At 37.2% G+C, this 72,089-nt stretch overlaps 4 non-coding genes and 1 pseudogene across 4 annotated transcripts; 2 read left to right on the top strand and 3 right to left on the bottom strand.

Annotated features, from left to right (window-relative positions):
- The first annotated feature begins 27,083 nt into the window (after window positions 1–27,083).
- Window positions 27,084–27,190, top strand: LOC117238355. Its single transcript, XR_004494188.1, has one exon. It is a non-coding gene; the product is annotated as a U6atac minor spliceosomal RNA (small nuclear RNA).
- Window positions 27,191–40,441: 13,251 nt separating this feature from the next.
- LOC117238356 lies at window positions 40,442–40,548 on the top strand. Its single transcript, XR_004494189.1, has one exon. It is a non-coding gene; the product is annotated as a U6atac minor spliceosomal RNA (small nuclear RNA).
- Window positions 40,549–54,827: 14,279 nt separating this feature from the next.
- Window positions 54,828–54,910, bottom strand: LOC117238353 (annotated as a pseudogene).
- An 8,345-nt stretch (window positions 54,911–63,255) lies between these two features.
- On the bottom strand, window positions 63,256–63,362 carry LOC117238352. The gene has a single exon (XR_004494186.1). It is a non-coding gene; the product is annotated as a U6atac minor spliceosomal RNA (small nuclear RNA).
- An 8,348-nt stretch (window positions 63,363–71,710) lies between these two features.
- On the bottom strand, window positions 71,711–71,817 carry LOC117238357. The gene has a single exon (XR_004494190.1). It is a non-coding gene; the product is annotated as a U6atac minor spliceosomal RNA (small nuclear RNA).
- Between the last annotated feature and the right edge of the window lie 272 nt (window positions 71,818–72,089).

The raw sequence follows: 72,089 nt of genomic DNA, 5'->3' as shown, positions 1-72,089 counted from the left end.
ACTCGCGTTAATTAAAAGACGCGACATGAAGTTAAAATTATGTCTTTGTATACTCGGGACTCGAAATAGGGTGAACTTGAATACAGCACTTTGATTCGAGACGTTTTGTACAAGCAACGTTAATTAGAAGATTGAAGCTGCGTTTTTGTTGAACCATCAACGAGAAAATAACGACGTATTTGTCGGGTTATGCTGTTCCATCGTGTTTTCACCGCGATGATCGATCAACAGTGACTGCGCTAAAACAAATCCTCTCTATGGAAACATGAAGCGTCTTTGTGTCAGAAAAAATACAATTTTACAGATTCTGTCAATAACCAGGATTTAGAAATTTAAACCGAAGCTTCTATCGAATTTAATCTGAAGTATGTTAAGATGGATCGTTCGAGTGGAAAAGAAGAAAAGAAAAGTACATCGAATTAGAGGAATTCCAAAGAGAACCCCACCAGTTATAATCTCGAGTAAAGTTTCATCGGTGTGGTAACTTATGCAAAGTTGTTCAATGTTGCCGAAGATCACCTAAAGTGAAACACGAACGAAAAGTAGAGAAAACATTTTACTACATTATAGATTTTAATGGCAAAATAGAAAGCACTTTAAAGAAAAATGGACCTTTGCCCAATACATATCCTAAAGGAAAAGGTAAAGGAAATTTTGATAAAATCCAGAGGTGTCCGATCAAAATTAGGGTGAGAGAGAGGCTAGTGTTACGTTTTGTCTGGCTCGTTTTGGTTGCGTTGCCGTTAATTTTTGAATTTAGATTAAATTGTAGTATTGTCTGTTATTTAATGCGATTTGAAATTAAACTCCACGTTTCGGCTAACCTGCTATGCGCAGGAGTACTGGCACGGGAGGGGATTAAAATTGGTGAAAATAAATGTTCGCTTAATCCTGCTATATTATTAGACAAATATTCTTCACAAAAAAAATGTTTATTCGTATTCTAATTGGATATTGACAGAATAGTCGTTGAAATTTCGAATGCTCGGAGTTACAATCGTTCGCAATACGTTTCGCTCTTATTAATTACAAGATTTTAATTTCGATAGATTTCCGATAGTTTACAAATTGACAAATACAAACACGTCGATTAACAAGACTAACAAGAATTGGAAACTAATAAAACAAAGAACTAAAAGCTAAAGAACTAAAGGACTAAAGAACCTAAAAGCTGAGAGCAAAACTAAGAGCTAAAGGAATTAAGAGCTGAAAACTAAGGAACTGAAGAATTAAAAAACAAAGGAATTGAGAAATTAAGAGCTAGAGGAATTAAGAATTAGTCGCTATGAACAAGAAATTACTTGCCAGGAAATGGGAACTGATCGCCAAGAACCAAGGAGTTAATCACCAAGAACTGAGAAAACTAATCACCCAAAACTGAGGAATTAACTACTCTAAAACTAAGGAATTATTACCGCTTCTTCTATGCCGCTACGCTTATTTATATTTAGGTCTACCGTGAAGGGATTGTCATGTGACGGGTTATTCCGTGGGGGTTGTGAGGTTCGAATTTGGTTTATATACAAATTGTTAAAATTCATTTAAATTTCAAATTGGAACGCTCACTCGCGCTATTGGTAGTTTTAGCCTACGTTACGGCGCGTGCGCAGCGCGGGACGTGACACTAGCCATATTTATCAGGTCGACGGTTGTATTGCGTTTCAATTGCGGCACGGTAAGTTAACGAGAATTGAATTTCAACGGAGGAGATCCGGAGTATGGGTGCCGGCCCATTCCATGCACGTTCCCTGAGAACGTCACATACAACACGGGTATAATATCAACGGCGTGCTCTAACGTGCCTCTGTTATCTTGTCGTCCTTCAGTCACGCTATTTTCACCTCGGCCCCGAATGAAATTCGTTTTTTTTATTTATTTAATTTAAATTTTACAATTTGTCCAGTAGGACATTTGGTAAAAAATTATAGCTTAGTGGTATAATAATATAACATGTGGATGGTTAACCCTAGCGAGGTTCCATCTTCCAAGTTGTTTATATTTTATTTCTATTGTGAGGTCTGTAGGATGCTTCTTCTTCAGTCTTCTTTCTATTATGGTTTTATTCGATTCAGCAACCATATGGTTTGGGTGTGTTACAAGTCTTCCTTTATACTTTTTTGCATATCTATCGATTTCCTCTTTGGCTGTTGGAATTTTTAAATCTTTTCGTAGGTCTTCATTTCTGACGTACCATGGAGCGTTAACTATTGTCCTTAAAATTTTTGCTTGCTCTGTTTCTATTTTATTTATGTGACTCATTGCTGCCGTCCCCCATAGTGGGACTCCATATGTCCAGATTGGTTTGATTATTGTTTTGTATATATTTAGTTTATTCATTATGCTTAATTTAGATTTTTGCCAGTTTTTATTGCAAAGCGACTCTGACTTGTTATAAAGTAATGGTTTGCTTATATATTCTAATATAATTGGTGTATGGTCGGAGTTAAGCTCAAGGCTGGTTGTTATTTTTAATTGGCTTACGTTTAGTCCTTTTGTTACTGCAAAATCCAACAGGTCAGGTATTTTATCGAGGTCTGTCGACCAGTAAGTTGGTTTTCCTGTAGATAGTACGTTGAGGTTGCTGCTTCTAATGTATTTTTCTAATGTTCTACCTCTCGGTGTGTTAATTCTCGAACTCCATAATGTGTGCTTTGCATTAAAGTCTCCTGCTGCTATATATTTGTCGCCTAAGGGTTGGAAGTACTCTTCCCATTTTTTAAGTGTCATTTTGTGTCTCGGAGGCACATATACTGCTGATATTTAGAAGTAATTGTCATTGGTTTGTATTGTGACAGTGGTTGCTTGTAAGTGTTCTTGATTTGATTGACTATGTAAGTGATGCTTGATGTCATTTTTTATTATTACTGCTTTACCTGAAGGGTGTTTGGTGTCGTAGATGGTGTAATACGGTATTTTCATGTAACCTTTTAGAGTGAAATGTGTTTCTGAGACAAGTAGTATATCAATATTATTTTCATACAAAAATGTTTTAGTTTCGTGGGCTCGCTGTTGCAAGCCATTGGAGTTCCAGGCTGCTATTTTCAACATATCCATCTCTATTTTTTACTTAGCAAGTTTGTGAGTAGATGTAACATGACTGTTGTTTGTTGTACTTGTTGCCTTAGTATTGTGTTTAGCTCACTTCTTCGATGTTCTTGCTTTGATTCTGATTATTTGTGAGCATTGCTTGTCCAATGTCTTGGGTTACTTGCGCATAGCTTCGATTACCTTGGGGATCTATGGCTCTGTTTATAGCTTTTGGTTCATATTCACATCATATCATATATCATATATCACATCCTTTATAGCTGGCTGGGTGGTTTCCGTTACAATTGTAACATCTAACTTCTTCTATTTTTCCTGTGTATGGGCAGTGTATTGTTAAGTGATTTTTTGCACATTTAACACATGCCGGGCTTCTGTTACAATAAGTTTTTGTGTGACCGTATTGTTAGCATCGCATGCATTGTGGTATATCTTTTTTGTAGCGTGGTGGTTCCACTGTTACTATTGTATTTAGAATTTTTTTGATTTCATAAATTTCCTTGTTATTGGTTCTAGGTTCAAGTTCTATTAAGAATAATGGTAATGGTTGCTTCGATTTTGTCATATTGTTTATTGCTCTTGTTTGATGGCCAATTTTTACTAATTCATCACTTAATTTTTTCGTGTTAATTTTTGGACGTAATCCTGTTATAACTAATTTGTATCTTCTGTCCGTTTTGAGCTGGTACGTGTGGTATATAGCATTTTTTTCCTTTAATTCTTTTATCACTTTCCTCTAATTTTCTGGGGTGTTTGTTTGAATTTTTACTTGTTCTAATTTTGTTTCTTTTATTGTGTAATTTTCCTTCCCAACTATATCGTTTAGTCGATCAACAAGCTGGTCTATTATCTGGGTCTCAACAAATATTGGTGGTGGTTTTGTAATGTGTGTTGATTGAGTTGTGTTTTTGGTTGTTGGGTCGTCGTCTATTTCTTCCGTTAATGAGACGAAGGAGTTTGTAAATGGTAATTCTTGCAGCCATCGCTGCTTTTCTGTGTGTAGATTTCCTGTGGCACTTGTGCTTGGAATTATTTTACGTTTTTTGCTAGTCTTTGCTAGCTTCCAGTTTTCGTCCTTGTCTCCTCCTGTCTCCACGGCTCTTCTATTTTTTCTGTAGCTATATCGTTTTGATTGTTGTTATTTTGCTGCTGTTGTTTTAGGCCTGGTAAATCTACCGACCCGTTCATGTAATACTTTTCTCCTTTGATTGCAATCTTGATTGTTGGTATCTGCTGCTGCATTGTTTGACTTCCCCTCACTATCACTATTCGTAACACTTCTCTGAATCACTTCGCTGGAGCGCACGATTGCTTACACACGAATGAAATTCGTGTGCCGTATTTTCCGTTTGGCATGTAAGTTGCGGAATCAGAAATACGCCGCGATCTAACTAATCGGTAATTAAGCGATACCGCTTAGTCGGTTATATGTATTTAGAAAAAGAAAAGAGTTGTTCAGAGTCGTGCTCTCTCTCCCCTCACAACATATTTAAAAATCACCGAAATCGCAGAGATCGACAACTATCTGTACATTTACCAGCGTTACCAAGTACTAAGTCTTACTGGAAAGAGGACTAACACGACGGCTCAGAAGCAAGGGAGTTACTGCACTATATTGTTTACGAATTTCTTATATACGTACAGCTACTTAGGAACTTGCTACATCCTGTAATTTTGATTCCTCTAAGAATTACTTTTCCCTCAGCGTAATGCCCGCATATATAGCCAACGATCGGATCTGCGCGTGGCCACATATCCGAGGAGGTGACTGTTTAAGGATAGAACCAAATTACCCGACTTCTATTCACTCTGTCGTGCTCTATGGTACGTAACCATGCGCGTATTAAAGGTTAGTGCGAATGAGATAGAATAGCTAAATTGCAGTAAGATACTATATATGATAGTGTCTCAGTCACGTATTACGTATTTCTTTAATTTAGTTAAAGACTGTTGGTGAAATGTAGCCATATTTAATATCATTTTGATCGCACGAACCTCAATAATCTAATTAGGGCCATTTCGTAATATATACGTCGGAAATGAAAGGGCATCGGGCCCTTTTTTTGGAACGTTAGGGAAGGTCCCGATACTTTAGTCCAGACTTTTTATTATAGCTACACTTAAATAATAAAACTGAGGAACAGTTGATCATATTCTAATCCGAGCATGGGTGTCCGAGGTTTATGGCAGTGGGCTTGGGATCGAAGTGATATGACGGGTCGCTGAACGTAGCTACGGTCACGGCAGGAAGGTGCAACTAACACAGGTATGAAGCAATTATATAGCTCTTCTTAAAAGAAATATTTGTAGCGACACGCAACAGTAAACATTCCAACGGTTTCTGTCCCGTGGCTCGCCACACGCTGATCCTATTCTTCGGGTATGATGGTTACCAGATGCCGACGCGTCTCCACAGTACGTGATCAGCTAGCCGGAGGGACATTATAAACACTAAGATCTAGTTACCTAAAGTCCTTCAAACAGACAAACCGTCTTTTTCTCAACTACTGGAAGATAGGGGAGATCTATTTCTTTCAACGAACGACGTCTCCCACTAGCAACTTTCCCTCGAGGGCGGCTAGCTCCTTTTTCTAACCACCGATATGGAAATTGACCAATTAGCAGCAACGTCAATTTTTCTTACTTTCTGAACGAAGGCTATCCTCGACGAATCCGTTGATCTCGTGTCTGTAGACACACCCCATCATAGTTTTGCTCTATGGCATCAACGCGACGGAAAGTGATTCTCTCGTGAGGTCGTATTAGCGAGTTACTTAGCGTCTTTACGCTCGGTGGATATTCCACGTTTTAACAAAAAGTTAGTTTAGTTATACATCCACCGTAGCCAAGCAATTCGAGTACCATTTGGGCTTTGGAAAAAAGCGCATTCTGTTATCCCGTTGACCGCGGATTCGTTATTGAACCTGGGATCATTGTCATTAGCTTCTCGAGTATTTAATTAGCTCGGTTACTTGTCAAATTCTGTAATAATCATATTTGCACTGGTCAATGTCTTCTCTATTGCATAACAACAATGTCTAATCCAAACGAAGCTTCGTTTCACGGCCCTAACCATAATCGTAATGTGAACCCGGCATATATAACTGCGTATTATATATATGGCGTAAGTTGTTAATTTCTGGGTATGTGAGGGCTGGTTAACTAGTTAATATAGTAATACTATATGGATAGATGGCTTATCTATGGTGACGTTTTGGCTTTGTTATGTATTATGATTGGCACTCTTTTTGAAAGGATATGGTATAATGGTACGACGATTTTGGCTATGTCCCTGATCTATGCGCTATATTTGTGGTATCGTGGAAAAGGGCCTAAGAAACGCCAAGTTAACCATGAACAATGAGCTGAGGCGCTGCCGGGTCCAACAATGTGTCGTCGGTCTTGCAATTGTATAGTTTTGTAGAAAAGGCGTACGTGACCCTGGCAACGAACGTCTGCGGGACACGCGCGCGGTGGGCCTAAGAAAAGACAAAGGGACGCCAGAACGGGGAGGATGTGAGTTTAGAAGCGACAGTGTCCGTGGAGAAGTCAGTTGAGAAGCGGTAGTGTGTTTGTTGAGAAGTCAGAGAGAGTCAGGGGAGAAGCCGCAGAGTGTAAGTGGAGGAGTCGGTGAGTATGAGTCGGGAAGTTGAGAGCCGAGTATGATAATAAGACGCACGACGATATTGTAATCTGTTTTTTGTATTGAGTATTGCTTGTTAAACTAAACTTGACTCAACTCCAAATAAAACATCATTACTTGTCCTTACTCTAAGACCCATTCAAGTTATCACATATTTAATACAAATATGGACAAGTGCATTAAAGAGAAAGAAATTACAGGGCGTTTCGGAGCCCCCAGGCCCCGTCGGTGCTTCAAGTGGCGTACCAGGCTCAACCCGACGGTCATCTAGCGACTGAACCAACAGCGGGAGGAGGGTCGATTCTAGGGCCACCTCCCGCTCGGGTAAAGCTACCAGCGATCAATCACATTCAGCGAATTTTGAAATTTTTCCAAAACCATGCCTCAGTCTTCTTAGGAAGATATAGTGAAAAAGCTTCACCTGCTTCAGCAGCTGCTCGAAAAAAATTCAATGATTACAGGGCAGTTTTATCGGAAACCCAAGAAAAAGTGTTAGTAAATTACATACTAATCTCAGACGAAACATTATTTGGCGTCACTTTAACGGATCTACAACAATTAGCTTCTCAAATAGCAGAGAAAATTAACATTTTGCGTAACTTTAATAGAGGGAAGAGGAGACAAAACTGATCGTACGCTTCCCTTTAGAAACATATAACATTAGCATTAAAAGCATCTGAGAAGACGTTCATTAGTCGTGCAACTGGATTCAACGCGTTGTTGCAGGGCAACTCTTCCATTAGTTACAGTCGATTTATAAATAGTACAAAACTCAACCTGGTAATATTCACAACGCTGATGAAAGTAGGATTATGCAAGTGCCTAATAAATCATTGAAAATATATTGTAATTTTTATCCTTTGGTTTAGCGGATTCATAAAATTCTCAAGTCACATGCTTGAGGAACCAGTGCTTTCGTTGCTTGATGGTCACGTATCGCCAATACACTAAAATCGTAGAATTAATTAATCTGGCTCAGAAAATAATATTATTACTTTATGTTATCCACCATAGTGCGCCCATCATTTGCAACCATCTCCACTAAATACTTTAAACGCTGTGTAACAAATGACGAAGTTACGGAATTATATAAAGCAACATTATTTCGAAGCAGTTATCATTGAAACGGTCATTCAAGGGTCCCAAGAATCTGCAATATTTTCTTTTAATGTGTTTCCCGAACACTTGTGTGCTCCTTTAAAAACTACAAATAGAGACCACAAAATATCAGCAGCCAGATACAAGAGGATCCGATAGACCAACAGGTGATCAACATTGTGCAGCAAGTCCTGTTATCAAAAGACATAGAGACGTTACTATCCACATCTAAGGACGCAGGAACGCTATCAGTGACGTCTAAAGATGCAAAGTCTTCAGCATTTATATTTTCCCCCAAAATAATCAAATCTATCTGCCAAGCAAAGGAAAGGGTAAAGAGAAAAGCAAAGAAGAGAGGGAACACGGTAACAGTCATCTCGCAATAATATAAAAACCATCTCGAACAAGAAATTATTCAGGCTGGAAAAAAAACCGAACGAAAAAAATCTTTCATAACCAGGAGCGCACTTAGCAGTGATAAAGAAAATGTAGCAGTGGTAAATGAAAGATGCAAAATTCTTCGCTCGGGCTCGCATATTTTGTAATGAACTCTTTATATCACCAAAATCTAAGAAAAAGATGGATTCAATGTATTATATGGCATAGATGGGTACATGAAATTTACATCAATGTTGAGGCCTGATGGTTTAACTAACTATCACTGTTTATTAGGTTAGTTATATGACCTCTTACCTCGTCGCACAACTTATTCCGATTATATCCATGAAGCGTGAGTTATCTGTAAAATTTAATCGTAGCGTTTAGCTTCCCTTCATAAACGTAGCTTATTATAGTTCGTATCGTTGTCGTCTGACTTGGAGCCTACATATTCATGCACACCATCAACACAATGTTTGGATCTCTCGCAAAGCGTCTTTTAACTGTTTGCCAACCGATGCACTGATAAGGCGTCTTTCTCCAACACTCACTGCTGAAGTCATCAGGACATGGATTGCATTGGGTGATCGACAGAACGACGAGTTTTTGAAATTGCAAGGTCGTCCCGCGGCCTACTCCAAGAGAGCGTCGAACGATGACACCGCGCTCCATTGTATCTGGCTAGTCGTCGAATCGCTTCAAGTTCGTTCGAATCTATCAGTTAGGAATCGGTGCCAGTGCACTTCGCAGGGCGTGTGTTCTCGCGCGCTTTCGCGGGACATTCTCTTTGTATTAAACATTGTAAAAACAAATTATGTGTGGACACGATTAGCCTATCGTGCAGATAGCTAGAGAAAGAGAAAAACAGAAAAAAAAGGATTAAAAAATCTGAAGAAGGAAGAATGCGAATTGGAAAACAGAAAAATGGGGCTAAAAGCCGAAAGAACATTTCTTGACTTAGAACGCCCAAAGAAAAAAAAAAAGAATGCAAGGCAATTACTGGGGAAAATTAATTTTTATTATAAATTTATTGAAGATGCCTGCACACTCCTTGAACCACTTCATAACTTATTAAGGAAAAATGTGGAATTCATCTGCAATGAAGAATGTGAGAAATCATTTCAGAAAATCAAGAAATATCTCTGTTCAAGTCCGATCCTAGCAATATATGAGCAAAACAAAGAAATATTCATTTATACAGATGCAAGTGGTGATGGTTTAGGAGCCGTTTTAGACAGCACCAAGATAACGGTATTGTTAAGTAGATGATACATTTACACTGTACATATGAATGTGTGTGTAAGCGTTAGAGGGCGTTCAGATCTCAGTTGAGACAAAAGACTGTTGTTAGCTGTTAGAAGGATCTAGAAAAGTCGGTTGACAACAAGCGTGCGTGCAACATGGTTATCGAGGTCTTCAAAGTGTAATATATATGTATAGCTGTTGTGTGTGAAATAAAGTAAACTATTTGTATTTCCGAATCCTCTCTATACCTCAACAGGTATGTTACACCCGGTTGCGCACTTCTCAAGAAAAGTGAAACCAAACAGAATCACTGAGGAAAGCAATCTATCTCGAATGCCCTGCTATTAAAGACGCGACTCAATATTGGCAACTGTTTAAGTGGTAACCACTTCTAAGAAAACTCTACATCTGGTGTAGATTCGAACAATCGCGGGGAGATGCAATCGCGAGGAGAGACGTCAACGGGAGTCGTAAATTCCCGTTACGATTATAGCAATCGACACCACGAATTGATCGATCCCCTGATTTCCGTTGAGATAATAGGGGTGATTCAGTTTGTATAACACTGTGATTCACAGAATTATAAGTTATATATTTCCAACACTTAGAGTACACTGTTGAGTAGATATAAATAGATAACAACTTAGTGCACGAAGATATGCACTCTAAAGCAGGGCTCTTATAATTGAATGAATTTAGTGTATTAGTGGACGTAGCACTATAGCGTACATAGTAGAGGAGATGGATGTTCGACAATACCGAGAGCCGACTTAGATAGTTTACGTGAATTACGCTCCTCTAGCGTTGTGCTTAGACTTAAACGTTAAGCGTTAGATTTAGACTCAGTAGTTGACTTGACCCTCCTGATGTCGTAGAGAAGTAAGGTACAGTGACGATGCTGTGTCGTAGGAAAGCTAGTGATGGGTGTGTCTAGCGCACGGAACCATCGGATTTGTTCATGACATTTTTGGTCAGGAAAGTGAGGGCAGTATACATTGCTTCTGATTGGATAAACGTAGGTTGGTGGACTAGCAAAGGTCTTCGCCGCCCTCGATAGAAAGTTGCTATTAGGAAGCATCGTAGGTGAGAAAAACTAACTTTCCCGTGTCAAGCCGTAGTAGGCAACAGTCTTATGAAATGATTCGGAAAACAGATGTTTGTTGGGTCTGAAGGATCTTAGCTAGCACATTACTGGGATTAATGACGGGTCCTTAAGGTTATTGAGGGTACGCCGTAAGGATGAGCAGACATCTGGGGTCCGTCTGGCCCGTGGTGTATGACCTGGTCCAGGTAGAGAGTTGCCCAACATAACATCTGGTCTTTTTAATTTTCTCAAGCACTGAAGCCATCGACAGCGTGTAGACAAAAAACTGCGACGAAATCAGGCCATAAACAGTTGCTTCGCACAGAATGCTTCATATGAAATGAACATTATAAAGATAACGTTCGTGAAGAAAAATAGCTGCAGTGCATATATAGCAGCAGATGGGTTCACGAAAATTGCATCAGCTCTAATATGGCGTTCTACGTGTACATCAACTGCAACTCGAATGATACACGTTGCTGCACCGAATAACAAGTGAAAAGATTGTGAAATAGAGATATGATGAAATGTTCGCAAGTGATCTTAGTTAATATATCTTGAACTTTGGTGCTGCATTTTCGATGATAGCATAGCATAGCATAGCATTCGATGATTATTTGGAAGAACTGGTAAAGAAAAATTCAGTCTTCTAGAACCAGAAACCGCGGCTTAGGTTCCAAAATTGCAATTAAGTGCGAGTACTGGATGAAATTTTTCAACTCATCTCCACTAATTGGCAATACCAATCCATACCAAAAGCCATCTGAAACAAATCGCAGGATTGTGTTGGCAACTTTTAGAGAACGGAGTGGGAAATAATATTTAATGGATATTTTTCTGGGATTAGCTATCAATAGATACTATGGCTGTCCGGAAAATTTAAATTCTGTTGTCTTACGGGTATATAATCGTCCAATTTCGAGAGCTACCGAGAAAGACAGAAGAAAAGTTAGCGTTTCGGAAGAGAGAACGCCAGGAAAATGAGAGAATTGAATTCTTCGTTCGGGCTTGCTACTCTCCTCGGGAAACACAGTAAGAAAGTGCTTGACATAATTGTAAAATCTAGTTTTCCCAATCTTGCAACGTTGCATGGGAAAATAAAATGGACACAGAACAGTACAATGATTAGTATGGAGGCGACAAAGATAATTGCACTATAAACCATATCAATGTTGGCAAAGTGGAAATTGATGTCATCACAGAAATGTTTATGAGATCAGGAAAGAAACATCATGCCAAGTATACTACATGTATTGGAGATGGAGATAGCGAAACGCGTAAAGATATTAATCTATACGAAGACATTGCTGTTTAAAAGAAAGAATATGTCAGTCGTGTATAGAAACGAATAGGCGCAAGGCTAAGGGATGCCAAATAATGTTGAACAAACTGTTTTCGAATAATTACAATAGCGTTTTCGCACAAAGTGGAATTTCTAACTAGAGAAGGACAGACATAATTTGTAAATGTCCTAGGAATAGCGAAGAGTATAATAGATGCATGTTTCAAACCACTTAAAGCTGGATTCCAAGTCACTTTACACAAAGTTCATCTGAATTAGAACTTTTGCTTGTAATAGCTTTAGCGCTGCTTAAGTTAATGTTAGATGAATATAATTAAGTGCTGTGGTAAAACCCTGAACCCTCGTCAACATTTTATTGCCTACCTATTAAATTTGTATTTATGAAAGAAAATGAGGCATTGGTTAGGAGAGAAGAAGGTAATAGTGGAAATAGGTAATCTTTCTCCCAATACATACAATTCAGATTGTTTCGTCGCGTGATGGGAACCGTGCGACGTCCCTCGGTATTGGGGTTAGGACTCACCATAAACTTAGAAGTTTTAAGCAATTGTAGTGCAATTCCTTAATTCGATTTATGGGTGTTCCTTTGAAAAGTCCTTAAGGTTTATTGTGCGCTGTTAGAAATTACGGAAAAGCTGGTAATTATATAATGGGAAAACCGGTAATTATATAGTGGGAAAAACCGGACATTTACCTAATGGAAATGTCTGGATTTTCCCACGAGCAAGGTCACCCATGTGCCACAGTGGAAGGACGCTTACTCTTCCGATCTTCATTCATCAACGCTGGTCATAATCAATGGGTATCGCGGATCCTTGTCCTCACTTTTCATAACGAAAAGTGTGAACAACGAATCAGTTTCCTTCGTTCAAGAATTACCTACATACCGAGCTTTCCTCGGTAAGCATATAAGAGCGGACGGGCAGTTATATCTCAGTTAAGTTCGAATACTCTCAACCCTCAAGACTTCTTCGAAGACTACCTAACTACCCGTACTTAATCTCGGTCTTCAGGTCAGTCAACATATCTACTCGCATTCTCTCGTATCAGAGCCATCCATTTCTTCGTCACCTTTATCTTAAACAGCGGAATTACTAACTTGTGTTGTTGTACAAAGTTGTTGGAAATACATATTTTCTAACATTGTTAATCGCAGCGTTATAACACCTCAAGCACCCCTATTATCTTAACGGAAATCAGGGGATTGGTCTATTCGCGGTGTCGATTCTTAGAATCGTAACGGGAATTTACGACTCCCGTTGACGCGCTTCTTCGCGATCGCGTCTCCCCACGATCGGTCGGATTTACAGATACTTTCTGGAGAAAAGAAAGAAAGAAAGAATAGAATACTTATAGTGAAGTATATAAATATGATAAAAATATAGAAAAAATAATTAAAGTTACTTACTTACATATGAAACTGCTATTAATAAGTAAAAGGAACAATCAAAGCTAGAGTAGCTGAGAGGCAAGAACGATCAGTGAATGCAGAAAATAGAATAAAATACAAAACAGATGAAAACAAAATGTATAATACCTGTAAGAAAAATAAATTGGATACAGTATTCAGAATTCACAAAAAAAATCATTAAAAAACAGCAATAGGATGGTCATTTCCTTTTCTGACAAAGAAAGATAGTTATGAGGACTGACAAATTTTACTAAAAAGCAAAAGCAGTATAGCGGCACATGAGTCATAGGACGAGGCGGATCGAGAGCGTCTCATGTTGTTGTTGTGTCTCAGAACACGAACATAACCTTGATGCTCGAAACACATCGATAGACAACACAAAGTCACCTTTATGGGCAACCGTCGATCTTAGACGAATTCAAATTTTCCGACTCCTCCCGTAGAGGAGGACGCGATCGCGGGTGAGACAGTATATACCAAGCGACACGATTTAGCGATCAACATCTACGAGTCGGGTTTTCCGCGAGCGAACGTACACTATTGTTGCGAACAAAGTGAATGAGCGTCTTTTGTACTTTTATTTATTTATTTGTTTAACTTATTTGAAGTATATTTGACGGGTTGCGAAAGCAACTTCTCGCTCTCGTTATTTTACATTATCTATTCACAACCAATCCTCCACAGCAGCATTAAACTAAGATCATTTCACCATAGAAGAATAGCAAATTCAGACAAATTCACAATTTATAATAATCTAAGAACAACTGAAAAACTTTGTTACGTTTGTTTTGTAGTAACCAACAAATTTGACTTTTAACCTAAGAATATATATGCCACAAATAATTTTATGTAGAAATAAACATAAATAATATTAAATAAGTAGAATGTTTCTTATTGAAATGTGACAGTCTGTAATAAAAGACGAAGTAAAAAAGAAAAAATAACTTTAACAGAGAAAAAATTTATAAAAATTTATTCCTAAAAAATTTTGGCCTATCAGATAAGTGAAATAAAAGTACAAAAAACAATATTAGATGAAACGTAATGTATTCTCTCAGCGTATATTTGCGAAGCGGTTTATTTTATAGTCATTTCAGAGATTCTTCGTTTCCACCCAATCATGGCAGTTCAGAACTATTTTATGAAAATTAAGAATTTTCTACATCGAGTCATTTCATTTGCAAGACCTCATATATTTCTAAATTATTCACACAAAATTAGTACAGCGCGCAAATATTAAAAGGAAATAAGCGATAGCGTAGCCCATACAAACAAGGACAAAGGTTAAAATAACACATCAAAAATAGCAGTTATTATTCAAATTTGTATGAAAGGTCATTGAGAATGTAAATTCTTCTTTAAATGAAAGACGGTTATGTATATGAAAATCAAAAACGTAATGAAAATACAAAAAACATAAAAGAAGAAAACTGTATTTTATATTACGACTTACTTTTAAATATAGAATAATTTCCTTTCCAATTACTGTAATACCCCACTCATTCTAGAACAAATTTTTAGGCTAAAATTATTTATACAAAACTAATACGTATACGAATCTTTTCATTTTATAAAATTATATGTATATGTCGGAGATGAAAGAACACCGGAGCCTTTGGAATTTTGGATAATCCCGCAACATTGTAACCTAGAGTCTACTATAGCTGTAATTGAACAATTGTAGTTATTCAATCCGATTGTAATTGTTCGAGAGTTGTGATAATGAGCTTGGGCTCGAGGCGACAGTCAGTCGCCGAACGTAGCCGCGGTCACGGGATGAACGCTTTGTCTAACAAAGGTATGGAGTAATTCTATAGCTCTCCTTAAAAGAAATATTCGTGGCGACACGCGACAGTAAACATTCCAACGGTTTCTGTCCCGTGGCTCGCCACACGCAGACCCTATTCTTCGAGTAAGATGATTGTCAGATGTCGATGCGTCTCCGCAGTACATGTTCGGCTAGCCCGAGAGCCCGTTATAAATCTTAAGGTTTAGTTAACTAAAGTCCTTCAATCAGACAAACAGTCTTTGTCCCAACTACGGGAAGATAGGGGAGGCATATTTTTCAACGAGCGGCGTCTCCCACTAGCAACTTTCCCTCGAGGGCGGCTAGCATCTTTTTCTAACCACCGGTATGGAGATTGACCAATTAGCAGCAACGCCAATTTCCCTTACTTTCTGGACGAAGGCTTTTCTCGACGAATCCGATGATCTCGTGTCCTTAGACACACCTCATCATAGTTTTCCTCCGCAGCATCATCGCGACGGAAAGTCATTCTCTCGTGAGGTCGAACCTAGGATCATTGTCATTAATTTCTCGAGTACCTAACTTCCGTGGTTACTTGTCCGGCTCTATAATAATCGTATTTGCACTAGTCAATGTCTTCTCTATTGCATAACGACAATGAGTAACCCAAACGAAGATTCGTTTCACGCCCCTAACCCTAATTCTAATGTAAACCCGACATATAAAATATTTACCTTCGCTAAATCTCCTTTTACAGAAAATTTGCAGATCATGTTTCTAATCAAATTTAATTCTCCACTTAGTACTCATTACCAAGAAATGCTTGGTAAATTCAAAACTTATAACGTTCAGTAAATTTGTATACGATGTACACTCTACCTTGATTCGAATACGAATGACGATTGAACAGCACCGATTTCTAGGATAACAGTGTGTTAGGGAAGTGATACACTTACACTGTACATGAGAGTGTGTGTGTAAGGGTCAGAGGGCGTCCAGATCTTAGTGGAGACAAAAGACGGTTGCCAGATGTTAGAAAAATCTAGGATAGTCGGTTGGCGACAAGCGTGCGTGCAAAACGTTCTTCAGAGTGTAATATAGATGTATAGCTGTTGTGTGGGAAATATAGTCAATTATTTGTATTTCCAAATCCTCGAATTTCCTTAACACTAATATCATTGACAGCAATGCCGCTACTTTCCGACAAACGAGTTTTAAGTGTTGCGTCGGGTGTTTAGATACTACGTGACTTTGTAATGATTTCGATAAACAACTGTATAATGTGTACCTTTTTTAGCGGTTATTCACAAAACAGTTTTAATATAATAATAACTATATAATAACATAATATTATAATAATAATAACATAGTGGTGTGATATTGACTGAAATGCCGGAGATCAATAAAATATTAGTTATAATGATCCAATCCAATAGCTTTAAAATTAGAGTACTCACAGATTATAATTTCTTATATATAATTACAATATTTGCATTGATTAATTTATGCTTTCTTAGGGCATACGAAAATTATGTTGATGAAATAAAATAAATAAATGAAATAAAAAAAACAAAATAAAATAAAAGGAAATAAAGTAATATATGATAATATAAATAAAATAAAACAAAATAATTAACGAACCAATTTATAAAAAGAAACTTTTTACCGAAAGACTAAAGCCTCGATCAAAACCCAGCCCTTCTAGATGTTCGTTTATCTTATACCTACGTGCCGAATTCATATTGCTTTGTTTTGGGAGTTGGTGTCGTGTGCCAGGCGGTTCGGGTTTCTTGAGTCGGTTGGAGATATTTGTCGACGTTACGATAGTGTCACGACCAGCTCAGTTCAAGACTGGAGATAAAGATGTGTTGACACTCGGCAACAATGTATATCGCCGAAGCGGAGTGCCCAATGAACCATCTGTTTAGGAAATTCGAGGATTTGGGAATACAAATTATTTACTATATTTCCCACACAACAGTTATACATCTATATTACTCTCTGAAGAACGTCTTGCACGCACGCTGGTCGCCAACCGACTATCCTAGATTATTCTAACATCTGGCAACAGTCTTTTGTCTCCACTAAGACCTTGACGCCCTCTAACCCTTACACACGCACTCTCATGTACAGTGTAAATGTATCACTTCCCTAACACCATCAATATCCCAACAGTGCTTCCGTCGAATGTTCGAGAGGAGGGCGTGCGTGGCAACAGTCGCGGACGCCTAACAAACTCTAGGATAGTGGGGATATAGTGTAACGTCGCTTCATATTAGAGGCAGAATGTATGCAGGTCTTCAGTCCATACCCTCAATTACCCCAAGGACCCACCATAAGCCTAAACTTTTTAAGTTTATTATTTCTGCTATCTGTTTATGGATGGTCCTTGAAACAGCCCTTAGGTTGTTATACGTCCTTACTAATTACGGGAAAGCAGGTAGTTACTTAATGGGAAAAACCCAATACTCGACTAACGAAAAAGCTGGTTTTTCCCATAAACAATATTACCTACTAGCCGCGCTGGAAGAAGGCTTTCTCCTCCTATCTTCATGACTTATAACCAATTGGCATCGTGGATCGTTACCCTCACATTTCCTAACGGAAGGTGCGAACAGCGAATCCGCGTTGTTAATTAAAAAGGGCGCACCCACGCCGATCTTTCCTCCGTAATGAGACGGAAGCACCTGGGGAGAAATAGATAAAACTATCGAACAGTGAACATCTCTCCAATCTATGTAAACCTGTGCCGTGAAATAAAGACGATAGTTGTGTTACGACTCGGCTACTTTTTATTTTCATCAACTAACCCCAAAAATTACGTGACAATAGAGTGGTAACAAAAGAAACATAACCGAATCCGATCGGAAATCGAGTCGTAAGAGACAATCTTGAAAAGTCACGCCTAGAACTCGGAAGTAAATTGTAAACCAGGTGTCAGAAAAAACTAAAGTTTCCTTTTTTTATTTTTCATCTTAAATTTCTTTTTTTATTTTTTTGTTATTTTACGTGACAATAGCTTGAATAAGTTAGGAAAATTATTGTAAGTAACATGGTGTTACGAATAAGATTTGGAGAAGAGACAGTTTGGAAAAAAAATGTTATTTTAGGCTGGAATTTGAATTTACAGATAATTATCTATAGTTGAGGACTGTAATTTATAAAAATACGCGAAACTTTTAGTAAATATATATAATTCTTTACTTTGTATTGAATTATTCTATGTACTTTACTGCAGTCTGCTACAAGTAGTATACCAATAACTAATTTTTTCTACGTTAGTTTTACTCATATTGTTAAGAATGATGTAAATAAAATGATAAGAAGAGCCTATCACAAAGAACGTTCGAACGTGTACTCAAATGAATGGTCAATAGCATGAAAATTCTTAATTAACCTCTTTGCATTAAGTACTTTCACGAGTCATTTCTTTTCTATGAGAAAAATTTGAATTGATCATAAATAAATAAGGATTTAGCGTGGATAATGATTCTGATGTAACTACTTTCATTCATATAACTCATATGTCATTTGTAATTGTTTTTAAAATGATTTCGAAAGTTAACAGAATAGAATAGAATTTGAATTTCTATAAAATTTGTTAAAAGAATTATCTTTTTTGTCGAAACTGAAAAATTAAGATATAGCGCCTGCTCATTTCTTAAAAATTAGTTTACATACAAAATATTACTCATACATACATGCCTGTATTTATCATATTTCTTAATTATTTCACTATTACATTATATTATATTTCAATTTTTGTATTAGACATCTTTAAATTAATCAAACATCTAGTTGTTTTAATTATTATACGTTTGTTGCAATTAGTTCATGTTTAATAACCACTGTTTTCTGTTTAATTAACATCTGCTTAATTCATTTATCATTAATAAACTAATCATAATTATTTACAATACTACATTATGATAAATAAATAATCATCAATTTTCTGTTTAATCCATTGTAATAAATCCATCTACCAATAAATTGTTGCATAGGTTAGAAACCATTGGAAATCCTAATTTCTAACATTTCTGAATAAAGAAATTCTATAATATTGGGTTGCTAACCCAATACATTCATCCATACGTTTGCTCTCTCTATTCCGAGATAAAACCTCAACAATATGGAAAGCCAAATTAACGAAGGTAATACAGGGAGCAGAGAATACTAACCAGAAGCAGAAGAGTTTCAAGAAAACATAAAACGCGGACAAAAACTAGGATGGCTGAATAAAGTCACACGAGAAAAGCATGACAGGATGTTAATGGCAAGAGAAATGCGCTTAAGAGAAGAAGTCGTTTCGAAAGATTAGAAAAGCGAAATGTATAAACGAATGTTATTACTACCAAACAACTATGTGGCAGCGATAGAATCAGAGATCGTGTCTCAACACGATGAGACAGCCCACGATATGGAGATTAGTGCAGCACGAAAAAGAGATAGAAACGATAGAAAGCAAATGGATGTACAGTCAGAAACATTCGCAGAAAGGAAATATAAAGTACGAAGCACGATTACTCGCAGTAGGAAATAACTAGAAATCGGAATAAGTTACGGGGAGTCATTCGCTCCTGTCAAACGATTGGACACAGCAAGGGCTATGCTGGCTCTAACAGCGATTAATCGTGTTGAGGTTATTTGATGTGTAAACAGAGAAACTCGTGGATAAATTGAAAGGTAGAAAATATATTTAAATGGAATTATAAGTAAGAATACAATTTGAGCCAGATCCGTAGGCTAGCTGTGTTACCCAATAACTGAAAAACCCCGAAGCCAACATCGCCGGTCTACTGTTTGTGGTCTGTCTTCGTCGCAGACTTTTGTCTACACGCTTTCGATGGCTTCAGTTTTTTTCTTTTTTTTTTTTAGTTGTTCACATTCACTATTTGTCCGATTTGTACATTTGGTAGAATTTTTTGGCTGTTTGATTATCATGCGGGTGACTACCCCCAGTGGGATACCATCTTCGTGTTTGTCAGGTTGTGTCCTTTGTGAGGTCTGCTGGGTGTTTCCTTTTCAGTCTTTTGTCTATGTTTGACGTGTTGATCGTTTCCACAGCTAGCCGGTTTGGGTGTGTTCCTATTCTTTCTTTATATTTTCCTGCGTGTCTTCTAATTTCCTCTTTGACCGTTGGTATTCCCGGATCCTTCCGTATATCCTCGTTTCTAACGTACCATGGGGAGTTTACTATTGTTCTAAGAATTTTAGCTTGTACGGTCTCTATTTCATTTATATGGCTCATTGCTGCTGTCCTCCATAGTAGTATTCCGTACGTCGAGATTGTTTTTATGATCATTTTGTATATTTTTAATTTATTTTCTATACTTAGTTTGAATTTTCGACTTGTTAGCCAGTACATTTGTCTCCGTGCCATCTGTGTGTGCCGTTTAGTATAATGTTTGGTGGTTTCTGTTTTCGCAGTGTGTAATGTATTTGCATTTATCAGGGTTTGCTTTAATTTGTTTTGCTTGAAGCCACTTTTCTATTTTTGTGATATGTTCTTGTAGTATGTAACTGCTGCTGCAAGGTTAGTGCGCCTGACTAGTGCAGCTGTGTCATCCGCGAATGTCAGTATTTTGCTATTGTTAGTTGTTGGTATGTTGGCCGTGTATAATGTGTATAAAATTGGTCCTAGGACGCTTCCTTGCGGAACTCCTGCCTTGATTCCTTTAACTTCAGAGTATGTGTCTTTGATTTTTACTATGAAGGTTCTCCTGCTTAGGTATGATTTGATTAATTGGTATATCTGCTCCGGGAACTGTTTTCTGATTGATTGAAGTAGGCTATTGTGGTTTATTTTATCGAATGCTTTTTCGATGTCCATAAAGAGTGCCGTGCAATATTGTTTTGTTTCCAGCGCCTGTAACATTTCATTGACGAGTCTGTGCGTTTGTTCTATTGTGGAGTGTTTGTTTTTGAATCCGAATTGGTGATCCGGTATTAATTGATTCTTCTCTATTATAGGTTTTATGCGGTCGTAAATTACTTTCTCTAGTATCTTAGAGAACACAGGAAGTAATGAGATTGGTTTGGGTAACATTATGATCTTTGGCAGTTTCCATAGTTTAGGAAAGTATTGAATTTGTTGAAGTGGTCTCCACTTCTAAGAAAACCATACATCTGGTCTTTTTAGTTTTCTCAAGCACTTAAGCCATCACCGATAAAAGTAATTAACAAAGACGAACAATACTACATAAATGAAACAACAAACATATCAAAACCAAGCCAACCATTAAACGAAGAACAGGAATGCTCAGCTACAAACGAAGTTGATATAGAAACAATACCAAACAACGAAGAGAAGATACCAATAACGAATTAACCCAACAGGATGATAGCTGGAAGGTGGCAAGTTAAAACAAGAAACAAAAAATAACAGGAAATCTAGATACAGAAAAGCAGCGATGGTTTCAAGAATTACCATTAAAAAACTCCTACAGCTCACTAACGAAAGAAATAGACGACGACTCAACAACCAAAAACACAACTCAATCAACATACACTACAAAACTACCACCAATATTTGTCGAGGCCCAGATAATAGACCCACTTATTGATCAATTATTAATATTAAACAATATAGTTGGGAAGGAAAACTACACAATAAAACAAACAAAATTAGAACAAGTAAAAATTCAATCAAACACCCCAGCAAATTGTAGGAAAGTGATAAAAGAACTAAAAGAAAAATACGCTATATACCACACGTACCAGCTCTAAACGGAAAGGAGCTACAAAGTAGTTATAAGAGGATTACATCCAAAAACTAACAAAAAAAATTAAGTGACGAATTAGCAAAAATTGGCCACCAAACAAGAGCAATAAACAATATGACAAGATACGATACGAAGCAACCATTACCATTATTCTTAATAGAACTGGAACCTAGAACCAACAACAAGGAAATCTACGAAATCAAAAGGATACTAAATACGATAGTAACAGTGGAACCAGCACGCCCCAAAAAAGATGTACTACAATGCATGCGGTGTCAACAATACGGTCACACTAAAAATTATTGTAACAGAAGCCCGGCATGTGCTAAATGTGCAAAGAATCACTTAACAATACACTGTTCATACATAGGGAAAATAAATGAAGTAAAATGCTACAACTGTAATGGAAACCACCCAGCCAGCTATAAAGGATGTGAAATGAGGAAACAATTACAACGTTAACTGTTTCCACCACTTCTCAATAGATCAATCAGTAACTACCAACCACAACAAAGTTTAACGGATAATGAAGCAACATTGAAAGCACAAAATGAACCAAAAGCTATAAACAGAAACATAGATCCCCAAGGAAACCGAAGCTACGCGGAAGTAGCCCAAAACATTAGACAAGCAACGCCCACAAACAATCAGATTCAAAGCAACAACACCGAAGACGATACAGAAATCAAAGAAATGCTCAAACAATCCATTAAAGGTACGGAGATATTAAGAAAAATGGTAAGTGAGCTAAACACAATACTAAGGCAACAAGTACAACAAACAACAGTCATGTTACAACTACTCACAAACTTGCTAAGTAAACAATAAAAATGTACATGCTCAAAATAGCAGCCTGGGACTCTAACGGACTACAACAAAGGGGCCTAGAAACTAAAACATTCCTGTATAACAATAATATCGACGTACTACTCGTATCGGAAACACACTTCGCTACAAAAAGTTACATAAAAATACCGTACTACACAATATATGATACCAAGCATCCCTCAGGAAAAGCACACGGAGGGACCGCAGTAATAATAAGAAACGACATTGAACATCACTTACGCAGCCAAGCTAGTAAGGAATATACGCGAGCAACCACCGTTACTGTACAAACTAGCAGCAACCATTTACAGTTGTCAGCAGTATATGTACCACCGCGACACAAAATTACATCATAAATGTGGGAAGAGTACTTTCGACACTTAGGTGACGAGTACATCGCAGCGGGAGACTATAACTCAAAGCACACACTATGGGGATCAAGAATCACCACACCTCGAGGCAGAACCTTGGAAAAATACATTAGAAATGATAACCTCCATATATTATCCACAGGAAGACCGACATACTGGCCGACAGACCTGAGCAAAATACCTGACCTATTAGATTTTGCAGTTACAAAGGGACTAAACGCAAATAAACTAAACATAGCACCCAGCCTCGAGCTTACCTCCGACCATACGCCCATAATAATTACATACAGAAACAAACCAATACCTTACAGCAACACAGATACGCTATGCAATAAAACCACCAAATGGCAAACATTTAAAGAAATAATTGAGAGCAAAATCAGCTGCAACATCCCACTGAAAACACCCAAACACATCGATCAAGCAGTAACAACATTCACAGAAACTATCCAAGAAGCAGCAAGGGCAACCACTATACCTGAAACAACCATAGACAAACAAAAACAGTTCCACTAGACAACCTCGAGAAAATTAGAGAAAAAAGAAAAGCGAAAGCAAAACGGCAAAAACACAGAACAAAAGAAAACAAAAAGCACCTAAACAAACTCGCAAAAGAAATAAAAACAAAATAATAGAGCACAACAACAACGAGTTCACAAAGTTCATCGAGTCACTATCTGCACACGAGAACTACGACTACTCCCTATGGAAAGCCACAAAAAAAAAAAAAATAAAGAAGACAATAAAAATGGTCTCAGCAATCAGAAGAGCAGATAACACATGGACAAGAAGCAACGAAGAGGAAGCTGAAGAATTTTCCAACCACCTATGCAACACATTTACCCCACATAATACCAACAACAGCAACCACAATAGTCATACGGACGAGGATTCGCTAACCACTAGTATACCAACTGACAATCACTACACCATACCCAAAGCAACAGCACAAGAAATCAGAAACATAATTGAGAAAACAAAAAATAATAAAGCACCGGGAATCGACCTAATTAACGGCAAAATCTTGAAAAACCTTCCGCCAAAAGCGATAAGACAAATCACGATAATAGTTAACGCAATACTAAGAATACAATACTTCCCACAAACTTGGAAACTGGCACAAATCATAATGTTACTCAAACCATGCAAGGACCCACACGATACCAAATCATACAGACCAATCTCATTACTTCCTGTGTTCTCTAAGATACTAGAGAAAGTAATTTACGACCGCATAAAACCTATAATAGAGAAGAATCAATTAATACCGGATCACCAATTCGGATTCAAAAACAAACACTCCACAATAGAACAAACGCACAGACTCGTCAATGAAATGTTGCAGGCGCTGGAAACAAAACAATATTGCACGGCACTCTTTATGGACATCGAAAAAGCATTCGATAAAATAAACCACAATAGCCTACTTCAATCAATCAGAAAACAGTTCCCGGAGCAGATATACCAATTAATCAAATCATACGTAAGCAGGAGAACCTTCATAGTAAAAATCAAAGACACATACTCTGAAGTTAAAGGAATCAAGGCAGGAGTTCCGCAAGGAAGCGTCCTAGGATCAATTTTATACACATTATACACGGCCAACATACCAACAACTAACAATAGCAAAATACTGACATTCGCGGATGATACAGCTGTACTAGTCAGGCACACTAACCCTGCAACAGCAGTTACATTACTACCAGAACATATCACAAAAATAGAAATGTAGCTTCAAACAAAACAAATTAAAGCAAACTCCGATAAATGCAAACACATTACATTCACACTGCGAAAACCACCAAACATTGTACTAAACGGCACACACATAATACAAACAAGGCAAGTCAAATGCCTAGAATTCCACATGGATACACACCTCACATGGAAACAGCATATCAAATCAATGACAGACAAAGTACAAACAGCAAGGAGACAAATGCATTGGCTAACAAGTCGAAAATCCAAACTAAGTATAGAAAATAAATTAAAAATATACAAAACGATCATAAAACCAATCTGGACGTACGGAATAGCACTATGGAGGACAGCAGCAATGAGCCATACAAACAAAATAGAGACCGTACAAGCTAAAATTCTTAGAGCAATAGTAAACTCCCCATGGTACGTTAGAAACGAGGATATACGGAAGGATCCGGGAATACCAACGGTCAAAGAGGAAATTAGAAGACATGCAGGAAAATATAAAGGAAGAACGTCAAACAACAACATCAACACGTCAAACATAGACAAAAGACTGAAAAGGAAACACCCAGCAGACGTCACAAAGGACACAACCTGACAAACACGAAGATAGTATCCCACTGGGGATAGCCACCCGCATGATAATCAAACAGCCAAAAAATTCTACCAAATGTACAAATCGGACAAATAGTGAATGTGAACAACTAAAAAAAAAAAGAAAAAAACTGAAGCCATCGACAGCGTGTAGACAAAAGTCTGCGACGAAGACAGACCATAAACAGTAGACCGGCGATGTTGGCTTCGGGGTTTTTCAGTTATTGGGTAACACAGCTAGCCTACGGATCTGGCTCAAATTGTATTCTTACTTATAATTCCATTTAAATATATTTTCTACCTGTCAATTTATCCACGAGTTTACACATCGAATAACCTCAACAATTGTACCACACCAAATGAAGCTACTTAAAATTCTCTGCGAGAATTGATTGTAAATAGTCTACCAAATGAAACAAAAATTTCGTGGTTTTAGACACACCCACACCTAGCTTTCCACCTCCACAACATCCTCACTAAAACTTACTGATTCTCTATCTTTAGAACAGTCAACATCTCTTTACCGAGTTTCTACTCTTAAACCAATCGCCTACTTAATTTATATAAAGTTACTAGAGTAAGGTGTAATTTATACGTGTCTATTCAGTGTATATCTTAATTGTGATTATTAAGTGTATAATAAAGTGTAATAAAAAGTTCTAGATGGTTGGAAAAGTCGGCCGGCGCCACTCACCCAATTTAACGTTGGATTTCTTCAACGGAACCGTCGGTCAACGACGAAGGTCGTACGCAACTACGTTTGAAGCACTCTTAAACCCGAATCAAATGGAGGACATTTATATCGTCTATCTGGGAAAATCGCATAGTGGTACCAGTTGCGATATACACACCCGTCGCTTGTATTAATACACATACAACTTGTAACAAACATGTGAAAATTTCGCTAACAGATATATAGGGCTATGTTGGCTAATAAAAACCTCTTTTAATCGTGTATCTTAAGGCTCGGTGCAGATGAGCCATATATTATCGTAGGACATCGTTCCGGCGCCTTTGGAAGAGCAGAGAAAGAAATGAAGCTCTCCTGTTTCGCAAAAGAAGGATACATACATATGTATTTTCTTGTTCTTCCAACTCATTGCCGTTGTGGTCATTTGTTGAAAATTCAATCGTATGCATCGGACCTAAATCTTGAGGTTAAAATCATCTGTTTCAAATTATCAATTAGACCTATTTATAACTTATGCTAATCCCATGTGTTATAAAATCTCTGCCAGTGCGAGGGAAAACGCAAGGCTAGGCATCTTGTAAATAAGTGCATTAGAAGAGGCAGAAATTCTTTTAGAACGGCCATCTGTTACTACAAGAATTATAATAGTAGCAAAAATATATTATTAAGAGCTTCATAATAAATTTAATAATAACGATTTAATTAAGGAAATTATTTACCTTTACCCCTTGTATCTTGAGAGGGCTATGAAAAATGTACATCTCCTTCAAGAGACCAATTAGAATACTTCCTATGATATACAATGCCACATTAAGAATCAAATACTTTCCAATCACCTAGAAGCTCGGCGGGACAGCCAGCGACGCTCGTTAAGGCCCAGAAGTGAAGACGACACGTGGTGAGTTCGAATCCTCAGCATATAATAGAGGCGCAGGAATAGCACAGGATGAGAAAGTTTCTTTTAACAGAAACATACTACAGGCAAGCGGCCAGCCTCGCCCTTGCATGTGACGTGGATGGGTGTACTTTCTGGGAGTACATGGTTAAACGTGCTTGGGGACAAGCACACAGGGGCCCGACGATAAAAACTCGCACTGGTACACTGTCCCGTTCGTGGAGGTTTTAGCCGGTAAGAATCCGGCACTACCTTCTGCCCGTCCCCACAGGGTGGTAAGGTGTCTATGAAGATTTCCTCCACGTAAAAAAAAAAAAATTTTTTTTGTAGTATGAAAGGAGAGACGTTTAACACTCCCGTATACAAGGGTGGAACACACATATAAATGGTAAGGCACTGTCGCCTTTCGACAACACTTACCAGATCTTTTTGGAAGGATCGCGGAGGGATTCCGCTATGCTAATAATTTTATGCTAAAAATAATTATTGGCATATAATAATTTTTGGTGCTAATAATTTTTTCTTTTGAGCATTGGATTTCGAACAATATATTAGACGCGAATCTAGATGTTTGATCCATTAACATCATGTAATCAAAAACGAAATAGATAAAAAAATTTGATATACAACACAGTATTACTGAGTAAATTGACACTGTCAATTACCAAATTCCAGACTTGAACAATATAATCATAGGCCAAACTTGGATACATACCGGTGGTTAGAAGGTGGCGCCTACTGACATTCTGAATCAACTTCAGTAAACGTATTTCTTTGAATAATGAAATTAAAAATGTTACACGAGTAGCGATAATATCGTAAACTGTTTATAATTTAATTAGACATAATGTTACTTATATGCTTGTAAAAAGTTTCTATTTGTAAATTGGTTGTTTTACTTTATTTATATGATCATATATTACTTTATATCCTTTTATTTTATTTCATGTTTTATTATCTCCTTTATTTGGGATCAAGACCCTCATCATCATCATCATCATCATCATCAATAATATCATCATCATCATCATCATCATCATCATCATCATATTACAACTGTTTTCTGAATAAACGCAAAAAAAGGTTCACATTATGCAGTTGTTTATTGAAATCATTACAAAGTCTCGTAGTATCTAAACACACAAAGCAACACTGAAAACAGTCGTCTGTGCTATGTGTATCATGTGTATGGTTAAAGAGTAACATCTTCGCGATCAGTGGTTATTTCACGTTTTAACCAGACTTAGACTTTGTGAGTACGTTCTTTTGTCATCCCGTTGGCCGCGGATTCGTTCTTGAGCCTGAGACCATCGTCACTAGTGTCGCGAGTGCCGAACCGCCGTGATCAATTGTCAAGACTGTGTGGCGGATCGGTATCAATAGGACGCAGACAGGTCGAGGCATCAACATGGCGCAACACCTCCCGGGCGATCCGCTGGTACCAACCGCCAACACTAGAGGGCTACGACGACAACGAGTCTGTCTAACTCGCTAGCGGTCGAATATACGAGCGAATGATACAAATACCGCACCTAGCGAGACTCCCTCTACGTCTAAGGCAGGGACTACCGGGCATAGCCTTACTGACGAGTCCACCGGTAGTCCCGGGACGAAACTCACAACTCTCTTTTCATCCGCCACAACTGTAATAATTCTATCATTGCAATAAACTACGCCTGTGTATACCGTACCAATGGCTAATTCTCGAGAAGATTCATTTGACGCCCACAACCCTACTCCCAGTGCAAATCCGACATATATATGTCGGGTTTACATTAGAGTTAGGGTTAGGGGCGTGAAACGAATCTTCGTTTGGGTTACACGTTGTCGTTATGCAATAGAGAAGACATTGACTAGTGCAAATACGATTATTATAGAACCGGACAAGTAACCGTGGTAGTTAGGTACTCGAGAAACTAATGACAATGATCCTAGGTTCAATAACGAATCCGCGGTCGACGGGATGACAGATGAACGTACTCACAAAATCTAAGTCGGACGCGTAATATTCACTGGTCGTAAAGGGTTATTCCTTTCATCAATGAGATCGCGAGCGAGAATGTCCTTCCCGTCCCGATGATGCCACGGAGGAAAACTATAATGGGGTGTGTCTAAGGACACGAGATCATCGGATTCGTCGAGAAAAGCCTTCGTTCAGAAAGTAAGGGAAATTGACGTTGCTGCTAATTGGTCAATCTCCATATCGGTGGTTAGAAAATGATGCTAGCCGTTCTCGAGGGAAAGTTGCTAGTGGGAGACGCAGCTCATTGAAAAATAGGTCTCCCCTATCTTCCCGTAGTTGGGACAAAGACTGTTTGACTGTTTGAAGGACTTTAGTTGACTAAACCTTAATATTTATAACGGGCGCTCGGGCTAGCCGAACATGTACTGCGGAGACGCATCGACATCTGGCAATCATCTTACTCGAAGAATAGGGTCTGCGTGTGGCGAGCAACGGGACAAAAACCGTTGGAATGTTTACTGTCGCGTGTCGCCACGAATATTTCTTTAAAGGAGAGCTATAGAATTATTCCATACCTTTGTTAGGCAAAGCGTTCATCCCGTGACCGCGGCTACGTTCGGCGACTGACTGTCGCCTCGAGCCCAAGCTCATTATCACAACTCTCGAACAATTACAATCGGGTTGAATAACTACAATTGTTCAATTACAGCTATAGTTGACTCTAGGTTACAATGTTGCGGGATTATCCAAAATTCCAAAGGCTTCGGTGTTCTTTCATCTCCGACATTTATGTATTTTCTTGTTCTTCCAACCCATTGCCGTTGCGGTCATTTCTTGCAAATTCGATCGTTTGCAACGGACCTACATCTTGAGGTTAAAATCATCTGTTACAAATTGTTAATTAGACCTATTTATAACATATGCTAATCCCATATGTTATAAAATCTCTGCCAATGCGATGGAAAACGCAAGGCTAGGCATCTTGAAAATAAGCGCATTAGTAGAGGCAGGAATTCTTTTAGAACGGCCATCTCTTACTACAAGAATTATAATAGCAGCAAAAATATATTGTTAAGAGCTTCATAATGGATTTAATAATAATGATTTAATTGAGGGAATTATTTACCTTTACCCCTTGTATTTAGAGAGGGCTATGAAAAATGTACATCTCTTTCAAGAGACTAATTAGAATACTTCCTATGATGTACATTACCACGTTAAGAATCAAATACTTTCCAATCAGTCGACTGTTGACCACCGAGCGGGACGGACCCCTCGGAGCGCGCGTCGGAGTAGACAAACATCCACTAAAGTAGAAGGACCAAGTGACAAAATAGTGACAAAAAAGTGAAAAATACGGCATCGACATCATCTCCATAAATACAAATAAGAACAAAAAGAAAATAAAATAAGATAAGACAAAATAAAACTGTACAAAAAAATAAAAGCCACCGATTATGAAGCCAAGAGCAACGAAACGGAACCCACCGTAGACCCAATGAAAAAAGCCTCCAAGAGAAAAATAAGTATACATAAAACAGCCAGGGAAATCAACAGTATCCTAAGACTCCCCGCGCAAAAGACGCGGAAACTCAACCCACAACCTAACCTGGTTGCCAGGGCAAAAAGTCTAGCAACCGTCCCAGGAAACACAGTTGTAGATCATCACCCCAACCAAGAAGAAAAGGCTAACGAAACCAAAAACATGAAGCCCACAAGAGCTACTTCGCCTCCAGCGATAGTAACGAAAAATAGATTCAGCATATTACAAGCTGAACCAGAGCCCCATCCACAACCGGGACCATCAAGCTACCCCACTTGGAAAGCAACGCTAGAACAAATAAGAAAGAAAAACGAAACATTACGAGGCAAAACGGGAAGACACGGTCTCACCACGTCACCGGAACAATCGGCGCAGCAAGGGCGACGCACCCCACCGTACAACCTAGGAGGCCCGGCGCCTCGAACACCGCCAAGGGGGGACCGAGCACCGGACGGACGCCCCACCGGACGCTCCGCGGAGGAACGCACAAGCACCCCACCCACCACAAGAGACAACAGGCCGCCACCCATCAACATAATCCTACAAGACCCCAAGGACACCGTAACGCTCATAGAGAAAGTAGCGGACATTAAACAATTTCACATCAAAAGAATACACGCAGGTAAACACGCACTCTACCTCCAAAACCTACCCGACTTCCATAAAGCGAAGCAAACACTCCTCTCAGCGAACACAACCTTTTACACATACACACCCAAAACAGAGAAACACCATACATACTTGCTAAAAGGCTTAGACAATAGCTACACGGAAACAGAAATACTCACAGACCTACAAGCTCTACAAATAGACGACGTCCAGTTTACAAAAGTCTCACGATTTACGACAAAAAAATCAAGGGAGAACAATATATTGCTCCCAATCTACATAATACAGCTATCCCCCGACAGCAATATAAGCAAGCTACTAAAAATAAACCATTTTAACTACTACAAGATAAAATGGGAAAAAATAATAAAAAAACAGGATGACATAACTCAATGCCACAAATGCCAGCGACTAGGCCACACAGCGCAAAACTGCAACCTAAACTACCGCTGTGTTAAATGCAGTGAGCCCCATGGCCCAGGCGACTGCAAAATAAAAAGGGAAAACGCAGTAACCAAAGACAAAATATTCTGCGTCAACTGCAAAAACTACGGACACCCCGCGTCATACAAAGGTTGCCCCAAACTCGTAGAGCTTCGTAAAAAGCTAGCCGACAAAATCAAAAAAGACAAAGAAGCAAAGACACAACGGATTGCCCGAATAAGCCGCAAATACATCCCAGAACTAAAGTTCTCCGACGTAGTGAAGCAGCAAACAACACTAAATCAAATAACCAAAATCTTCCCACAATCAGCAAACTTAGATCCGCGTTCAAGCCAAAGCCCAATCACAACCGATAACTCCCCCCATCTAAACATCATAAACGTTATCGAAGACTTTAAAAAAGGTATCCTCCAAGCGTTAAAAGAACAACAAATGCAATTAAACGAAATAAAAAACACCCTATCAACGCACGAAGAAAGGTTCGACGCCATCTTCAGCACCTTCAATAGCACAGACGACGAATAACCAAAACACGCCAAACCAACAATCACAGCAAAAAACACATAAATTTAACCTAAAACATCTGAAAATAATCGCAATAAATGCTAACTCTTTAATCTCAAACCAAAAAACATACAGTATGCTAACCCTACTAAATAAAGAAGCCCCCGATATGGTACTCATCTCAGAAACAAAACTAAACAAAAGACACAAGGTACACTTCAAAAACTACACCATGATAAGACACGACAGACCGAACGCCAGTCAAGGAGGAGGAACAACGATCCTCATAAAAAACCCCATAAAACACAAAACGATCCAAATTGATAAAATAACAAGTTTCAGAACCTTAGAAACAACGATCATAAAAATAAAAATAAGCAATAAGGAAAATTTATTCATCACTGCAGCCTACGCAACCCACGGAAACCAGAAAGAATTTAACTACGAATTCAATAATCTCTTCGAACTCTTGCAGCTCAACAAACCGGAAAACTACTATATAATAGCAGGAGACCTTAACGCGAAACATACAAGCTGGAAAAACGAAATAAACAACACGAGAGGCAATTTCATTAGAAACTGGCTAGACAATAAAAGCATCCGCTACAAACAAACCTATACAGCTCCGAGCTACCCTCTTACCCAAAAGGAGGCTCATACCTGGACATATGCCTAGCAGATGCGCGACTAAAATTCCAAAACCTACGTCCAAATAATACCGTAAAAACCTTAGCCTATGACAGTGACCATAACGCCCTAGTATTTCAAATTAACAAAAACACATCTGACTTCCTAACACTCGAAACCCAGACCGAGACACCCAGGTACAACTACAAAAAGACGGACTGGAAAAAGTTCCAAAACACACTCGAACAAAACTGCGACCTAAAGATCTACAACAACGTCAACCTAACAAACAGACAAATCGACTCATTCTTAGACGAAATAGAAAAACACACACAAATCGCTCTCCAAAAATCCGTGCCAATCATAAAACAAAAAAATTCATGCGAGCCCTATATAAACAATAAAATAAAAGATCTACAGCGAGATAAAAGCTACATACTGTCCAAAATAAACAATATAAAACTCAACTACTCCTACGACAAAAGAGAAGAATTAGAATTCCTAAAGTTCCTACTACACAGAATAAAAACGCAACTGAAACAAGAATTCGCAATTTCTATAAACCATTACTGGACAAACAAAATAAAAAACATCTCCAAGAACGACTCAGCCAACATGTTCCCACAAATAAATCAAATCTTTAGACCAAAAGAACGGGGCCCCACCCCACCTCTCAAATTGCCCCCAGAAAATGCCCCCCTCATCCGAAAAGCAGGTATAACGATACACAACACCATCAAAGACACCGAGGGCAACTTCATAATACCCAAAACAATAGAAAAACTAGACATCATCGGCACCCACTTTTCCAAAATACATACGCAAAACGAACACATGGGCCGAGAACAACTAAACAGAATTATGTTAAGGAAATTCGAGGATTTGGGAATACAAATTATTTACTATATTTCCCACACAACAGTTATACATCTATATTACTCTCTGAAGAACGTCTTGCACGCACGCTGGTCGCCAACCGACTATCCTAGATTCTGCTAACATCTGGCAACAGTCTTTTGTCTCCACTAAGCCTTGACGCCCTCTGGCCCTTACACACACACTCTCATGTACAGTGTAAATGTATCACTTCCCTAACACGCCTCCTTACATTTATACTGTACACTTAATTTTATTTACATACTTGTCGAATTAACAAAATATTTAACATTTATCGCTTTATTTACATTTCTCTTATTTTACATTCATCCATGACCTAAACCTTTCAAATTTCTCTCTACACAGTGCCTTCGTAAAAATATCCACAGTGTTTTCTTCTGTACTTACTTTTATTATGTTTATCTTATTTTCCTTTACGTACTCGTGAACGTAGTGGTAATGAACTTCGATGTGTTTAGAATTTTTTGTAAAAGTTCCGTATTTTGCTATACTCATTACTCCAGAGTTATCCTCATAGATTTTTACAGGGTTATCGTCTACATTTACATCGAAGATTTTCATTAGTTCTCTGATAGTCATTACTTCGCTCACCACTTCCGATAGAGCAACATACTCTGCATACGTCGAGGCTTTTGTCACATACCTTTGTTTTTTAGACTTCCATCCAATTACATTTCCATACAATCTAATTACATACCCAGAAGTCGATTTCCTATCTATATGATCTCCTGCCCAATCAGCGTCCACATAACAATCTATCGTTTCGCACTTTTCATTTCTTTTATAATGTAGCCCTAAATCTCTAGTCCGGTACAAATATTTCAATATTCGCAAGGCATATTCAAAGTGTGTCTCGTTACAACAATCTTGAAATCTACTCAGATAATTCACACTATAACTTATATCGGGTCTGGTATTTACACTAATATACAGCAATGCGCCAATTAAATTCTTGTATCCAATGTCCTCTCTATTTATCTCAGCTTTTTCAATTTTTAAGTTGGTCTCCATAGGTGTACAGTACAATTTGCTGTTATGTAATTTATATTTGTTTGCTAATGATTCTATGTATTTCCTTTGGCTTAATCTCATTTCATTTTTTAAATAATCATACTCTATATTTATTCCAAGATATTCTTTTACTTCACCTAAATCTTTCATTTCAAATTTATCAGTTAATAATTTTTTTACACTTTGTATCTTCCCTTTGTTTTTACTACAAATCAACAAATCGTCTACGTATATTAACAAATAAACAACATTTTCTCCCTCTCCATAAGTATATAGGCACAGCTCTATATTGTTCTTCTTAAAACCTAATCTCGTCACATACTTATCAAAACACTCATACCAGTCCCTCGGACTTTCTTTTAACCCATAAAGCGCTTTCGATAATTTACAAACTCTATTCGTTCCGTCCGCATATCCCTTTGGTTGATTTACATATACCTCCGAGCTTACTTCACCATTTAAAAAGGCAGTTTCTACATCCATTTGCTCAATTATTAATCCATTTTGACAACAATATGATAGCAATATCTTAAAGGTCTGATTACTCGCCACTGGAGAATATATGTCATCGGCTACGTTTCTTTGTTGAAATCCCCTTACCACTAATCTAGCCTTATACCTGTCCTCTGATTTTTTCGTGTAAACCCATTTTACATCTAATACTTCTTTGCCTTTTACCCTTTCTACCAATTTCCAAGTTTTATTCTTATAGAGACATTCTATTTCCTTATCCATAGCCTGTTTCCAAACTTCATTATTTTCGCAACAAATCGCCTCCTCAAATGTACGAGGGATATCTACTTTACAATAATTTGCATGCATCTCGCAAATATTTTCCTTTTCTGGATACCTTACTGGAGTTTTCTTAATACGTGTAGATCTCCTAGGAGTGTTTGAGCTTTCAATACTACTATTATTTTCATCTTTCCTACCTTCTAACTCTTCCTTATCCATACCAACCAATGAATAGTTATCTTCGCTATCATTTCTATCTGCCTCTGATGAATTTTCCTCAAAACCGATACATTTAGTGTCTGTCTCTATGACCTCTACATGTCTAGCTATTGTTATTTTCCCACCTAATAAGACTCTGTATCCTACTTCACTATATCCTAATAGAATTCCCATATCTGCCTTCTTGTCCCATTTGGAAACTCTTTTTTGTTCTGGCCTTCTTACAAAAACTTTACTTCCATATAGATGTAGATTTTTAACACTTGGTTTTTTCCCGAAGAATATTTCAAAAGGTGTCTTCCTTTCTATAGTATTCGCTAATATTCGATTTTTCAAGTATGCCGCTGTACAAACTATTTCCGGCCAGTACCTTTTATGTACTTTCGCTTCCGCTAACAAGCAACGCGCCATGTCCATCACTGTTCTATTATACCTTTCCGCTGTCCCGTTTAATTCATGTACGTATGTTGGGCAATTATTTATTCTTATACCTTTATCCCTAGCAAATTTATAAATTCGATTATTTAAATATTCTTTACCATTATCGCATCTTAATATTTTTAACCTCTTGCCCGTTAAATTTTCGGCTTCATTTACGAACTGTACGAAAGAATCAAAGACCTCATCTTTTGATTTTATACAATAGATCCTAGCTATTTTACTATAATCATCGATAAATGAAATGAAATATTTTTCTCCATTGAATCCGGTGGTCTTAAAGGGACCACATACGTCCGTATGAATAATTTCCATTATTTCCCTAGCCTTAGTTCGATTATTTTTGAAAGGTAAGTTATGCATTTTGCTTTCTATACACACCCTACATTTCAAAAGTTCCTTTTCAAATTCATTCGGTATGCCAGTCACTAGCTGCTCTTTACCCAAAATCTCTAAATATTTAAAATTTACGTGTCCTAGCATCCTATGCCATCTTTCCTTTTTACTCATACCACTACGTTCGGCGCTGTTTACTAAGTGCTTCTTCCCTTTCAATATACTTTTTATTCTATATGTCCCATTCTCTTTGAACGCTACAGCTGTAAGTTTATTATCCTCATCTATTACTTTCGCAATATTTCCTTTGGAAATAACCGTATTCTTATTGTCTGTTAGTTTACCTAAACTAATCAAATTTGCGGACATTTCTTTCGCGTAAAATACTTTCCTCATATTTATTTCATTTTGTTTTCCGAATGCTTCAAAATAACTTATAACATTCCCAACTTTTGTCGCTTTTATCGGTCTATTATCGCCTAAATATATATTTACCGGTTCTTTTAGGTCGATAGATTTATCGAAATAATTTATATTATTAATTATGTGATCGGTACAACCGCTATCTAATAACCACACTATTTCGTTCTTACTTATTTCATTCGTCTCACTGCTGTTTGCTGCGTGCGCCGTTGCTGTCCATATGCCTGCTCTTGAGTTTCCATGCTCGCCCGTGCCGGTTGTTGATTGACGATGAAAGTTTCCACGTCCTCTGCTCGTATTGCCTTTGTTCCCTCTTCCTCTGTTTCGACCACGTGTTGGCCCATGCCAATAGCCGTTACTGCTTCCCGCTTGGACGCCATTTTGACACTCTCTCGCAAAGTGTCCTAATCTTCCACATCTGAAGCATCCTTCCTTTTTTGCAGAAAAGGCGTTGGTTTGCCTTTCTCCTCGATTGGATTTATTTTTCTTCTCTGCTATCTCTATTTTATTTTTTACATACGCTACCGTTTGATCCTCTTCTTTCAATGCGTCTATTATGTCCGCTATGTAGCTGTATTCTTCGGGTAACGTATTCAGCATGTAATTCAGCTTTTCCCTCTCACTTACTTGTGCGCCCGCACTTTTTAATTCATTGATTAATTTCTCAAAATCGTAAAAGAATGATGCTGAATCACTGTAGTTCTCCAGTCTTATGTTTTCCAATCTCCTTCTGCATACGATCTGCAGTGCCGTCGACTCTTTCAAGTACATTTCATCGAACCTTTTTATTATATCATACGCCGTTTTTCCTTCCCTAACATACTCCAATTGTCTGTTCGATATTGCACTATAAATTATATTAATTGCCTTCAAGTCCTTCTTGTCCCAGTCTTCATCGTCTCTTTCGTTCTTCATTCTAGTTGTAACAACCTCGCATTCCTTATATTTGAGAAACATCGTGATTCTTTGCTTCCACATTCCATAATCCTCACCATCGAATATAGGTATCATGATTTCCGATCTCTCCATTTTAATTGATTCTTCCTCTTTTTCTTTTCTTACTCAAGCGTTCCTACGTGCTCGAAGTATATTTTTTTCTCTGAAAGTTTTTTTTTTCTTTACTGAAAACTCACTCGCAAGATCGTAACCACGCACTAAATATCTTGCAAAACCAGTAACCACGCTCTGCTACCATGTTTAGGAAATTCGAGGATTTGGGAATACAAATTATTTACTATATTTCCCACACAACAGTTATACATCTATATTACTCTCTGAAGAACGTCTTGCACGCACGCTGGTCGCCAACCGACTATCCTAGATTCTGCTAACATCTGGCAACAGTCTTTTGTCTCCACTAAGCCTTGACGCCCTCTGGCCCTTACACACACACTCTCATGTACAGTGTAAATGTATCACTTCCCTAACAAATTATCATCGCCGAAACAAACAAACTCAAAAATGAAATGGAACAAGACAAAATGCTAAACAAAACAGTCTGCACATTCTCAAACGAAAACACCGCAGACAATCCCAAACAACCAGATCCAGAAATAAACTACTTCACAAACTACAATCAACTAAACACAATCCTCTCCAAACTAAACAACAAAAAATCCTCCGGCTTCGACGGCATCCCAAACACCCTACTCAAGCGCCTACCGAACAAAATAAAATGGTACTACACGGTACTCTTCAACAATGCTCTAAACAACACATACTTCCCCAGAAAATGGAAAAAAGCCAAACTGATAGCCATAACAAAAAAAAACAAAGACGGCTCCTCGCCCGCAAACCTACGACCCATAAGTCTCCTCCCCAACATAAGCAAAGTATTTGAAATAACCATAAACAACCCCCTAACCTCCTTCTGCACAAAAAACAACATAATCCCAGAGAACCAATTCGGCTTCCGACACAAACACTCCACAATCCACGCAATAAACAAACTCACGTCGGACATCTGCTGGGCCCTAAACGCAAAACAACGAGTAGCCGCCTGTCTAATAGACCTCGAAAAAGCTTTCGACACAGTCTGGATCCCAGGTCTCATATACAAACTGAACAAAAAAAAGTTCCCTAAACACCTGACTAAAATGGTCTGGGACATGATCACAAACAGAACATTCGTAATGACTGAAGGTTCACACTCATCAAGCAAAGAATTCTCCATAAAAAACGGCCTACAACAAGGTACAGTAAATTCCCCGTTACTCTTCAGTATCTACAACAGTGACTTACTAAACCTCTTTGATCTCAATACATCCACCCATAAACGCTCCATAGCCTTCGCAGACGACCTAATCATATACGTAACAGGCCGCAAAACCAAAACTATAAAAACGGAACTTCAAGAACTTTTTGAGAAAATAAACGACTATTACCACGCATGGAAACTAAAGATCAACATAAGCAAATGCGAAACCATACTGTTTAGACCCAAGTCAAGTAAAATCGGCCCAACAGAAAGAGAACACTGCAAAAAATTTCAGATAAGAGAAAAAACAGACAAAGGGGCCCTCATACCACACAAAAACTGCGTAAAATACTTAGGGGTAAACATAGACTACAAATTAAATTACAAGCAGCACACCGAAATTCAACTTACCAAGGCCAATAAAGCATTTTGGAAAATGAAAAATCTATTCCACTCCAAACATATCGACAGGAGAGTAAAAATCCTATGCTATCAAGCACTAATCAGACCGATCATAACCTACGGCTGCCCAATCTGGTACAACATATCAGCCTCCCAAATGGAAAAAATTCGCATATTCGAAAGAAAATGCATCAGAGCCTGCTTGAGTACCTACAGATCCGAACACAGCGGATTCAAAAAATATATAAAAAACAAAACAATATACGACCTACCCACGTCCACCGCATAGACTGCCACATCCTAGAGCTAATACGAAACCACTTCGCGCAAGCGGCAAAGATAAAAGAAAATAGTTTAATCTTCAGTTGCTTATTCCCAAATGATACATACTACAAAAGCACTCTGACAACAGGCTACATCCCGCCAGAAGCTTTCCCATACCTTGACGGAAAAAACTACCTACAAGACCAAAATAACATCCCGATAATCTACCATATAAAAAGGAAAATAGGGACCCAAACTATACTCTACGAAGAAAACCTAGATGGCCAGTCCGCAGACACCAGATGGAGATACAACATGGCCCTCCCTCTGAAAGACACCAAAGACAAACACAGAAAAAATTCAAAAAAATATTGGTGGATACCGAATCCATAATAAAATAAGAGAGAAAATCCTCTAAACCGATAAAACTCAATTCTGCCCCCGTACAACACAGGTGCAAACATCGTAATCACTGCAATTCGCCTTCTTTTAAAAGAAACTTATTTACTCCAGCGGCTTAAACCAAAAGATATATCCAACACGAAAAATGTAAAGCGTCAACAACATATTACAGCATGGCTACGTAGTACCGTTGCGTATCGGTACCTCTGCCTAAGATACCATTATATAAAATCACCGTTTATTGTGAACACTATAATGTATTCAAAATTGTATATTGGGTTTTAAATAAACAGCTTAAAAAAAAAAAAAAAACTACGCTCGTTAAAGTCCAGAACTGAAGACGACGCGTCGCGAGTTCGAATCCTCGGTATAAGGCCATCTCAAAAAAAAGGGGACGGAAAAACCAAAATTTTTCTTAAAAGTTATATACTGCAGGCAAGCGGCCAGCCCCTCCGTTGCATGTGTTCTGGGTATACTTTCTAGGAATTTTTTTTGTTAAAGGTGCTTGGTGTTCAGCACACAGGGGTCCGACGATCAACTCGCGCTGGTACCAATGTCCCGTTCGTGGAGGTTTTAGCCGGTAAAAATCCGGCACTACTTTCTGCCCGTCCCCACGGGTGGTAAGGTGTCTATGAAGATTTCCTCCACGTAAAAAAAAAAATTTTTTTTTGTAATACGGAAGGAGACACGTTTAACACTCCCATAGACAAGGATGGAACACATATATAAATGGTAAGGCACTGTCGCCTTTCGTCGGGACTTATCAGATCTTTTTGGAGGGACCGCGAAGGGCTTCCGCTATCCTTCCGGATAACACAGGTTATCTATTAATCTTTTCTTGTGGCAAATGATCTTTACAGCTACATCCTTTCGAGCATTGCATTTCGAACAATATATTAGACGCGAATTTAGATGTTTGATCCATTGACATCGTGTAATCAAAAACGAAATAAGAAAGATAAAAACATTTGATATACAACACAGTATTACCGAGTAAATTTACACTATTAATTAGCAAATTCCAGACTTGAACAATATAATCATAGGCAAAACTTGGATACGTACCGGTGGTTAGAAGGTGGCGCCTACTGACATTCTGAATCAACTTCAGTAAGCGTATTTCCTTGAATGATGAAATTAAAAATGTTACACGAGCAGCGGTAATATCGTAAATTGTTTATAATTTAATTAGACATAATGTTACTTATATGCTTGTAAAAAGTTTCTATTTGTAAATTGGTTCGTTAATTATTTTGTTTTACTTTATTTATATGATCATATATTACTTTATATCCTTTTATTTCATTTTATGTTTCTTTATCTCCTTTATTTATTTTATTTCATTAGCATAATTTTCTTTAATCTGTTCTATCTTTTCTAATAATCTGTAAGTACTGTAATTTTAAAGCCATTGGTTTGGATTCATTATAACTAATATTTTATTGATCTGCGGCATTTCAGTCAATATCACACCATTATGTTATTATTATTATTATATTATAATATTATGTAGTTATTATTATATTAAAACTGTTTTGTGAATAAACGCTAAAAAAGGTACACATTATACAGTTGTTCATCGAAATCGTTACAAAGTTACGTAGTATCTAAACACCCGACGCAACACTTAAAACTCGTTTGTCGGAAAATAGCAGCATTGCTGTCAATGACATTAGCATAATCGTCTGTGCTATGTGTATCAACACAAGCGTCGGACGCGTGTATCAGCTGTTGTTGCTATGAGAGTGGTGCAGTCAGGCGATCGATGTTGTCCATACAATTCGGATTTAAGACTCAGACTGCGGATTTTAGACGCAGCCGCGTAAGGCGCTATGGAAATTCCATCTTTAGACGATTGTCAAACATGTACTTACATACGTTTAAGGCGGATTCAATATTTGAAAATTTTTGAAAATCAGTTGGAAGTAAAATTTTCAGAATTAAAAGACAGACGTGTGTTTATAACTTCCAACATCAGAAAGTTTTTTATTGCGAACGAAATGTTATTTAGATATGTTAAATCTTACACATTAAACCTTCAAAGGAACAACTCGATTACAAAAATAGTTTCTGAATTCCATTTTCATGAAAATGAGCAATACCAGCTATCCATAACCAGCTATCGACGAGACAAGCCAACTTTTTTTTCCAGAAATTCCCTGTAAGCCACGGATAGGATAGAAACAAGAGGAATCGTGTACTATTGGTTTGGCATTTAAGTGATTGCAGATTTTGCCATTAAGTGGTAATGACAAGATCCGCAATCATTTAGTTGCCAACCAAATGTATTATAGTTTGAATGTATATGTTGATATTAAAACTATTCGATTCTTCGATCCATACTATGGAATCCAACATCCAAAATAGTAGAGAAGACAATTGACAAAAGATGAATGGATGAAATAATAGCTAAATCCCTTTTTTTTGGTACGTGGAGAAATCCTCATGGACGCTTTGTTGGTGCTGCAGCAGCATAGCAGTGTCGGATACTTACCGACTAAAACTCCACGATGGCATGCCTACGCGTGTAACAGGAATACCACGGGACCTTTTGCGAATTACCGCTGGTGCACTCTCCTAAAAGTGTCCTAACTGATTAATTTCACGCTAGGGGACGCCATTGCTGCTAGCGCCCCGTCCCCTGCTAGAAGGGTTGAGCGGGGCACAGCGGTCCAGGTCCTCTTCCTCGGCCGCAATAAAAAATTTTTGTTTTTCTTTTCTTTTGTTTTTTTTTATGTTTTTCTTTCTTTTGTCCTTCCGTTTCAGTTGGTAGTGATTGCCTGTGTTTTTTATTTTTTCTTTTTTTTTCGTGAAGGAAGTTCTCATAGACAACCTCTTATCTCTCCATCTTACCGGCCGGGGGCACAGAGCGGCGGCAGAGGGTAGTGTGTCGGCCGGACTCTTACCGGCTAAGATCTCCACAGTCGAAATGGTAGGAACATGGTCGGAAGTGTGAGCGTTCGTCGGCTCTGGGGTGCTTACCAAGCAACTCTACCAAGCACTCTCAGTAAGTATACCAACAACACATGCAAGAGGAGCTGACCGCTTGCCTGTTGTATATTACTTGTAAGGGAAATTTTGGTTTTTCCGTTCCTGTTTTCAAGTTCTCTTTGCCAAGGATTCGGACTCGCGACGCGTCGTCTTCAGTTCTGGGCCTTAACGAGCGCAGCTGGCTGCCCCTCCGAGCTTCTAGATGATTGGGAAGTATTTGATTCTTAATGTGGCAATGTATATCAGGAAGTATTCTAATTAGCCTCTTGAAGGAGATGTACATTTTTCATAGCCCTTTCAAAATATAAGGGGTAAAGGTAAATAATTCCCTTAATTAAATCGTTATTATTAAATCTATTATGAAGCTCTTAATAATATATTTTTGCTGCTATTATAATTCTTGTAGTAAGAGATGGCCGTTCTAAAATAATTGCTGCTTCTTCTAATGCACTTATTTTCAAGATGCCTAGCCTTGCGTTTTCCATCGCACTGGCAGAGATTTTATAACATATGGGATTGGCATAAGTTATAAATAGGTCTAATTAATAATTTGTAACAGAAGATTTTAACCTCAAGATGTAGGTCCGATGCAAATGATCGAATTTGTTTACTTCGTTGGAAATTTGATTGAGGTGCATTCTATACGATTGTACAGTTTTAATGATTTTTGGAACCGTTTCAATTTTTGTTAGGATTTCTTCTAGACTTTCATTTGAGGGTAAAGCTATAGTTTTGAGATTTGTTTTCTAAGCTATATAGGTTTTTAATTTATTGTTTTCATCAAAAAGTTTATCTATATTTTTATTTATTAATTCTAAATCATCGTCATCCAGAGTTCCAAATAGATTGCTAGAAATGAATCCAACAAAATTCAATAACTCTCTTCGGTAACGAGTGGGTGTCATAAGTTTAATATGCATTACTAAATTGTCTAAATTTCTTTCGTGAGCGCGAGTAATCATTTCATTGAAAGACTGGCATTCACTCGTACAATGCTCTGTTAACATTAGTCTAAATCTTTTAATTTCGCTTAGTTTTGCATATATATCCTTAATGTCTAAACATATAATTACGTTTACAGATTCGCTATATATGTATGCATGAGCTAATTTTTCTTGATATATAGAACGTTTAGCTTAGCTATCTATGAAGAAGATGAAGACCGTCCTGGAAAGTAAGGTTTAATACGATTACCATGTATTTTCCTAATCGAGTCATTTACCATTATTTCGTAATAAAGGGTTTTTACTTTTTCAATGGTGTATGGCCCTAGCCATTCGGTATCTAACTTGTGTTCTTTATGATCGTTATGAACTAATACTAAATCTCCTTCTCTAAAAATGGATTGAAGTTTAATAATTTTTTTTTATCTCTTTCATATCTTTGTTAACTCTTCATTAGAGTTTCTCTGTCTTTAAGTAGTTTGGCAGCTCATTCTCGATTCCTGAAGCTAACATCATCAGCGTATGTTCTTTGGAGATTCTGGGATATGGTAGAGGGGAGATTGGCCTCATGTCCAAATGTGAGTTCGAAAGGGGTATATCCAATGGCATCATGAACCATTATGTTATATGCTAGACACACAAAATTTAGGTTTTGATCCCATTCTGTTTCATTGTCGTTTTGTATAGCTTTTAACATGTCGGATATTACAGCACGTGTTCGATCTAAGCTTCCGTTGGATTACGGGTGGAATGAGGTGGTTTTTATATGTTTGATTCTAAATGCTTCTTCGTATCGTTGCATTAGTTCGCTAATGAAACTTTCGTTTCACGGCTTACGTTTGGGTGCGGAGAATATATAAATGTAGTGATTCAGTAAAGCGTTCCAGATTGATTGGGTCTGTTGTTGGGTCTGTTTTTAAGGGTACAAGTAATAAATATTTGGTTAGTTCATCGTGTATAGAGAGAATGTATTGGTTTCCTGCCTTGGTCTTTTTCAATGGACTTATCAAATCCATAGCGATTTTGTCGTTAGGTTCTAATGGGGTGTCAGTTATTTGTGATTCTTCCTTTCCTCTTATCCGAACAGTCTTTGATGTTTGACACGTCGCACAAGTTCCTATTCCAGTTTTTATTCTGTCCATTAGGTGTGGGATATTATATTTGTCATTGATTTTGTCGTACGTCTTTTGCATTCCGGGATGTCCTATCAAGTCATGATTTTCTTTTAGTACTTGTTCTATCTCTTCTTCACTTAAACTCTGTATTGGTTCGTAAGCAAATTCTATGTCGTCGCTTTGGTCATTGAAAAATAAAAGAAGTCTTCTTATGTGTGCTTTTTCTTGTGCGTTTAAGTTAATGTCTCCTATTCCGATCTTTCTACTTGTTTGAAGTATGTTTGATATTTTCTGTAACCATGTGGTTTCGTCATATGGGCTTAGATCGTTTTTGTTAATTGGAAAAAGTAGTCTTTGCTAGATGTTAGTTTTAATAATTTTGGTATTTCTTCTGATTTTTCCCAGTGTTTGAATCGTTTTAATAAAACGTCAGTTTGTGTTATCGCGTGTATTCTGGATAGGGCGTCAGCGGCTGTGTTTTCCTTTCCATTTACGTAATCCATGTCATATTCGTACTCCTCTAATTTTAGTCTTCATCGAATCAATCGGCTAGAGGGTTCCTTGCAGTTGTGTAGCCATTTAAGAGCTTGATGGTCTGTTTGAATTTTGAATTTGCGGCCTAGTAAATATTGTCTAAGTCTTTTAACTGCCCAAACGATAGCTAATAATTCCTTTTCTGTCATAGTATAATTTCATTCAGGGGGGTTTAATGTTCTTGAAACGAAGCAACAAGGGTGTCCGTCTTGTGAAAGAATGGCTCCTAAACCTTCGTTACTGGCATCCGTTGTTAACGTAAATGTTTTCGTATAGTCGGGATATTTTAATACTAAGGCTTGGCATAGTTTTTCTTTTAATGTTGTTGAGATATATATAATTTTCTGTGCTGGACTGGCTTGAATGCGTAGTAGAGATACTTGTATGCGGGTATCTGTGTGTGGAGGTATGTGTGTGCGCGGCGTCTCGAAAACAGATGAAGGTAAACTATTCAGTCGGTTAACAGTCGGGTATAGAAGAAAGTGAATATCTTCGGAATCGTTTATCAAATAAATATATAATTATTCTAATATTAATTGCAAGTGTAAATTTAGTGTTCCTGTAACATTATTTCGGCTATCAAGATCCACAATTCTCAACATGGTAGCAAAAATCGTGGTTGCCGAGATTCAAGGTTATGGAACCACGTGAAACCGGAAGTGAATATATAAAAGTCGATTTTTAAAAAATTGGAAATAAGTTCTGAAGAGATAAAGAGGCTATTGGCAGAACAAATAAAAGGAACCTGGATAATGAAGAAAACTATTTTTGAAAAAGAAGAAAAAAAGGATGAAAATAAAAAACGAATCAAGCTGCCAAGGGACGATGAAATTAAACTTCAAATATTCGATGGACGTGATTACAAAATGTGGAAGAAAAGAGTATTAATGTATTTAAAGTGTAAAAAATGTCTAGAACCGGCTTCATGAGAGAAAATGGACACGGATGCGCAAGATAACTGAGATGAAAAGAATCAATGGGCGATGAACTACATCTATGGTAGTATAACGAATGAACAATTAGAATTTGTTGGTGATCGACACTGCTTTAAAAATAATTAAAAAATTTGATGAGATGTATATGAAGGAAGCAACAGCATTGCAAATTTGTATAAGAAGTGGACTAGACATGATGAGGCTGAAAGACTTTGAAGAATCAAATACATTTTTCACGGAATTTGAAAAAACGATAAATAAATTAAAGAGTGCTGGTGCAAACGTAAGTGAACGTGAAAAACTCGACTACATGCTGAAAACACTACCAGAATCATCGAGCTATATTGGTGACTTGAACGACTCATTGAAAGAAAGTGATCGAACTTGTGAATTTTTAAAAAATATTTACATTTGAACTTTTTACAATGCCATCGATCGATACGAATAGACGAACGTCCTCTCTAGGACGATCATTATAACGAATCATTATAACGACTCATACTGTAGAATAGCAAGCGTAGAGTTGAACGGAAGAATGGACGAGCAACGATTACAACCGGCATACACTATCTCTGTACTTGTATTTAAAGTGATTTTAATATACACTGACTATTACAATTTTATCACTCGTCTCTTGAATAAACCAACCAACACGTAGAATAAACCACCTCGGCTCGTAATTTTTGGAATAAGATACGAGATGTTCCACATAATCCATATATTCCTTGTCTTTGTTTTCAAACTGAACAGTATCTAGAAGTTATTTACAAATTCGGACATATTCCATCTGAAACATTTATTTTCTGAGATTCCTTAGATTTATAGATTAGCATAAGAAATATTTACCGATTATATAAAATATAAATATTTACCACTGTACGACAAATGTTTGTTATATACTTATAACAATTATTGTGCCGATTTAAAATATTCATAACCAAGGTTATATATATGTCGGGTTAACATTAGAATTTAAGGCGCGTAACGATTCTTCGTTTGAATTAGCCATCGTTTTACGAAGCAGAGATTATATTTACACGAATATACAAGACTTTTACAAAGTACGATAAATATTGAGTTTAACGAATGAGTTTAACGAATAATAAGATTAATGAAGGCTATTAACAATGTTCTTGGGTTCAAACGAATCCACGGTCAACAGGATAACTCTTTACTATGCGTAGAATAATTTTAGCTATAAAATACGATTGTTGAGACGCTCGGTATAAACTGCTCGATGTGTCACTCTCCAAGCAATCGCACGAATAATAAACTGATGGAAATTTTCCTTGCTGTACGATTGCATTTGTTTGTTATATGCTCGTTGGAAGCATCGAGAAGGTTCCAATCGCCGTTGCTACGCAGTTTCTGCCTGGAGTTTGATTAGTAATACAACGTGTGTCCCATTATATCGACACCTCCGAGGTACAATCCCATGTGGCTAGGCCCGTTGTTGAGGCCGTATGCCGCCACATTTCTAGGGAGAACCATACAACCACACCACACCTCCGTCAGGCAAAACGTTCTTCCCGTGACCGTGGCTACGTTCGGCCACCAGTTGTCGCCTCGAGCCCAAGCTCATTATCACAAATCTCGAACAAATACAATCGGATCGAATGACGACAATTGTTTAATTACGCCTATGATAGAATCTAGATTACGGTGTTAAGGGATTTTCCCGAAGTTCCAAAGGGAAGGCTCCGATGTCCTTTCATCTCCGACATGTATATATAAAGAATATATAAAGAATAAGTTGATTAAAGTCTTGAACACAAATACAAATTTAATGTTAATTATTCTCATTTTTTAACCTTTAACGCTCCGACTTTTAATTGTGAATATCGACCGACAATTCCAACTTATTCTCATTCTACTTCGACTTGCAAGCTTCTAACACTTTACCGACCGATAGCCGAATAATCGCTTTTTAGTCTCCGACGCTTACCGACCGATAGCCTATTCATCGGCTTTTTGTCGTCGACGTTTACCGACCAATAGCTTATTAATCGACTATGTTACGCCGGGCGACTCTCTGCCTGGCCCAGGTCACACACCGTGGGCCAGACGGACACCGAAACCCGAGTAACTTGCCTGCTAAGGTCCTTCAGACCCAACAAATGTCTTTTTCTAAATCAGTTTCTAAAGACTATTGTTTACTACGGCTTGACACGAGAAGGTTAGTTTTTCTCACGTACGATGCTTCCTACTAGCAACTTTCTATCGAGGGCGGTTAAGACCCTTCCTAGTCCACCAACCTTCGTTTGTCCAATCCGAGGCAATGTATACTGCCCTCACTTCCTGACCTACAATGGCATGAACAAATCCGATGGTCCCGTGCGCTAGACACACCCATCACTGGCTTTCCTCCGACACAGCATCGTCACTCAACTTCACTTCTTCTACCTCGTTGGAAAAGTCAACTACTATGTCTAATGCTAACGCCTATCGTGGCAGTCAAACGCGAGAGTCGGTTTTCGGTATTGTCGAGCATACATCTCCTCTACTAAATATATTATATGACTACGTCCACTAATACACTAAATCCAATTATAAGAGCCCTGCTCTAACGTACATATCTATCTTATCTTCGTGCGATAAGTGATTATCCATTTATCTATGCTCATCAGTGTAATCTAAGTGTTGGAAATATATGATTTATAATTCTGTGAATCACAGTGTTATATAAACTCAATAACCCCTATTATCTCAACGGAAATCAGGGGATCGATCAATTCGTGGTGTCGATTGTTATAATCGTAACGGGAATTTACGACTCCCGTTGACGTCTCTCCTCGCGACTGCGTCTCCCCGCGATTGGTCGAAATAACAGACTATTATTATAATTAAAAGCTATTACTTATAATTCTCAGTGAGAATTAATTATAAAATTCTTCCAAATAAAAAAGAAAGAAAAAAACTTCTTAAGTGTCAGATTTTAAAAAGAGTACCGCACCGCATCGCACATTGGTGGTGCTTGGGAGGCACACTTGGAGTTAAGTGTTAAGAGGAGATATAAATTTGTAAATTTATCAAATTCAGAAATATTATTCAGAAAAACTTCAATAACTTTGACATTTTTTAGGAAAAAACACGTTTTGCAACACACGTTCAATTCTTTATTAGGTGCCAAACGGAAATGAAAAAGTTATCAATGTACAATGGAAGCTACCCACATTAAAAAGGAGAGCATGCATGCGCTAGCCTCCGCGGTACATCTCACGAACGCACGGTAGTGGGGATGTCGCTGGGCAACGGAGGGAAGAATCCGTTCGATCAATCACTTTATCTGTATGCGATTAATATCGTTGTGTAATATCGGAATATATTAAAGGTGTAATTTTGTCCGATTAATTATAATTTATTAATAATGGATTGAAAATACAGATATTAGTTAGACAGAGAAACGATGTTTGATTAACAGGAAAACTAAATGCAACGCTCGTATTTACAACAAATAACTTGACAACTATTTGGTAACTCTCTCTCTCTCTCTCTCACTAGCAACTCTACACTCGACAACATTCGCACCTCAATTCTAACGACTCTATGCTTCGACGTCTCGATCAACTCTGACCCTCGCCAATGCATTCCTGCTCGGTCGTGCTCGCTCTTGCTCTCGTCCTCTCTCACACACACACACACACACACACACACTTTTCGGCTCACATACTCTGGCCTCTCGATTGCCACTCCTTGAAATATGAAACCGTACTTCTGTTTTGACGCTGCTTATCTTTTCTCGCGTCACTGTTACTAGGCGCTCTTGGATGTAAACAAACCACAAAAAGACGGCGTACACGGTGTTTTCTAATTTCAGCCGATCTCCAATCAAAGCTATTCTACGATGTTACAGTTGTATTCCAACAAAAATTCATGTATTGCAGAAAGATGACATAAATGATAATAGATTCTAATGTAAATTAAAAAACAGTGTTTGCAACATCGTCACTTAATTTGCGAAATTGATTACTGTGACTTCTGAACGGCTAATAGAACAGCCAACCTTTAATATGCATATCCACATATACCATGTATAACTAATTTGACTTAAATCAATCTAATGAAAATAAGTATATGTAATTGCGCTCCTGTCCTAATAAATGTATTTCATAATTTTACAAAAAATATATTGCAAAAATAAATAAAAAGTTTGAGATACCAATCAATTCGATGAATATAATAGCATTAGTGTAAAAAATAAAGTTGTATAAATGTTTAGAGATTTATACAAATTCTGTATAAATAATGTATAAGTAAATTACTCATTGTTCCTTTCTGTTTTTTTTCTTGCGTTATGTTATGTAAAATTGAAAAGTTTGCAGTAATAATGACACAATTGTTACTAAATAATAGGCAACAGTTTTAAGAAATAATATCTTTTGAATAAAACCTCGGATCAACGAAAATGAATTACACAACTTTTTCAGGTTGAAATACTTTTTGTGGTAAAGACTATACCAAATTAGATACTCTTTCGCGATCCTTATCACGTACGATATCAACCGTAAGGTAATTTATATAATTTATATAATAATAATTTAATTTACACTAAATTTAATTCACATTAAATTATTATTATATAAATTATTATTATTTTATTATTATTATTGCTTAGTCCGTGCCTTTCGGCTTTGGACGAACTTTCGGTTTTACATCTCTTATATCTATTTCGCTTCTTATATGTCTACCTCCCCTCTTATCCGCTCTATTCTATTTCACTCCCTTAATTATTCTATCTCTACGAACTAAATACTAGAAACTACAAATTAATAACTAATGACTAATAACTATTGCAGCTTTGGCCTTTAGCCTCCTTGCTGTGCTTCCTTCCTGTCGTTTGCCCTTTCCTTCTCTATTATTACTTTCAGTTCTGTTAAACCTTTTCCAGTCTCGTTTAGTGTTTTTCCTATGTCCTTTGATCCTCCCGTTATTTCACATTCTTCTATTACATGTCTCAGGTCTTCTTCTTTCCTTCTACGTAGTCTGCATCTTTTTTCTCCCTCCTCTTTCCAGTATTCCCTAGCTTTGGTCTCGTTTCCACATCTGAATCTTGCCAATATTCTTCCGTCCTTCCACTTCATCCTCCCTTCCAAGTACTTTGGTAATTTTTCTTTGGCGATATTTCTGTAGTGTCTGCTTCTCTCTTACTTCTTTCTTCTATAATTTGGTCTACTGCCATCCTTGTTTGCTCCTCTCTTGCTTCTATCTGTGTCCATCCATTTCTCACCTCTTTTAGTCCCTTCTTTCTTTTTCTTGCTCTTTTTCCTTCCTGGCCATTTCCCCAATTTCTCTCTCTTTCCTTTATACACTCCTTTACTCCTTTTTAGTTCCTTTTTCATTCTAGGGCTTTATCTTCATACCTTGCTGCTCTTTTTAATGCTTTTTCTTTCATTTCTATTAGCTTGCATTCTTCTATCGATATATAATTTGGTGCTGTCATACCTAATATCCGTTTTATGTATCTTCTTTGTATTCTATTGAGTCTTTCTTCCATATCCCAGCCCCATACCTCTGCTTCAAACATCTTCATTCTCCTCTCGTAGTCCTGTTTGAATATTCTTTCTCCCACGCTCCATGTTTTCTTCGTTGCTATTGTTGCTCTCTTTTTCCTGTCTTGTATGTGTTTCTCATCACTGCCGTTTTTCTCTAGCATGTAGCCTAGGTATCTTATCTCGTCCACTTCTTCTAATTCTTGCTCTCCCCATTTCCATTTTCTTTGTCTCCTTTTATCCTTCTTTTTTTGGAAAACTACTATCTTGGTCTTTTCCGTGCTCGGTTCTAATTCGGCTTTCTTTAAAAATTGTTTGAATCTCTTTAGCATATCTTTTAGCTCCTCTTCTCTATCTGCCATCGACACAATATCGTCTGCATATGTTAGTGACCATACCTTTCTTTCTCCTACCACTATGCCCCCAGCTTGTCCTTGCCTTAGTTCTTCTTCCAGTCTTGTTTGACTCCCCTCGCAGTCCTAAATTCCCTTGTGTCGCGGTTCTTGACTCTCGTATATCGCTTTAATCCTTCGGGTTAGTTTTTCGCTAATCCCCACTTTCCTCATTTTCTCCTCCAGTTTCTCTCTGTTTAGTCTGTTGAACGCCGCTCCTAAGTCCGCAAAGCAGGCATACAATTTCCCTCTTTCTTTACCTAGCTGCTTGTATATGATGTGGTTTATCACAAAAACCGCATCGGTCACTTCTCTTCCTTTTCTGAATCCGAATCTTCCAGTTTGTTTTCAATCTCTGCCTTCAGTCGTTCGTCCAGTATCTCTGCATAGATCTTGTATGCTGTATCCATTAGCGTTACTCCTCTGTAGCTCTTCGCTACTCTCTCGTCCCCCTTCTTACATATGCATATCCTTTTTTCCAATCTTCTGGTATCCCCTCCCTATTTCCATATTCTCCTTAAGGGGGGGGGGTTAGGTTGGGGTTAGGTATTACAATTTTTTTTGTATTTTTTTAAATGAATGCATAATATCTTAAGAATATTGTATCAAAATTTCAAGTCGATTGAAGCAAAATTGACAAAGTTACGAGTATTTTCATACATGTCGGATTTTAATACCTACCCGACCCGAACGTGCTATTGATACCTGGCAGATGTTTCGCTCTCTATATAATACATAATCTTACCCCCCAGATACCGGTGCCCCTTTGAACACTATTTCTGTACATAATTTACCAAGTAACGCTGGAGAGTTTTTTCAAATTTGTTAATTATTTTTATTTTACAATAACAAATTATCCGACTTTTTCGCAAAAAATCGCATTTTCCATTCAAAGTGTTCCAAAAAAGTGAAAAATTGAAATTTCGAAAAATCCTCCCAGCGTTACCTGGAGAAAACTGTTTCCTAACGAATGAACTTTAACTTTTTGATTTCAGATGATACAGCACCAAGTTACGACGGGCACCGCAATTCTACTTTTTTCCGAGACACGTCCGTGAAAATTTTATACAATATACTTCGAATGTCATACTTTAGTGTATCATTGGTTTTAATAAAGAGATTCTAACTGTGTCGTCACAAAAAATTCACAGCAACATGCCTTTTTTGTACGAATTAACCTTAGCCCCCCTTAACTCCCATAAGGCCACCCCCACTTCCTTCGGTGCATACTTTCGTACCTCATATTCTAACCCGTTTTCCCCCGTTGCTTTCTTTTGCTTCTTTTCTTTTCTTTTCTCTTTTCCCTCTATGAGCGCTTCTCTGCTGCATTTTCCTTTCATAAACTTTGTCATCTTCCTTCTCATCACTCTTTTCGTTTCTTTCCACTCCTTGTTGTACCACGCTTTCTCTCCCATACCCCATTTCCTCATCGTCACTTTCTTCTTTGGCATTGCTTCGTTTATCTTCTTTTTGATTTTGGACCCTTGCAGGTCCAGTCTTTACATTCCTCCAGGTATTTTTTCACACTTTCGCTTGTTCATTCCCTTTTCTCCTTCCCTTCTTCTAGCTTTTCCTGGTTTTTTATAATTCTGCCCCCCCCCCCTATTCAACGGCATGTAGTCCGACTATGTTCTTTTTTATACTGTTACCACCTTTCGCGGAGAGACGCGACCGCTAGGAAAACGCGTCAGCGAGAGGCGTAAATTCTCGCTACGATTCTGTTAATCGACGCCGCGAAATAGTCGTTCCCCTGTTTCGATTAAGATAACAGAGGTGGTTCAATGAAGTAACACTGTATTAACAGGTGAACATGAAATAATATATTTGACAATAATATGATGAATAAATTACACAAAGTTGTCTCGACCTTACGATATCTCTCAATGAATTCGTTAAACTATATGATTTTGATTTTGCTCGTCAGAGCTCCCGATGTCTAACGCTTGACTCGTCAGAAGGGACTGATTGCCTTTCGATCATTTCTTTGTCTTGTTTGGAAGACGACCCCCATTATGCTCGCTTCACGCCACCGCTCGCGCCTATGATCACGTATGGCTCTTCTTGTGTCGAAAACGTTACGGACAAAAATCGACGTTTCTAGGGCTCGCTGCTTGGCGACAACTATGCTCCTGTCACGACCGGCATACTTCAAATCCGACGGACTGACGATAGAGATAAAGATGTGGCGGCACTCGGCGACAATGTATATCGCTGAAGTGCCTAATGAACCATCAACATCCCAACGGTCCTTCCACCGAAGGTTCTAGAAGAAAGAGCACGTGGCAACGATCGCGGACGCCTAGCAAATGCATGGACGGTGGGGATGTTGAGGGATGACAAAAGAAAGTAATCGGATCCGATCGAAAGTAAAATCATAAGAGTCAGTCTTAGAAAGTCACGCCTAGAGTTCGGAAGTAGATTGTAAAGTGTATTGATGTTAGAAAAAAAATAAAGTTTTCTTTTTTTTATTTTTACCTCAAATTCCTTTTTTATTTTGTTATTTTACGTGACACTCCCGTCGATACATTGTATATGATCCGGCGGGCAGATAAGACGGTCTGCCTGCGACACTGTAGGACCGCGAGCGACGGTTAGAAAATACAGCCTGTGGTAAGCATCGTGGTGTAACACCTACTTTCACGTCGATTATTGATAAAGATTATTCGCCAGTGATACCATTTATATGTGTTCCCCCTTGTCTACGGGAATGTTAAACGTCTCTCCTTTCATACTACAAAAAAATTTTTTTTTTTTTTTACGTGGAGGAAATCTTCAAAGACACCTTACTACCGTGTGGGGACGGGCAGAAGGTAGTGCCGGATTCTTACCGGCTAAAACCTCCACGAACGGGGCAGTGTATCAGTGCGAGTTTTGATCGTCGGACCCCTGTGTGCTGAACACCAAGCACCTTTAACCAAGTATTCCCAGAAAGTACACCCAGAAGACACGCAAGGGAGGGGCTGGCCGCTTGCCTGTAGTATATTTACTTTTAAGAGAAATTTTGGTTTTTCCGTCCCCTTTTTTGAAGAGCGATCATGCCGAGGATTCGAACTCGCGACGCGTCGTCTTCAGTTCTGGACTTTAACGAGCGTAGCTGGCTGCCCCGTCGACTTTCTACCTGATTGGAAAGGATTTGATTCTTAATCTGGCAATGTATATCAGGAAGTATTCTAATTAGCCTCTTGAAGGAGATGTATATTTTTCATAGCCCTCTCAAAATATAAGGGGTAAAGTTATATAATTCCCTTAATTAAATCATTATTATTAAGTCTATTATGAAGCGCTGAATAATATATTTTTGCTGCTATTATAATTCTTGTAGTTAGAGATGGCCGTTCTAAAAGAATTCCTGCCTCTTCTAATGCACTTATTTTCAAGATGCCTAGCCTTGCCTTTTCCATCACACTGGTAGAGATTTTATAATGTATGGGATTAGCATAAGTTATAAATAGGTCTAATTAATAATTTATAACAGAAGATTTTAACTTCACGATCTAGATTTAGATTATTAGAATTACGGTCAAGAATTACGAGGTGGATCTGTCCCGCCGATTGAAAAGTGCAGTTCATTAAATGGGCTTAGAAATCTGTTATAATTTTTCTTTTTACTTAAAATAAAATTTGTTTGTATTCGTTAAATATATATAAAATCATACCTCAAAATTCAACAGATTCGTTTCTTTCTTTCCCTTCTAAAAAATTCAGAGAAAGTGGCTGTTTTAGAACATTCTAATTCCGAACACTCCCTTAATCGTTTTATTTACTTATCAATTCGTATCCCGGTGCTTTTTGGGGGTTAAAATGCTAATAGATCATTTCTTTGACCTCTGAGTTTGTGAATGGTTTTACAGGAAAAAATATCTAGAAAGGTGATTTACAAAAATTTCATGTATTATCACAAATATGATTTATAAATATACAAATATTTCTGCTTCGTTGGTAGAAGAAAGTGTTTTTTTTATTATTATTATTTAATTTGTACTTTACAATTTGTCCAGCTAGACATTTGGTAAATTTTTCTTGTTTAATTGCTAAATAACATTTAGATGGCTACGCCCAGCGGAATACCATCTTTCAGTTTGTTTATTTTATTTCTTTAGTGAGGTCAATGGGATGTTTTCTTTTTGTCTTCTATCTATGAGAGTTTTGTTTGTTTCGGCGGTCAATTGGTTTGGATGTGTTGTCGTTTTTTCCTGGTATTTTTCTGCGTACCTGCCGATTTCAACAGAAGAAAGTGACTTAAATACTTCGGCTAATGCACAACTAAGTTTGCTTTATCTGTGTAGGGTATCGTGTCCTCCTTGCGACAAATGGATCGCAGAAATAATTTACGATGAACAAGTGAATTTCTTGAATATCTACAAAAAAGAATAGTTACAGTCTATTGTAAGAGACAAGTTCCTTAGATACTTCTAGAAACAGTTGTTTTTGAATTTCTGAGGGATTGTTGTCACTTTTCTTGTTGCTTCGTTTAACCTGCGTTTCCTCTTGCTTCTCGATTGCTTTGCGATATTCTTCTGAGCTTATGTCTTTCTGTAATTTTCCTTTTTATGGAATCTGGATAGTCCTGTTTGCTTGCGGACTCTTCATCAGGTGTAGTAGAACGGATCGCATTTATTATGTTGCTATTCAAATATTCCATACCTGCTTCAAAATCTTCGTTTGTTCTTAGCGGCACTGAAGTCGATCTTGGGATGTTTAACCCTTTCGCTTCGGCAGTCCAGTCCGCCTAAGTGCTCTTCCTGTACGGAGGCGTGCACCACAAATGCGCACAGTGGCGTGATTGCTGTGTAAATGTTTTCCTAAGTTTTAAATAAGAATTCTACTGAATAAAACAATAATAAAACAATCTTTGCTCCAATATGATAAGTATAATTTACATCTTTAATATGAAAAGGCTTACAAAATTACAGGTAATATATTACATATTTACATATTTACAAGATGGCACTGGTATATGCCTGATATATCGCGTGGTCGCCGCCTATAAGCGGCACCCGAAGCGAAAAGGTTAAAACTTCTCGAAAGCACTGATAATTTGTGAGGTCGTTGTGAGTAGATCTATTTAGTTTTCAATAATTGTTGAATTACTTGTTGCTACAAGTGAGTGATCTGAAGAGAGTTCCAGAAAAGAGCTGACTCGGGCACATTTTGCAGAGATGTTTTAATATTTATATGATTTAATGTTAAATATAATGATAAAGAGATCAATCAACATAGTATTATATCGTAGATTATTTGAATTACTACACATGTTATATTTCTTATTATTTCGATCTCTTGGTATTTCATTTTTCTCTTTACTTCTCATATTTCTCTCTAATTTACTTTACTTCTCTAACTTATAATTTCTCATTTTATCGAAGAACTTTCAGATATGTAAATATACACACATTTTATCGCTCAGGTAGGTTGTGCAGCTTATTGCTTAATGTACATGAAACAAATATAGACATCCCATAAAATGATTCGCTTAACTGTTACCCTATACGCGCAAATATTATTATAAATAATATTTATTTTTATATGCACATATTTAAAAGGTAAACTTTTCGGTTTTCTACATATAAAATGTAGTAATATAATGATCCAAAACTTATTGTGGTTTATAATTATACCAATAAAGAGAACTGATTTTTATAATGATTCCTTGTGATGTTTAGAATGATATTTATAACGATGCTTGTTGATAAATTATAATTATTTCGTACATTATAACAAAAATACATGATACATTAAAGTTATTCGTTTTAAAGTATAATTAATAAAAAAACGAAGATAGTGTCACGTAAAAATAGTGGGAAAAATAATAATAAAAAGAAATGTTGGGCTCTTGAACCAGAGTTCCAGATACCTTTATTCTGCAATAAGATTGCAAGTGTGCGATTAGACCGTTACCGAAAGACTGAAGTCTCGATCAGTCCTTCAAACAGGCAAACAGTCTTTGTCCCAACTACGGGAAGATAGGGGAGACCTATTTTTTCAACGAACGGCGTCTCCCACTTGCAACTTTCCCTCGAGGGCGGCTAGCATCTTTTTTTAACTACCGATATGGAGATTGACCAATTAGCAGCAACGTCAATTTCCCTTACTTTCCGAACGAAGGCTATCCCCGATGAATCCCATGATCTCGTGTCCTTAGACACACTCCATCGTAGTTTTTCCTCTGTGGCATTGTTGGGACGGAAAGTCATTCTTTCTTGCGATCTCATCGACGAAAAGAGTAACACCTTACGATCAGTGAATATTACGCGTCCGACTTAGATTTTGTGAGCACGGATTCGTTATTGAACCTAGGATCATTGTCATTAGTTTCTCGAGTATCTAATTACCACGGTTACTTGTCCAGTTCTATGATAATCGTATTTGCATTAGTCAATGTCATCTCTATTGCACAACGACAACGCGTAATCCAAGCGAAGATTCGTTTCACGCCCCTAACCCTAATTCGAATGTAAACCCGACATATATATAATTCTTTACTTTGTATTGAATTATTCTATGTACTTTACATGCAGTCTGCTACAAGTAGTATACCAATAACTAATTTTTTCTACGTTAGTTTTACTCATATTGTTAAGAACGATGTAAATAAAATAATAAGAAGAGCCTATCACCAGGTACGTTCGAACGTGTATGCAAATGAATGGTCAATAGCATGAAAATTTTTAATTAAACTCTTTGCATTAAATACTTTCACGTGACATCTCTTTTCTATCAGAAAAATTTGAATTGATACTAAATAAATGAGGTTTTAGAGTGGATATGATTCTGATGTAACTATTTTCATTCGTACAACTCATACGTTATTTGTAATTGTTTTTAAACTGATTTCGAAAGTTAATAAAAAGTTGTATACGTTTTTATTTTATTTTCTGATTTGAATTTGTACAAAATTTGTCAAAGGAATTATCTTCTTTGTTGAAACTGAAAGATATATAGCACCTGTCCATTTCTTAAAAATTAATTTACATACAAAATGTTACTCATACATACATATCTGTATTTATCATAATTCTTAATCATTTTACTATTACGTTATGGTACATTTCAATTTTTGTATTAGATAATTTCAAATTAATTGTAAAATGCTATTACTAAAATATTCCTTGCTGTTCTGCAGACATATTCAATTGTAAAGCGAATAAAGCACGACTTGATCTTGTCTAATCTTTTTTCACTCTTTCTTTCTACAAATTTAATTTTTTTTCCATCCAACTGGCGTCTACTGATTCAGGTATCTACATTCCTTTTTCACAGCGGGCAAATGTATTGCTTTTGAGTTCCGATTATATTGTGACAGTTTACTTACCGTGAAGAAATATCAGGTCTCGTTCCGATAGATATACATTGGGTTGGCAATTAAGTCATTGCAGATTTTGTCATTAGGTGTTGTTATTCGGTCTTATCCGGTGTCAGGACCGGTACACTTCAAAACCGATGAGCTAATGGCGGACACCTACCAGACAGCAAGGGAGTGCACGGGGCAGCAGGGGGTCAGGGCCCAGACCCAACACCCGGCGTTCCTCCCTACTTCGTAAGATAACCACTTGTGTAGGGATGCGGCCGAGTTGTAAGAGCTCCAGTCTTTGAAAGTCACGGCTGGAGTTCGGAAGTAAACTGTCATTAGTGTAAACAAGAAGTTAGCAAATAAATTCTCTCTTTTTTTATTTTCACCTTCCATTTCTTTTTTTACTTTACCTGACACCGGCTTCGGCGAACCTTATATGCATGTAAATCTTGTTTTAAATGCATTTAAATTTTCTTAGTGGCTATTTTACTGGATCGCAACTTTCTAGGCGGTATTTCCTTAAAATTTGTTCTTTGTATGTTTCCGATAATTATATCACATCCTTATTTTTTATAACTTTTATATTTAAGCAATTATTTTCTTCCGATTCGGTTAACTCAAAGTGCTATCTCAATTTTGATGCGAGTTCTTCAACTATCTTATCATTTGTTGCTATAAAAAGTCAGCTACGTTTATTCCAACGATCGGTTGCTTCTGTCCCTTAATTTATATGCACACGATTCTCCTTCAAAGTGTGTTATATAATATCCAATGGTACCCAGATTAAGGCAATCCATATGTGCGTTTTTCTAGCTCGCATACTTTGTTACCGTCGGTTATAAATCCTAGTGGTTGTTCCATATATACTCTGTCCTTTGTATTTCTGTATAAGTATGACGATTTGACGTTGGATTGCTTGATTTTCATTCGATTAATCGCTGTTAGAGCCAGCATAGCCCTTGCTGTGTCGAATCGTTTGACAGGAGCGAATGACTCCCCGTAACTTATTCCGATTTCTAGTTATTTCCTACTGCGAGTAATCGTGCTTCGTACTTTATATTTCCTTTCTGCGAATGTTTCTGACTGTACGTCCATTTGCTTTCTATCGTTTCTATCTCTTTTTCGTGCTGCACTAATCTCCATATCGTGGGCTGTCTCATCGTGTTGAGACACGATCTCTGATTCTATCGCTGCCATATAGTTGTTTGGTAGTAATAACATTCGTTTACTCATTTCGCTTTTCTAATCTTTCGAAACGTCTTCTTCTCTTAAGCGCATTTCTCTTGCCATTAGCAACCTGTCATGCTTTTCTCGTGTGACTTTATTCAGCCATCCTAGTTTGGGTCCGCGTTTTATGTTTTCTTGAAACTCTTCTGCTTCTGGTTAATATTCTCTGTTCCCTGTATTACCTTCGTTAATTTGGCTTTTCATATTGTTGAGGTTTTATCTCGGAATAGAGAGAGCAAACGTGTGGATGAATGTATTGGGTTGGCAACCGAATATTATAGAATTTCTTTATTCAGAAATGTTAGAAATTGGGATTTCCAATAGGATATCCATCCTATGTAATAATTTATTGATAGATGGATTTATTACAATGGATTAAACAGAAAATCGATGATTATTTATTTATCATAATGTAGTATTGTAAATAATTATGATTAGTTTATTAATGATAAATGAATTAAACAGATGTCAATTAAAGAGAAAACAATGGTTATTAAGTATGAACTAATTGCAACAAACGTATAATAATTAAAGCAACTAGATAATTAATTAACAATGTTCGTCAACGCAAATTCAACTCTCTCTTAACAACGCTAACAACGCTATTTCGACAACATAATTCGCACTCTCTGACTTCTCAACTCATACTGCTGTTAATTCGTTTATCGTCCCCTAGCAGCCCCTTGCCTTTTGTCTTAGCCCCACTACGCACATGCTCGGCAATCGCTTGTTTGCAATCCGCACAACAACCCCAGGCCTCTCGTCCATGATACTACAATAATATGAAGAATGATTATTTAACGTGAACTTAATGCAGTAGTGTGATGTGACAACTGTCGAAGAACAACTCTTGACTCTTGACACTCCGGTGGCTAACCGAACATCAACGGCTGTGGTGCCGAAATATATTGATGGCCGTTAGGCCTATTGAAGTTTCCCACCCTTTCGGCTTGTCGGCATTTGCCCTTTGTCGTCGACATTGTCTGTATGTCGGTAATCTCTCCGCGGTACTATAATAGAAACGAAAAAACTGCTGGAAAGAGAATCGTTGTGTCAGGGCCGACGAGCGTGTAACATTAATCCACATCAGAGACCAGGCCGTACACCGACGACAAGATGGTAATAACAAACTGCAGACGCAAGTATATTGCGATCAAAATCTTTTGTATCTTTTCAAGCGAATGAAACTGTATTAAAATATATTGCGAGTAAATGTGTTCTGTATTTTAGTGCAGCGTGCAAAGTTTGAAAGGATATATTAATCCTTTTTTGTTATTTATACAATTGATATACAACATAACACATTTGGATATTGATCAAAAATTCATTTTTGATTGAAAATAATCTCACCTAACGCATGAAATGCCCCTTTATATTTAACTTACCTTACTTTTCTGTTTTTGTTGTGAGGTGCTTTGCAATATGAACACGCTTTTCCTGGAAAGAGTGCTAGACATGGCCCTATTGTCTAAAGATGGAATTTCCTTAGCCGTACAGCCGCGCCTTACGCGGCTGCGTCTGAAATTCGCAGTCTGAGTCTTAAATCCGAATTGTATGGACAACATCGATCGCCTGTCTGCACCACTCTCATAGCAACACCAACTGATACACGCGTCCGACGCTTGTGTTGTTACACATAGCACAGACGATTATGCTAATGTCATTGACAGCAATGCTGCTATTTTCCGACAAACGAGTTTTAAGTGTTGCGTCGGGTGTTTAGATACTACGTAACTTTGTAACGATTTCGATGAACAACTGTATAATGTGTACCTTTTTTAGCGTTTATTCACAAAACAGTTTTAATATAATAATAACTACATAATATTATAATATAATAATAATAATAATAATAATAACATAATGGTGTGATATTGACTGAAATGCCGCAGATCAATAAAATATTAGTTATAATGAATCCAAACCAATGGCTTTAAAATTACAGTACTTACAGATTATTAGAAAAGATAGAACAGATTAAAGAAAATTATGCTAATGAAATAAAATAAATAAAGGAGATAAAGAAACATAAAATGAAATAAAAGGATATAAAGTAATATATGATCATATAAATAAAGTAAAACAAAATAATTAACGAACCAATTTACAAATAGAAACTTTTTACAAGCATATAAGTAACATTATGTCTAATTAAATTATAAACAGTTTACGATATTACCGCTACTCGTGTAACATTTTTAATTTCATCATTCAAGGAAATACGTTTACTGAAGTTGATTCAGAATGTCAGTAGGCGCCACCTTCTAACCACCGGTATGTATCCAAGTTTTGCCTATGATTATATTGTTCAAGTCTGGAATTTGGTAATTAATAGTGTAAATTTACTCGGTAATACTGTGTTGTATATCAAATTTTTTTATCTTTCTTATTTCGTTTTTGATTACACGATGTCAATGGATCAAACATCTAAATTCGCGTCTAATATATTGTTCGAAATGCAATGCTCGAAAGGATGTAGCTGTAAAGATCATTTGCCACAAGAAAAGGTTAACAGATAACCTGTGTTATCCGGAAGGATAGCGGAAGCCCTTCGCGGTCCCTCCAAAAAGATCTGATAAGTCCCGCCGAAAGGCGACCGTGCCTTATCATTTATATATGTGATCCATCCTTGTCTACGGGAGTGTTAAACGTGTCTCCTTCCGTATTACAAAAAAAATTTTTTTTTTTTTTTACGTGGAGGAAATCTTCATAGACACCTTACCACCCTGCGGGGACGGGCAGAAGGTAGTGCCGGATTTTTACCGGCTAAAACCTCCACGGGCGGGACGACGGTGGACCAGTGTTGTGCGAGTTGATCGTCGGGCCCCTGTGTGCTTAACACCAAGCACGTTTACCAAGTACTCCCAGAAAGTACATTCCAGAGAACACGCAAGGGAGAGGCTGGCTGCCTGTTGTATATTTCTTTTAAATAGAAACCTTCTCGCCCTGTGCTATTTGTGCCTCCTTTGTATGCCGAGGATTCGAACTCGCGACGCGTCATCTTCAGTTCTGGGCCTTAACTAGCGTCGCTGGATGCCCCGCCGAGCTTCTGGGTGATTGGAAAGTATTTGATTCTTAATGTGGCATTGTATATCATAGGAAGTATTCTAATTAGCCTCTTGAATGAGATGTACATTTTTCATAGCCCTCTCAAAACATAAGGGGTAAAGGTAAATAATTCCCTTAATTAAATCATTATTATTAAATCTATTATGAAGCTCTTAATAATATATTTTTGCTACTGTTATAATTCTTGTAGTAACAGATGACCATTCTAAAAGAATTCCTGTCTCTTCTAATGCGCTTATTTTCGAGATGTCTAGCCTTGTGTTTTCCATTGCACTGGCAGAGATTTTATAACATATGGGATTAGCATAATTTATAAATAGGTCTAATTAATAATTTGAAGCAGAAAATTTAGATTTAACCTTAGATTGAACCTCAAGATTTAGATTTAGATTATTAGAAAAATATATAATAATTTAATCCTTTTTTTGTTTTCTGTTATGGTCAAGAATTACGAGGTGGATAATTTTTCTTTTTGCTTTGAAAAAAATTTGTTTCTGTTCGTTAAATATATATAAAATCATACCTCAAAATTCAACAAATTCGTTTCTTTCTTTCTCTTCTAAAAAAAAATTACAAAAAGACGCTGTTTTAGAACATTCTAATTCAGGACACTCCCTTAATCGTTTTATTTACTTATCAATTCGTATCCCGGTGCTTTTTGGGGGTTAAAATGCTAATAGATCATTTCTTTGACCTCTGAGTTTGTGAATGGTTTTACAGGAAAAAATATCTAGAAAGGTGATTTACAAAAATTTCATGTATTATCACAAATATGATTTATAAATATACAAATATTTCTGCTTCGTTGGTAGAAGAAAGTGTTTTTTTATTATTATTACTTAATTTGTACTTTACAATTTGTCCAGCTACACATTTGGTAAATTTTTCTTGTTTAATTGCTAAATAACATTTAGATGGCTACGCCCAGCGGAATACCATCTTTCAGTTTGTTTATTTTATTTCTTTAGTGAGGTCAATGGGATGTTTTCTTTTTGTCTTCTATCTATGAGAGTTTTGTTTGTTTCGGCGGTCAATTGGTTTGGATGTGTTGTCGTTTTTTCCTGGTATTTTTCTGCGTACCTGCCGATTTCAACAGAAGAGAGTGACTTAAATACTTCGGCTAATGCACAACTAAGTTTGCTTTATCTGTGTAGGGTATCGTGTCCTCCTTGCGACAAATGGATCGCAGAAATAATTTACGATGAACAAGTGAATTTCTTGAATATTTACGAAAAAGAATAGTTACAGTCTATTGTAAGAGACAAGTTCCTTAGATACTTCTAGAAACAGTTGTTTTTGAATTTCTGAGGGATTGTTGTCACTTTTCTTGTTGCTTCGTTTAACCTGCGTTTCCTCTTGCTTCTCGATTGCTTTGCGATATTCTTCTGAGCTTATGTCTTTCTGTAATTTTCCTTTTTATGGAATCTGGATAGTCCTGTTTGCTTGCGGACTCTTCATCAAGTGTAGTAGAACGGATCGCATTTATTATGTTGCTATTCAAATATTCCATACCTGCTTCAAAATCTTCGTTTGTTCTTAGCGGCACTGAAGTCGATCTTGGGATGTTTAACCCTTTCGCTTCGGCAGTCCAGTCCGCCTAAGTGCTCTTCCTGTACGGAGGCGTGCACCACAAATGCGCACAGTGGCGTGATTGCTGTGTAAATGTTTTCCTAAGTTTTAAATAAGAATTCTACTGAATAAAACAATAATAAAACAATCTTTGCTCCAATATGATAAGTATAATTTACATCTTTAATATGAAAAGGCTTACAAAATTACAGGTAATATATTACATATTTACATATTTACAAGATGGCACTGGTATATGCCTGATATATCGCGTGGTCGCCGCCTATAAGCGGCACCCGAAGCGAAAAGGTTAAAACTTCTCGAAAGCACTGATAATTTGTGAGGTCGTTGTGAGTAGATCTATTTAGTTTTCAATAATTGTTGAATTACTTGTTGCTACAAGTGAGTGATCTGAAGAGAGTTCCAGAAAAGAGCTGACTCGGGCACATTTTGCAGAGATGTTTTAATATTTATATGATTTAATGTTAAATATAATGATAAAGAGATCAATCAACATAGTATTATATGGTAGATTATTTGAATTACTACACATGTTATATTTCTTATTATTTCGATCTCTTGGTATTTCATTTTTCTCTTTACTTCTCATATTTCTCTCTAATTTACTTTACTTCTCTAACTTATAATTTCTCATTTTATCGAAGAACTTTCAGATATGTAAATATACACACATTTTATCGCTCAGGTAGGTTGTGCAGCTTATTGCTTAATGTACATGAAACAAATATAGACATCCCATAAAATGATTCGCTTAACTGTTACCCTATACGCGCAAATATTATTATAAATAATATTTATTTTTATATGTACATATTTAAAAGGTAAACTTTTCGGTTTTCTACATATAAAATGTAGTAATATAATGATCCAAAACTTATTGTGGTTTATAATTATGCCAATAAAGAGAACTGATTTTTATAATGATTCCTTGTGATGTTTAGAATGATATTTATAACGATGCTTGTTGATAAATTATAATTATTTCGTACATTATAACAAAAATACATGATACATTAAAGTTATTCGTTTTAAAGTATAATTAATAAAAAAACGAAGATAGTGTCACGTAAAAATAGTGGGAAAAATAATAATAAAAAGAAATGTTGGGCTCTTGAACCAGAGTTCCAGATACCTTTATTCTGCAATAAGATTGCAAGTGTGCGATTAGACCGTTACCGAAAGACTGAAGTCTCGATCAGTCCTTCAAACAGGCAAACAGTCTTTGTCCCAACTACGGGAAGATAGGGGAGACCTATTTTTTCAACGAACGGCGTCTCCCACTTGCAACTTTCCCTCGAGGGCGGCTAGCATCTTTTTTTAACTACCGATATGGAGATTGACCAATTAGCAGCAACGTCAATTTCCCTTACTTTCCGAACGAAGGCTATCCCCGATGAATCCCATGATCTCGTGTCCTTAGACACACTCCATCGTAGTTTTTCCTCTGTGGCATTGTTGGGACGGAAAGTCATTCTTTCTTGCGATCTCATCGACGAAAAGAGTAACACCTTACGATCAGTGAATATTACGCGTCCGACTTAGATTTTGTGAGCACGGATTCGTTATTGAACCTAGGATCATTGTCATTAGTTTCTCGAGTATCTAATTACCACGGTTACTTGTCCAGTTCTATGATAATCGTATTTGCATTAGTCAATGTCATCTCTATTGCACAACGACAACGCGTAATCCAAGCGAAGATTCGTTTCACGCCCCTAACACTAATTCGAATGTAAACTCGACATATATATAATTCTTTACTTTGTATTGAATTATTCTATGTACTTTACATGCAGTCTGCTACAAGTAGTATACCAATAACTAATTTTTTCTACGTTAGTTTTACTCATATTGTTAAGAACGATGTAAATAAAATAATAAGAAGAGCCTATCACCAGGTACGTTCGAACGTGTATGCAAATGAATGGTCAATAGCATGAAAATTTTTAATTAAACTCTTTGCATTAAATACTTTCACGTGACATCTCTTTTCTATCAGAAAAATTTGAATTGATACTAAATAAATGAGGTTTTAGAGTGGATATGATTCTGATGTAACTATTTTCATTCGTACAACTCATACGTTATTTGTAATTGTTTTTAAACTGATTTCGAAAGTTAATAAAAAGTTGTATACGTTTTTATTTTATTTTCTGATTTGAATTTGTACAAAATTTGTCAAAGGAATTATCTTCTTTGTTGAAACTGAAAGATATATAGCACCTGTCCATTTCTTAAAAATTAATTTACATACAAAATGTTACTCATACATACATATCTGTATTTATCATAATTCTTAATCATTTTACTATTACGTTATGGTACATTTCAATTTTTGTATTAGATAATTTCAAATTAATTGTAAAATGCTATTACTAAAATATTCCTTGCTGTTCTGCAGACATATTCAATTGTAAAGCGAATAAAGCACGACTTGATCTTGTCTAATCTTTTTTCACTCTTTCTTTCTACAAATTTAATTTTTTTTCCATCCAACTGGCGTCTACTGATTCAGGTATCTACATTCCTTTTTCACAGCGGGCAAATGTATTGCTTTTGAGTTCCGATTATATTGTGACAGTTTACTTACCGTGAAGAAATATCAGGTCTCGTTCCGATAGATATACATTGGGTTGGCAATTAAGTCATTGCAGATTTTGTCATTAGGTGTTGTTATTCGGTCTTATCCGGTGTCAGGACCGGTACACTTCAAAACCGATGAGCTAATGGCGGACACCTACCAGACAGCAAGGGAGTGCACGGGGCAGCAGGGGGTCAGGGCCCAGACCCAACACCCGGCGTTCCTCCCTACTTCGTAAGATAACCACTTGTGTAGGGATGCGGCCGAGTTGTAAGAGCTCCAGTCTTTGAAAGTCACGGCTGGAGTTCGGAAGTAAACTGTCATTAGTGTAAACAAGAAGTTAGCAAATAAATTCTCTCTTTTTTTATTTTCACCTTCCATTTCTTTTTTTACTTTACCTGACACCGGCTTCGGCGAACCTTATATGCATGTAAATCTTGTTTTAAATGCATTTAAATTTTCTTAGTGGCTATTTTACTGGATCGCAACTTTCTAGGCGGTATTTCCTTAAAATTTGTTCTTTGTATGTTTCCGATAATTATATCACATCCTTATTTTTTATAACTTTTATATTTAAGCAATTATTTTCTTCCGATTCAGTTAACTCAAAGTGCTATCTCAATTTTGATGCGAGTTCTTCAACTATCTTATCATTTGTTGCTATAAAAAGTCAGCTACGTTTATTCCAACGATCGGTTGCTTCTGTCCCTTAATTTATATGCACACGATTCTCCTTCAAAGTGTGTTATATAATATCCAATGGTACCCAGATTAAGGCAATCCATATGTGCGTTTTTCTAGCTCGCATACTTTGTTACCGTCGGTTATAAATCCTAGTGGTTGTTCCATATATACTCTGTCCTTTGTATTTCTGTATAAGTATGACGATTTGACGTTGGATTGCTTGATTTTCATTCGATTAATCGCTGTTAGAGCCAGCATAGCCCTTGCTGTGTCGAATCGTTTGACAGGAGCGAATGACTCCCCGTAACTTATTCCGATTTCTAGTTATTTCCTACTGCGAGTAATCGTGCTTCGTACTTTATATTTCCTTTCTGCGAATGTTTCTGACTGTACGTCCATTTGCTTTCTATCGTTTCTATCTCTTTTTCGTGCTGCACTAATCTCCATATCGTGGGCTGTCTCATCGTGTTGAGACACGATCTCTGATTCTATCGCTGCCATATAGTTGTTTGGTAGTAATAACATTCGTTTACTCATTTCGCTTTTCTAATCTTTCGAAACGTCTTCTTCTCTTAAGCGCATTTCTCTTGCCATTAGCAACCTGTCATGCTTTTCTCGTGTGACTTTATTCAGCCATCCTAGTTTGGGTCCGCGTTTTATGTTTTCTTGAAACTCTTCTGCTTCTGGTTAATATTCTCTGTTCCCTGTATTACCTTCGTTAATTTGGCTTTTCATATTGTTGAGGTTTTATCTCGGAATAGAGAGAGCAAACGTGTGGATGAATGTATTGGGTTGGCAACCGAATATTATAGAATTTCTTTATTCAGAAATGTTAGAAATTGGGATTTCCAATAGGATATCCATCCTATGTAATAATTTATTGATAGATGGATTTATTACAATGGATTAAACAGAAAATCGATGATTATTTATTTATCATAATGTAGTATTGTAAATAATTATGATTAGTTTATTAATGATAAATGAATTAAACAGATGTCAATTAAAGAGAAAACAATGGTTATTAAGTATGAACTAATTGCAACAAACGTATAATAATTAAAGCAACTAGATAATTAATTAACAATGTTCGTCAACGCAAATTCAACTCTCTCTTAACAACGCTAACAACGCTATTTCGACAACATAATTCGCACTCTCTGACTTCTCAACTCATACTGCTGTTAATTCGTTTATCGTCCCCTAGCAGCCCCTTGCCTTTTGTCTTAGCCCCACTACGCACATGCTCGGCAATCGCTTGTTTGCAATCCGCACAACAACCCCAGGCCTCTCGTCCATGATACTACAATAATATGAAGAATGATTATTTAACGTGAACTTAATGCAGTAGTGTGATGTGACAACTGTCGAAGAACAACTCTTGACTCTTGACACTCCGGTGGCTAACCGAACATCAACGGCTGTGGTGCCGAAATATATTGATGGCCGTTAGGCCTATTGAAGTTTCCCACCCTTTCGGCTTGTCGGCATTTGCCCTTTGTCGTCGACATTGTCTGTATGTCGGTAATCTCTCCGCGGTACTATAATAGAAACGAAAAAACTGCTGGAAAGAGAATCGTTGTGTCAGGGCCGACGAGCGTGTAACATTAATCCACATCAGAGACCAGGCCGTACACCGACGACAAGATGGTAATAACAAACTGCAGACGCAAGTATATTGCGATCAAAATCTTTTGTATCTTTTCAAGCGAATGAAACTGTATTAAAATATATTGCGAGTAAATGTGTTCTGTATTTTAGTGCAGCGTGCAAAGTTTGAAAGGATATATTAATCCTTTTTTGTTATTTATACAATTGATATACAACATAACACATTTGGATATTGATCAAAAATTCATTTTTGATTGAAAATAATCTCACCTAACGCATGAAATGCCCCTTTATATTTAACTTACCTTACTTTTCTGTTTTTGTTGTGAGGTGCTTTGCAATATGAACACGCTTTTCCTGGAAAGAGTGCTAGACATGGCCCTATTGTCTAAAGATGGAATTTCCTTAGCCGTACAGCCGCGCCTTACGCGGCTGCGTCTGAAATTCGCAGTCTGAGTCTTAAATCCGAATTGTATGGACAACATCGATCGCCTGTCTCCACCACTCTCATAGCAACACCAACTGATACACGCGTCCGACGCTTGTGTTGTTACACATAGCACAGACGATTATGCTAATGTCATTGACAGCAATGCTGCTATTTTCCGACAAACGAGTTTTAAGTGTTGCGTCGGGTGTTTAGATACTACGTAACTTTGTAACGATTTCGATGAACAACTGTATAATGTGTACCTTTTTTAGCGTTTATTCACAAAACAGTTTTAATATAATAATAACTACATAATATTATAATATAATAATAATAATAATAATAATAACATAATGGTGTGATATTGACTGAAATGCCGCAGATCAATAAAATATTAGTTATAATGAATCCAAACCAATGGCTTTAAAATTACAGTACTTACAGATTATTAGAAAAGATAGAACAGATTAAAGAAAATTATGCTAATGAAATAAAATAAATAAAGGAGATAAAGAAACATAAAATGAAATAAAAGGATATAAAGTAATATATGATCATATAAATAAAGTAAAACAAAATAATTAACGAACCAATTTACAAATAGAAACTTTTTACAAGCATATAAGTAACATTATGTCTAATTAAATTATAAACAGTTTACGATATTACCGCTACTCGTGTAACATTTTTAATTTCATCATTCAAGGAAATACGTTTACTGAAGTTGATTCAGAATGTCAGTAGGCGCCACCTTCTAACCACCGGTATGTATCCAAGTTTTGCCTATGATTATATTGTTCAAGTCTGGAATTTGGTAATTAATAGTGTAAATTTACTCGGTAATACTGTGTTGTATATCAAATGTTTTTATCTTTCTTATTTCGTTTTTGATTACACGATGTCAATGGATCAAACATCTAAATTCGCGTCTAATATATTGTTCGAAATGCAATGCTCGAAAGGATGTAGCTGTAAAGATCATTTGCCACAAGAAAAGGTTAACAGATAACCTGTGTTATCCGGAAGGATAGCGGAAGCCCTTCGCGGTCCCTCCAAAAAGATCTGATAAGTCCCGCCGAAAGGCGACCGTGCCTTATCATTTATATATGTGATCCATCCTTGTCTACGGGAGTGTTAAACGTGTCTCCTTCCGTATTACAAAAAAAATTTTTTTTTTTTTTTACGTGGAGGAAATCTTCATAGACACCTTACCACCCTGCGGGGACGGGCAGAAGGTAGTGCCGGATTTTTACCGGCTAAAACCTCCACGGGCGGGACGACGGTGGACCAGTGTTGTGCGAGTCGGGCCCCTGTGTGCTTAACACCAAGCACGTTTACCAAGTACTCCCAGAAAGTACATTCCAGAGAACACGCAAGGGAGAGGCTGGCTGCCTGTTGTATATTTCTTTTAAATAGAAACCTTCTCGCCCTGT

The sequence above is a fragment of the Bombus vosnesenskii genome, unplaced genomic scaffold, assembly GCF_011952255.1.
Source record: "Bombus vosnesenskii isolate JDL3184/JDL3185 unplaced genomic scaffold, Bvos_JDL3184-5_v1.1 scf7180000013452, whole genome shotgun sequence".
Classification (NCBI taxonomy): domain Eukaryota; kingdom Metazoa; phylum Arthropoda; class Insecta; order Hymenoptera; family Apidae; genus Bombus; species Bombus vosnesenskii.
Note: the sequence above shows the minus strand (reverse complement) of the source record. Positions and strands in the feature narration are given on the sequence as shown.